Raw genomic sequence first — 72089 nt, forward strand, 5'->3', positions numbered from 1 at the left:
TTTTGCCACCGGCGGTAAAAGTTGAATCACCCTGTATATAGGAAAAATGTATTTTGTCAATTTGAAATTATTAAGTATTAAGTATAATTAAGTATTATTTCCTTCTTTCTTAGTTGCGATTCCCAGATGCGGTCGTTTATAAAATCAGCTATCGTGAAGCAAATTTTGACATAACCACAAAAAAGTAACGTTTCACAACCAGAGACGATTTATTAAATAAATATGGCTAGATCAAGTTCTATTTTGAAACGTAAAATGAAGAGAAGAAAAGTATTTCCAGATATGTATGTGGTGTCATTTGGTTTATAAAAAAAAATGTTGACTTCTATTGAACATTTCGACAAATGTAATTGTAACATTTTTATGTAGAACAAATAAAGAACAAATATTGTTTTTCTTTAACAAACCGAGTTAAATGTCTTTCTTTAGCTTTAAAAATTGCCTAAACGGAGCGTATAGGCGAACGAAAAGAACGAAATTGAACGAAATGTTCTAAAGTGACCTCTGGAGGAACCTGGTTGAATTACTTTGTGAAGTATACCTCGTGGTTGTTACATGTGTATTTACTAATTACTAAAGTTAATTCAAGTTGCAAAAAACCACTTTGCCTTTGCAACAGCACTTTTATGGCATTAGTCATTTGAAATTACTTTAAAACTGTACTTATATGGAAAATATTCAATCCAAACCGTAGAGGGATATGGAGGGAGCACTGCCTATGCTAGCAATGTAAAGAAAGCGGCACGTCGCGAGACCTGTGCGGAGACCTTTTATGACGCCTTTTAAAATGACCGCCAGTATTTCGTGAAATTTCGTGTCGAGGGTCGTTGGGCATCAGATGCTTCATAGGCGTCGGTGTTCCGTCATTTTACTGGGATTTGGTTTTTTACACGTGAACCGGTTGGCGAATTGTCTTTGTATTTTTTCAGTTGTATAATTCTGATCTGTTTTTATTTTGAACTAAATATTTACCGTCGTCTTCCTACAATTCCTACAAAAATTGTCCCCAGAAAAAAAGTTAAAGGGACGCCACTGGAAAGATGAAATATCTACGTTAACTTCGGTTTCTCTCGGCTCATCTGGAGACCTTTTGTTAGGTCTACAGAAAAGCGCGGTCGTAACCACTTTTTTGAAGAGTGCTCCCTCCATATCCCTCTACGATTCAAACTATGATTTTCTGGTCTCTTTGTGCCTTTATTTGGTTCAAAATAGTTATTTATTCTTATCTGACCCAAAACACATTTGCCCGCAAAAACTTATTGAAATAAAACTATAAGTATAGTCTTTCTAACTCGGGTTGAGCCAGCAATAAAAATAAACTGCGTACCTTTATTACCGCAAGTGCCATCATCCTCTTAGCTTTTAAATGAAGGTAGATTTATACCGAAAACAGCCCTGGCCTGTTGCGCCCGGTGTACCTGGAAACGATCAAGAAAGAGCAAGAAAAATATCTGTCATTTAAACCATAAATTCATCTTCATTGTAAAGCTAAGAGGAGGTGGCACTTGCAGTAATGAGGGTACGCAGTTTATTTTTATTGCTGGCTCAACGTGAGTTAGAAAGACTATACTGGGTGTTTACCTTTCTTTGTCACGTAGTATGTGACAGGATCTGGCAATCTAACAAAAAAATATCTTGGCCTGCTGAGTATTTAAAACAATCGTCAACGGCTAATAACTAACAAGTAAATCTATAACCTCAAAAATTCATTCAATATGAATGTTTAATCTTCCTTAGTTTTTCATTGAATTGGTACCTAGATTTTAACAGATTTGGATTAAAAGAATAACTTGATAGACATTGTGATGAACCAAGTGGGTAATTCAAATTTCCCACCAAGCGTCCATCTCATTTTTTTTTTCTACCAACATACGCAATGAAAATAACACCCGCGAAATTCAAAAATGGCCAAGAGCGCGTGATCGTACCTCGTTAATTTCCCTACGTTGTGGTTTTTTTTATACAAATTAAACATTACCAGATTCGTTCCAACAGGGTTTGTGAACCACACAGAAGAGTGCAAATAAAACAACACAATAATTAAAACCAGCTATTTATTCAAAGTTATGATTTTCGTTAACGCCGGGATTCATGAATAATAAAACGCCTCGGGAGAGGGCACCCAAGTCTCCTCAAATGTGAGAAGACTACTCATTTAGAACTCTAGGAAAATGGTGAGCTCTGGCCATTCTCCCAGACCCCCGAATGAGGCTCCGCTAAAACCTCTCCTGAAAATACGAACAAGTCCGAAGTGACAACGTGGACGGGACAGTTAGTGAGAATTGAGCAAAACTGATTTCATAAACAACACAATTCAAATTCAGAAAAAAACAGGAGGGTCATGTACATTACAAACAAAACAGTTACTTCGGACCGTTCGAGCGAGAGCGGGCACTAGGCGAGAACTTCAGCATGTTCTTTTTTTTTTCTTTTCCAAGTTAATTTACAATATACGGCAGATACGCTATAGAAGGAGTGAGTGGCTTTGGGTGGTCCGGAGGTCTGTGGTACCTATCCTTACGACTTTATCATTTCCCGCCTACCCGTGATTTAGTGCTAAGGGGAAAAATCCTAACTGCTTTACGTTAAGTCAACAAATTGAGGTACTCTAAGTTCATCGGTTGAATTGAATATGACTATTTCAGAGCAAAAACAAACGACGCTTGTCAAGTACCACAAACTTCGAGAACAGATTACCATTCCGGAAGTTATGTGCCAAGGAACTCGGATTCAACTTACACCATGAGCGACGTTGCGGACCAGCATTCAGCAAGCCCCGCCAAGCGTTATGGTTTTCGGGTCTCTCTTGGGGCACAACATGTTAAACGAGGGGCCGCGGGGTCGTGTTCAACGATTGTATGTTAGGAGCAACTAAACCCCTCAAACAGAGAGAGACCCTCGCGATAAGGAAGAATTGACATTTACAGCAACTGGAAAATGTAAACGAAACCGCGACAAAACTTTGTTGACGGAGTAATCTAAGAACACTTTCAGTTTGGGATGGAAAAGTGGTAACAACCAATAACACATACATAACAATAAAACAAAAAAAAACACAGTCCAGTCGACCCTAGCCTATTAGAGCCGGATCATCGACAAGGGCCCCCCCCCTTGAATAATATGGAGGGCGCCCCGGGACTAAACGATGAAAATACCTAAATGTAGAAGATCCCTGGATAAGGAAAAAGCCCGCGCAGATACCTGAAATATAAACCCAATTGGTTGCTACCGGGATGGAAAGTGGAAACTTTCAAATTTTGATTAAAAATGTTAAGCAATAAATAAATACTTGTTACACCAAAAGCGTCACTCGGAATAATTAGAAAGGGGATCAAAGTGAGGGAGTGCGCTGATAAAAAGTGAAAGCCACAGACCCACGCTAAAACTTGGTGTCATTTTCTTTTAGGAAAATTAGTGAATTGTAAAAACCTGCTTTGACAACAAAGGGAAAACGTGATCCGTCAATTTTATAAATTTAGCAAAACTAGAACCAGGCTGCCTTACGCTCCTTCGCAAGCTTATAATGTTAAAAACATAATACATGGGGATGGTCGAGATAAATGTGGATTTTGTAAAACATGGTGGAAACCCACGTGCGACCCATTTGTGTCTTATTATTGTTAAACTACATTTCGCGCGAAGCAGAACTAATTTTAGTACCCCAAACACATACCTAGTTCAAAACAGAAGTTGGACAGCAACATTTAGCACAGTTCAATAAAAAAAACAACTAAAATCGCCCAATTAGCACACAGAAAAATACACGGTACTTCTGTACTACTCTGCGGTCAAGAAAAAGTGCCCTCCAGAAAAAAAAACATGGCCGTTCATCCCCTGTCGACTTTCACCCACGCCCCCAAGCGGTCGCCGACGGTACCGAACGCCGGTAATTCTATAGCTTTCATTGGCGGTTAGTTTTGAATTCAAAAGCGGTTATCTCAACATAAAGCATGGATGCTTAAGTTTTCAGGCACAGAGCAAATAAAACCACTATGGTGACACTTTTTAAGACTCTCTGCCCTTTCCCAACACACTGAGATGAGGGTACTGCCTCCAAATAAGAAAAAACATCCTCAAAACTAAGGTACACCATCGTACACAATAACAAAAACAGAAACGAAATAACGTAATGTACTTCTTACGACGGCCATATTTGTCACGATTGCAGCGCCACCATCGGTCATTTGTTTCGCCTATATCTGTCTATAGGTACATGCCTCACATGCCATCATAAGAAAAATGTATTATTTAAGCTGGACATGATAAATTCCAAAGAACTGTTGATATAGCCAAAAGCATACGATTTCGGTATTTTTTTGTCATTCACACACAATTTTTACGACTAAATTCTGTGCGCGCATATGCAGTCCCTGTTATATTGGCAGACTTGTGTCGGTATGACGTCACACGCAACTTCTGCTCAAATTCAAAAGGCTGTATGTTGGAAAATATTAGACCTAGCAACGTGCGTTTTTCACCATTGTTCTTAGGTTTTTTTTGTATTATTTTTTAATAACAAGTTGTTTTTTTGCCATCCCTATTTAAGTTCAATAATAATTTATAATATTAAAAAATCAGTCTACCTGAAATTCTTTCTCGAAAACGTTGTTAGCTCTCGGACCATTACCTTTCTTTCAGTACCACACGGTGTTAGAAAAAAACTAAGACTCAAATTAGACAGAAATTTTAATTCTCTCTAACTTTCATTTCGACTATTTTGCCATAAAATTGTTAGGAGAGCAAATAAAAAAGTGACAGCTACTTTTGAAATAACCAAAGGCTGGCGAAATAGCTATTTATGCACCAAGGGCGTTACAACGATGATTACGCCCGGAGAACGATGAATCCAGCTCGAGGGCTTTAGCTCGAGAGATGGATATCGTTCGATGGGTGTAATCATTCGGTGAGGCCATCTCTAATACGTTGCCTAAGATCTTCAATACTGTTCGATTTTAGGCATGAAATTAGGCAAATCATACCGGAAATGTTATAAAACGTAAGGGATGCATGATTGTTACTATCGATCTGCAATTGGCCAAGAAACAAACTGTGCCCGTTTTGTACATTTTTTGCACAATTTTTTAAATTTTTTAGCACGTAGGCTTTGAAAATATTCAGGAAACAAATAGTGCGTTGTAATCTTTGCGAAGTGGGCTTTCAAACGAGGCATCACTTGGCATACTTTTCCATTTGAAAAAAAAAGTCAGTTAAGGGTGGTTGCGAGCTTCCGGAAACAGATATGCAAAAACCATATGCGCCAAAATGTGGGCAAGGAAAAACAAAAATCGACCTGTTTTGGGATTTTGTACAAATATCACCTATGTCCAAGTTATGAATTTTATTCCAGTTAAAGTTTCCACACTGTATATCGGCATTGAAACCAGTAAGTAATTGTACCTTAATAAACGGGAACAGATTTTAACGATTAATTCCCACATACCTACATCAAACGTGCGTGTTCAGACAATCAGAGCACTTGCTTTCATCCAATCAAAAATGTTTATCGCGGATAAATCATCCTCCTAGTCTGGCTTCTGTCAAAAGCGGATAAAATTTCATGTTACTCCTGTCAGATTCTCAAATTGTTTTTAATAATTGTGTTTTTAATACCTGTAATTATTATAAATAAATAATTAACGTTAAAGTTTGTATTCTGGAATTAATCTTGCCAAAAATTTTTGCTTCAGGCAATTTTACGAGTTGATAAAATTGTCAAAGTAAAAAGTTTTCGTAAAATAGAAAAATTTATCCAATAAAAAAATGAAGTTTGTTATTTTACCTTCGAAAAAATTTCAGAGCAGGACAGAGAGTGGAAACATGAGACATTATAAAAATGAACAGTCAGGAGCCTGTTCTTATAATTAAGGAAAAAACGCACAACGGCGCAAATATTTCTTCACTGTTCCATCGTGCGTCGTTTCCATTCTGTGCCTGTGCCCCCGACCCAGAAATTTTGAAAAATTTTCAGTACTTTCCCTTCAGATATCTGTAAGAAATTGAAGCTAACATTCTAAATAATTCAATTTAAATTAATACAACTTACGGTATAAATCTCCCCAACCATTCGGTAAACTGGCATCTTTCCCAAATTTTGACCATTTACTTCCCAAATTTTTATAAAACACCAGTGAACACTTTGTTTTGTTTCTAAAGTGAGGAATTTTCTCTTTATAACACAGCCTGTGGCCTCCATGATATCGCTACTTCATCGTATTTTTTTCAATAGTAATTATAATCTGACAGTGTCAAATTTTTTGACAATAAGGTTATTGTTTTCCGGGTTGTGCCGCGGTCGTCTGGATTGCTCGGTAGCTGAGGTTTCAATAGCCATGCTACCATCTTCTTCGGAGCTTGTAAGTAAACTGTTTACTTACAAGCTCCGAAACGTCAGCTACCCAGCAATCCAGACGACCACGGCACAACCCGGAAAACAATAACCCTATTGACAACGGCCGTGAAAACCTGCATTCGATTAAATTTTTTGACAAATTCAAAACGCCCGGTTTGAATGTTCAATATTAGAAAAAATAAAAGACTTTCATTGCATTGCAATACAAAAAAATAGTTATTTGGATCACAAGTCCAGAAAATGATATTTTGCGAGCGTGAGTGATATTGCGTAGCCGAGGCGGTTTAGCCGAGGCGAAGCAACACGAGCACTCGCAAAACATTTTCTGGACGTGTAGTCCACAAAATTTTTCATGCCGACAAATTTAAATCATTTTTAAAAAGTAAAAAATTTGTTTCACAAGAGGAATCGAACCTGCGACCCTCGCGTCCCTGAGCCGAAACGGAGTCCGTTGGCTATATTCAATGCTGCCTGCCCATTCTCTAGCGAATTTTTAGTCAAGGTCACTTTTGTAAGTACTAGGCCGGGAATTTTACGTTTCCGGCGGATTTTGAATCATGCAAAACCGTCGATAACGGCCGGCGACATGAAAAGAAAATTCCCTAACAGTAATGTATATTGAAAATGGATGGACTTTAGTAGACAGTACCGCCAGTAGCTCCACCTATCTCACTCATGTTATGAGGCTTGCGGTACATTCAATTACGTCACCAACGCCAACTGCGATGGGACAATCATTTATAATGACCCTGTACTGATTATAAATCAGGTGTGTCAAACTCATTTTTGCCGAGACCGATTTTTTGTGATGGTATTACTTTCGCGGGCCGCATAAAATCAGGGATAGTACCAAACTCAACTTTAGATTGTTTTTAGATTATGCTTATAGCTAATCAGCTGTGAAAACGATTGCAAATTTGATAAGACTTTACAGTTCGCTATTATACGGTGATCAATAAGGACTGTTCGAGTTGGCAATACAATTAAAAACTTTTTTATTCAGCTATTTGCAACACTGCAACCAGATATGGTTTGATGGTTCGTATTTGACATATATCGTGGGTAACATTAAGAACAACAAAATGGTAGGATATGAGAGTAAAAATTTAATTTGAAATATAGAACAACTATTTTCACTGTTAAGCCGTCAACAACCGGCGGTTACTCCAGTTGTACTACCATTTAAAAATAAAATTCAATATTACCAACTTAAACAATCCTTCTTAATCACCTGTATAATGCCTACATTCTTGTAGATGATATAAATTTGCAGTAAGATAATTACAACTAATACCTGTTCACGTTGGATTGAACATTATTGGTTCAAATCACGGTAGAGAATAATATAGGTAAGACGACGAAGCGTGTCCAGCGCTGAGATTGTGTCCCTCGAACGCTAGACATGTGCGAGTGAGAGATCAATATAAAGGATGGAAAAGGTAGTGCTCAGTCCAATGCACGTATACGAAGGATTGCTATTATTTTTTGCATTTTTTCCCTGACAATTTACAAATTTGCCGTAAAATAACGGGTATGCATTTAAAACCATCTAGTTTACATAAAATACGAGTCAAATCAGCTACACAGGTAAGGTTACAATAAAGTTTGCATAAAAAAAGCTGAAGGGTTGTCTAGATATTTAGTAATGAAGTAGCGGATGGATTAAAATATTATAAGGATAAGGATGATTATTTAAAACATTGAGATGTAACAATATTATTTACAAAAAGATAAATGATTTATTCGATGCTTTAAACCGCCGGCGCCGTCACCCTGCAAAAGCTATCAGAGTTAATAGCAAGGATCTTGTGGTATACCTAAGTTCCTAAGTATAATGAAGCATTTCGTCGAATAAATGAGAATATTTCCAGATATTGAATTCAAATTTGAATTACTTAGACAAATGGGAAAAAATGGTCGTAGATGGACAAATTACTAAAAATCAGTTTCTAACAAAAAGTACCTCAGATTTGTGCGTTACAATTTTATCTACTATTCAATTAAGTCAATGTTTATTAAGTTGTGGATTTCATTACGTACTAAGCAATAAGTTTAATGTTTATGTCAAAATTAATTTATTATTTTTTAGTGATGAGAATAAATAGTTATTTGTACTAGTTATGAAAGCCATACTTCTTTACTGAATTTGCAGTTTAATCAACCAAATGAGTGAAAAAAAGAGACTTTCATAACGTGTTATACACACTATTTTTTTGCAAATCGTTGTAAGTTGAGAAATTTGGCCTAAAAGGATTTATGAAAAATTAAAAAAAAGTGGATATGCTTTGCCAATCATCTCCAAGGAGATGGAAAAAAATTATGCAACTTTTATTACGATTTTTCGTTTAAAAAAGTGCAACTTTCATTACGATTTTTTGTTTAGAAAAGTGGTATTGTCATTGCGATAATTATGCAAAAAATAATATTACAAAACTGATTTTAAAAATACAAAAAAATTGTCATAAAAAAAAGAAAGTCAAGACTTCAAGCGCAATAAATATTTTAGTTATTTACACTACGAGAGAGGAAGGTAAAGCTTTTGTTCACGCGAATTGCATGTTTGGCCACGACGCGCAGCGGAGTGGTCGATGCAATTCAAGTGAACAAAAGCGGCCTTACTCTCGAGTGCTGTATTTGATTTTGTTCGATACCTGACATAACTCCTTAGAAAATGAGTCTGTAACTTTATATTTAAAATTTTAAATAAAATTGAAATAAAATAAATAAATCACATTTTCGGAGAGATCTGTTGCTATGGAAAAAAATAAAATACAAACTAAACAAAGTTTTGCAAAGTCAATAAAGTAATTGTTCACACCACGTTGTGGAAATGGATGACGAAGAATTCTGTGTTCCTGATGACGTCCTGGAAGAGGCAAGTGCCGCAAAGTACCAAATGGTGCCTACGAAATCACAATTACGATACCAGAAAGAATTGGAAACATTTACACAATGGCAGACCGAGATTAAGGGAAAAGACGAAAGCAGCATCAACGCGGTTATTCAATGTTGAAGAGTACACTGTTTGTATTTCAAAACGTTGATATCTCCAGGTATCCAGGTAAGAGGTTTTTTAATAAGCTATTAGTTGTTTTAATATAATAAATTGTACAGGTTCAAAAGTCTCACCTCCTTTTTGAAAACAAAATGTAGAAACTATCAGCCGAAAAAAGCTACAACTTCTTCAAGAAACGATGTTTGCAAGTTTTTACTGGAAGCGGCGGACCAAGAGTCGATCCTTCAGAAAGTTGTACTGATGATGGGCATATTCGGTGGCCGTCGTGATTAATTATGTAAAGTGATGAATTGTTATACAGTGAGTTTTTTTAAGACTGGCCATAGGGTTTTACAAGCTACATTTTTCAACCCCCTGTTAACTTTTGTCCTCATGAAAATATTCAACCCAGTTTTGTAGTAAAGTTGTGGGATATGATAATGTATTGAAACAATTTCAATTTAATAACCAGAATCAAGGAATAAGTTAGCAAAAAGACATTTTTTGAATTCCGTTTGCTCCAATTTTAAATTTTCAGTAGGCTAAAATTTCACCTGACATTTGTAATTTTGATATGTAATTGATTGTGTGATTGCTTAACTGCCTCTGGAGCCCATTTTGAACATTTCATTTAATTTTTAATATTAATGTTCACACTATTTTTTGCAAATAACATTTTATTTGTTAATTGTCTATTACAACCATTTAGGTATTACAAATACAAAGTTAACAGGAGGTTGAAAAATTAGCATGTAAAACCCTCTGGCCAATCTTAAAAAAACGCACTGTATACGTTATTCACGTTGAATTGAACATTTCAAGGTCAAATAATTTAGCAAATAGTGACATGCAGGTAAATACCGTTCATGATGGATTGAGCATTGCTAAATTCGCATTATGTTGGTTAGCTGCATGTCACTATTTACAAAACATAATTACAGAGCCAAAAAATAAAATTATTTGACCTTGAAATGTTCAACTCCACGTGAATAACGTTTAGTTATTATTGGTATGTAATTATTTTCAATATACAAATTCTTTTTCATAAAATCGAATTTCAATTATGCGTGAGCGAAAGTGCGTGAGCGAAAGTACGTAAGCGAAAGTGCGTGAGCGAAAGAGAATGAGCAAAAGTGGAACCTTCACCCACTGGTAACCATGGATACAAACCCACTTTCTAGGGAGGTATCGAACAAAATATTTTTTTTCATTTTCATTTCATTTTATTCCCTAACCTTTACTCCCAGAAACTGATGCAAAAGAAAACTAAAATAAGAGATTCAATAACAGTGAATAATTAATATGCGAGGTACCATTAGTTAATACAGTCTTTTTGAAATTCGTTTGCCGTATTTACGTTAAGCGTTAAAAGGTTTATTGCCTAGATACATCACTATTTTAAGTCACCTTATTGGTTTATAAAGTCGTTTACCGTTATGGTACTACCAGCAAAACTATTCAAGAACTCTTTAATCCTTGTCTTGGTTTTTATATTAATTTACACGCCGAAATTAGTGAGCCGCTGCAGCACTACCTTCTCCGTCTCTTTCTAACACGATTGTCTACCACTCGAGAGTCACTGCTTGGCGCTTCGTCGTTTTACCTTATATTATTCTCTACCGTGGTTCAAATCGAACACATTTGGCATTAACTTTCATATGAGTTGTCATAGTGACACGTCAGTCTTTTGCACCACAGCTGTTCTTCCCAACGTGAACAGGTAGATATTATTAACACGTTTGTACGTTATCAAATATAATTTTGATTGTTTAAGTTAAATTTGAATGAAAATGATAACAATTTTCTCAAATTGAAGATCAAACATTAATAATAAAATAACTTTGTTGGTTGATACTGAAGTTTAAATTTGGCGGTTCGTCCATTTGTTTTGTCGACCGGCTACTAGAGGCGCTGGCTGCCCTAATCCACTTCTTCTCACTTCTCAGTCTCATCTCATGACTCTCATGGTCATTTAACATGTGGCTTTTGAGAAGGCAACACTGAAGAAAATTGGAAGTGGTGTACGGGGTGAGTAGGTATTCCTATTTATTTATCATCGAATTATTTTCGCGTTTAGTGAAAATGAAATATGGTCTTTATCAGTAGCGGCTCGTCAAGATCAAAACCGGGTAGGCACTAGCAATTTTTTTGGTCAGTTTTTTCGCGTTATTTTTTTTTGACCTTGCACCAGTTAAACGGTGGTGATGGATATAATGCTTATTATTACAAAGGTGAGACGTAATTTCAAGATGCTCCACTTTTCCCTAACCTGGACGTTTTGAAAATGACAGTAACATTAAGAAAACAATATCATGCATTGGGTTTATTATGGAAAATAAACGACAACTCTTGTTGGCACAAAAAAATTGCAATATAAATTAGACTTGATAATTTCACGATTTTCCCGTACGCTATTCTTATCTAAACTTTTCTAAAAAAACGAAAAAGAACGAATTTACAAGCAAAAGCAATATGCTCTTTACTCTTATTGTGCTTCTCTAATGCACGCCCTAAATCGTTCAAATCAGAATACCCTGTTTTTGTCCACACTGTCTCATTATTAGTCACGAATTGAATAAAATAAAAGTTTTTTAAGTAATTTACTGCCAACAAGCCAATCATATTTTCCGTACCTACCACGAATTAGTAAATGCACTATTCTGTTTACCAGTAGTTACCAAAGTTTTACTTAGATCAGTTACATCAGGACAAGGTCTCTTTAACTGTTTAATCTACATAAAACTTATCTTCGTAGGAAAGTTTACAAGACCGGCATTTATTTATCAAAAAATCGAGATCGACGTTAACAGGAACGACAACCGCCTCTTGTTCTTGACTGGTACTTGCTATTGAGATCATTTTTATTAAATTGCTACTTACCTACTTACCATCACTAACACTAAGCCTGCATAACCTAACTAAACCGCAATGTTTAACAACAACAACATTAAATTTCAACTTCTGTTCGAGGTCGAGCTGAAGGAACGCATGATTCACGCCCGCGCGCTTCCCAACCTTTTCGACACAACCATTGTGTCCGTTAATCGCTCATAGTCATAATAATCATAATATAAAATAAAATTTTACGACTACAATGAAAATGACAAAACTACCGAGGCATAGCCTCGAGTTGCACTTTACTAACACGCAGTAACCAATAACAGTGTATGACGGGTTGATGGTTGATGGTATTCAGTTCTTTATTCCACCAACCACACAGCTTAGGCAGAAAAATGAAGTGGCATAGTCTACGGTGCCTCTACGGTACGCTGAACGCTCTGAATAAGTCTACGCGCCAAATACAAAATACATAATCAAATTAACACATGCAACAGTTATTCTTCGATAATAATTAATTCAATGTAGATACAAAATAAAAGTATACAAACATAAAAATATTTTTATACTAAAAAAAATCAAAAATTATCTATTAAAAAAGATTTTGGTTAGTAAAGTATTTGGTGAGGCACTGCCTCCCCTGCCTACCCGGAGAAGCCGCCCCTGGTCTTTATAATTATAGATATTTTAAAATTCACTCGTGCATATACAATCTACTGGTCGTTTCTCATTTGTTGCATTAGATATTTGGTTACTTTTTCTTTCACAGCGTGGTGCACGTGTTTTTGAAAACAACGAATTTATAATTTATGTTCCAGATGTGCGAGATCGTGTTATTTATTGGCATTGTGGGAATACTTTTGGAGGCGTTCGACAACGATGAAGAATACCTACCACAATTAACGTGGAATTTTGATGCGAATCGAAAAGGACCACCCCGAATGCAGATAATCAGCAAATACTAGAATTGTATGTAAGTTTTACCCTTTTACCTAATATAGAAGTTATAATTAACAAAATAGCTGTAAGTGCAGTAATATTTTGATAATGGATAGTGGAGAGTAACAATAAAATATGGTCGCCCTAACTTAAAGCTATTTTCTAAAACAGGTTGATTTAAGAGTTTGGTCAACGCCAAATCTGTAAAACGTGTTTCCAAACTCCGATTTTAACTAAAATGAGCTATAGGTTTTCGCCGAAAATCAATCAAAAATTCGATCGTGTTCACTTAAAAACACGTGCACGTGTTCTTGAACATACTGGGGGGTTACTGCGGTGGTGTACCTCATTAACATAAATTGCCTGTCGAAAAATATTAAGGAAACTTCTTATCTCTCAAATTTGATAATTATACAGTATTGTACGTACAGTTGCGGCCGTTGAAAACTCAGACACTTTGACAACGCCAAACTTTTAGCTTTGTAAATGGTATTGAAAGTGACGTTTCTCAAAATGTCACTCAAACATTATCCACATTAATTTCTCTCGCAATGGCTCTTATAGTCACACCGTCCCTCAGTCAAACACATTTTTGCAAATCAGATAATTGCGGCATTTCAAAAGTTACGCACGATTCTGACCTAATATGTCAAATACTGACACTGACTTTATAATCGTTCATGAAAATCCTGTTTACGCTAATCAAATTTCGGAATTTATACAGAGTGTTTAAATCTTTCCTGTCTGAGATTTCAACGGCCGCAACTGTACACATCAAATAACAACAACGCATTTGTCGAAAGTGCACTTGACAAGGTGTCGAATTTTGATCTAAGGAATATGTAAAGTTAGGTTAGTTTTTTAATTCTTCGACACTGTATTAAGGTAATTTTTAATTTTTTGTTAAGGAAATTTTCTTTGGCTGTATTATACGGGGTCATTATAAATGATTGTAGTCCAAGTTGGCGTGAAAACTGAATGTAAAATTTATGGTTGCCGCTCCATATGAAAATGGTCAAAATTAAAGCTCGGATTCTACAGTCGGAACGTTATGGATGTGGATTAGGGACCTATCGTTAAGTTGGCACTACCAGCAAAAGTAACTAGGCGCGCCAATAAGGCTATTGGAATTTATGACAGATCTCACTAATGTACAGTTCAATCATAAGTTTTAAGCGACCTTGAGTTTGACAATCCATATCCAAAACATTTCGAGTATATACAAATTGCATATTTGTTTCTGTGACGTATATAGACAAAATTTTGGATTTTCTGGGCGTATTAACAAATTTTGAATGAAATTACGTCATTTTGAAAATGCATATTTTGCATATTTTAAGCACCTTGAGCATATTTTGGGAAAAAATGCATATCAGTGTATATTTCTCCAATTTTCCATATTTTTTTTGTTAAAGGTATGGAATAAATTCATTAAAATTTGAACATTTTTTTTTAATCTTTAGACGAGTCAATTTTAGTTTATAAAAATACATATTTAGATACCAAACAGAATTCCAAGCAGTCATTTGTTTTCGAGTGATGACGTCATCGATATTTTTTTAAAATAGAAACCCCCTATTTTTTGCTTGATTTTGATAGCCCTTTCTAAACGACAGTATAAAATTTTGTTGTATTAGGTACATAAGGAAATTTTTGAGAAAAAAAATTTGGAATAAATAAATGTAATAACGAACAAAAACAAGTCAATGTAGATAAATCCAACAATTAAATAGTACTGCTAATTTCAATCGTTTGTGTTATTTGTTTTACAAAACGTTTTCGAAAATGGCTCATTTAACAGAAACACAACGCATAGAAATTTTCATTTTGATTGGGTGCCGTGATAAAACTAGTTAAAACTAAAACAGGAGGAATTTCTTCATAGACTTGTTTATTGTCAACAAGCTGGGGGATGGCAATTCGAACATTTAATTCCTTAATTTTAAGTACACAGTTTTTGACTTGTTTTAGTTCGTTATAAAATTTATTTTTTCCACCTTTATTTTTTTTTTTCTCAAAATTTTCCTTATGTAAGTGTTGGAAATATGCAAACTCCCATCAAGTTACACGTGTTTCAAGTTTAGGAATTTATTCCATACTTTTGCCGCTCACTGTATATTGATAAATTTTGAATAAATAAATTATTTCTGTGAAATTTGTATTTTTTTATAAAAGTGATAGAGCATATTATAGCATGTTTTGCATATTTTTTGCATATTTCAGTGCATTTTTAGCTAAAAAGCGTGCATATATAATTGATTTCATATAAATGTTCATCAAGTGAGCTGTGCATTTGTAAAAGCACCTTTAATTTAGTTACATTACAAAAGTCACATTTATGAAGGTCATGTCCAATAAATCTTTACTTGGTAAAAATACAAAGACAAAAACAAATAAGAATTACTTTAATTTAATCAGTAAAAAGACGTAACATTGCTTTTGAAATCAGCAATGTTAAAATGGACAAAAACTGAAAAATTAGTCAAATCGGGTTTGCGCAGAGCAAGCAACTTTGAAAGTCAAAGTCACTAGCTTTAGCTTTAATACCAACAGAAAATCAGATTTTCATGGCTTGCTTAGATGCACATTTATATGAAATTGAGTATAGTATAATTCAGAATAAGTGGCATCGCGGTAGGCGTTGATTCTCTAAAGTGAGCTTTATGTTATGTCAAAAAATTTAGTAAACATGTGAAACCGTCATTACTTTATTCTGAGGTTATGCGTTACATAATTTTGACATGGTTTTCACCCACAGCAGAGATAACCCCCAGACAAATAATACACTTTTCATAAATGAAACAAGGAAATATAAGCTTTTTCATTTTACTGACTTAGGGTATTACATGGATTATATGTGATTACGACATTCAATTTTATGTATAAAATAACCTGATCCGTATGGTCTAGCGTTTCAAATTTTTTTTTATGCACTGCTGGTCACGATCCCCTATTATATTTTTAAACTGTAATTAATGCATATTGAGTGATTGTTTGAACCCATCTAAATTAATTGCAGCTTCCATTGAGGTATGCGTACTTTTCAAGTTTTTAACAAATAAGTAATAACATTTTTTGCAATATTTGTTTTTAACCCCCACATTAGAATTTTTTTTAGTTCTAGCTGTTGTCTTTGCAACTCCAAATAAAGCATTGTAATTTAACTTGTACGATCGCTTAGACCACGCACCTTAATAATAATAATAATAATATATTTCCCAACAGACCATACAGTCCATAAAAAGGATACACAAATCTAACGTAACATCGTATCAGAAAATACAAAGAAAAATACTGAAAAGAAAACCCTACAAGAAACAGGATAAATATGTACAATAATACAATAATAACACCTAGGTGTAAATTTTTTCACAATACTTTTGTTGAATCCGCTACAAAATTGTATAGACTTCAGAGAACTTCGCAGATGGTGTTAGTTTTCAAAATTTTTGTGAATTGAATGCGCCAACGCAGACGTTCTTCCTTCAACAACTGCGGACCCAAAAATTGGCACCACAAGGGAGACGTTTTTCGTTGGAAAATCTTAGCTTTGTCTCTTTTAAAAGCGAGCGGTAAGGGATTTAGGTTACTTTCGAAGCTACCATCGAGGAGAACCTTGACCAATTTGTTGAATCAATTACCATATCGTCCGGGTTTGAATCAACACGTATTCAACGCACACGTATTCACGTATTCACAGTCTGTGCGAAAAATGAAGGCTGTGGATAGACATTGCGTTGTTATGTTTGATGAAATATCCATCAGCACTGGGTTAACGTATAGCAAAAAAGAAGACCGAATTGAATAAGGGTTCGAAGATCTCGGACATTCAGCAAAATGCGCTTTTGCAAACTCGGCCGACGTGGTAATGGTACGAGGAATTCATCGACAGTGGAAGCAACCTATTTCTTTTACATTTTTGAATGGTCCCATAAAAGCTGCTGATTTAAAAAAGATAATAACTGGGGCAATCACAGCGTGCCAAAACATTGGATTCAAAGTGGTGGCAACCGTTTGTGATCAAGGTTCCGCAAATCAAGCTGCCATAAACTCCCTCTTAGCAAATACAAAAGAAAAGTGTTTACGAGAAGGCACAGATAACAAACATTTCGGTTTTGTTATTAATGAAAAAGAAATTGTGCCTCTGTTTGATGTTCCACATTTTTTAAAATGTGTAAGAAACAATTTGCTGACAAAAGATCTGCATTTTGAAATAAACGGGGAAAAGAAAATTGCGAAATGGGGTCATAGTGAGTAGTTTTACAATTTAGATGTGTCAGGTGATACTAGGATGTGTACCAAATTAACGGATTGTCACATTCTTATTGACAAAATTAACAAAATAAAAGTATATTTGGCGGCGCAAGTGTTCAGCCATCAAGTTGGTTCCTTAATGAAAAGGATTGCAAAATGGGGTATGCTTTCTATTAACTACTTACTTCAATTTATTTTTCATATTTATTTGTTTACAGAGGTCAGTAATGATTAATGAATGTAATACATTGGAAAAAGACGCGTCTCAGACAGCTGACTTCATTCTTTTCATGGATACGCTGTTTGACAGTTTGAATGGGAACAATAAAACTTCATGCAAACCATTGAAGTGTGGTGTGCCAAGTTTTTTGTCATCGCAAGAAAAGTTTTGTGCGTACTCCTTGCATACAAAACATCATAAAGACTATTAAGGGCTTCTTATTTTCTTCTCTGGAAAACTTTTTCACCTCGTTGAGGAGTCGCGGAGTAAGGAATGTTTCCCCGACTGTAGTGCATTTTGTAAATTCGTTCAAGGCACTCTTGATTAATAATTTTACAAATGCACATTCTCTAGCAGCCAATTGAGAGCAAGACAACTCATTGGGGGCTCTAGACGACCTGACGTGTCTGGTAACACGCGAAAGTGTTGCGGGTATTAGGAATTTGGACACTACTAGTGTACCTATATAAAAGTTTACTAAGAGTAGGGCAAACGCGTATATTTGACAACTATTTTTGATCCAAATTTATGTCAGTTTAATGTCATTAGGTCAGTAGCGTCACAAGAGTTTCTTTTAACGGATCAGAATAAATAAAAAAATGAAAAATACTGGAAGACCAAACCAAACAATATTTTATTGAACAATAATAAATATTTTTGCTTAAACATTCATTTAAATACTAAATACGAATCTATTGTTTTAAATTTTGAACCATATCCCTCATGGCATGACTCTTGCTGGACCATTTAATTTTTTGGCGGATTCTGATTTCCCTTTTTAATTTCGCAGTATAAATTTTTAAACGATAAACCATCAATTTTAATGCAAACTTTGATTTTATGTTACAACAACGTCGAAATTTGATTGCCTGATAATCAGGATCGGCAAAAACTCCATCCTTTAGAATTTTCAATATATTTCCGCTGTAGCTATTTTTCTTTAAATATTTTTTTAAATTGGAAAATGCTTTTTCTACTAAAATTGCAGTCTGAAATGTCTTGTCCGTCACATAAAACAGACATCCTGCTTTGTATTCCTTTAGAGTTACAAATTTAGAATAAGGTCTAATAGTAATTCGTTTAGTTTTTGATCCTAAAGCCAACATACAATCCTGACAAATTTTTTGTTTCCTCATTTCCCAATTTAACACATTTAATGCATGGGAAACTTTCATTTTGTTGAAATGTCCCGTATTCAATAAATCGACGCTTAATTTTGGTGCAAATTTTAAATCCACAGTTTCTTCTTCATCACAAAATGTTTTTATATGTTCAATTTTCACAAGATTGCTTGGTAATTTGTATTTTTCTATAAAATATGGTGATAACTGTATATTTTTGTTCTGCACCAAACAATTCTTAATATTTTTCAATAAATGTGGCCCATCTGCTAAGAAGTAGATTTTTCGTCCATCAGAAGGATTTATAATAAAATTTTTAGTGGCACGATGTTTTCCAGCCATTATTCCAAATTTTCTCCACATAGCTTGATTTGCAGCCCCCATATCAGAAGTAACAGAATGAATTTTTAAGCCTATTTCACTGGTTTTCTGAAAAATTTCTAATAGGATATCTCCTAGAATCATTCCGTTGGTGCTGTCTCCCGTGTAGTAGAATGCGGCTATTTGCTTCCACCTGGTTGAAATTCCTCCCAGCATAATTACCAAAGCTTTACTGGCTACACCTTTAAGTTGAGGGAAAGTAATATTGCCAACATATGTTCCGGTTTGAACGCAATAGTCTAATCCAGGCTTTATATCCATTTCATCCAAAACTAACATGCAATCTTTAACAAAATCATTATTGAATGTCTCTATCTTAATTTTCATAAAATTTATAACATCATCTAAAACTCCCGACTTAAACTGTAAATTTTGTAAATGATAATTTAATGTGCGAATTGCTGGAAATGGCAATTTCATTTTTCTCAACATGGTATATCCACTGGTTCCACATGCAAATTTAAGTTTCCGTGATTTGGTTAAAGTTTCGTTTGAACATTTTCTGAATTTTTTTGTTCTAATGGCCTGAAGTTGATCTTCTGTAAAAACATTTTCCAATTTTTCTTTTAGTTCTTTATTTTGACGTTTTTGTAAGTAGAGGGCATTACTTAATTTTTTGTTATTTACTTTAAAAATCATCAATCTCTTCTTTAAATTCTGAAATTTTTTTTGGAGACGGACGTGATCAAAATTTTCTTTAAATTGGTTTAAATTATCCGGTAACGCAGCACACATTTTTTCTTCTATGTTTGAATTTAATGAGAACTTCGGAAAGCCGAAAATAGAAGGTGCAGCATGCTTCTTCAGTACTTTCCCATAAATTGCCCACTGATCTTCTGAAAAATGGTCTGCACATATTCTTCCATTCTTCGGTGGCGTTCTATTCATGTGCTTTGTCCAAATAGAACGCTTATATGGGTTTTTCGGGATAGATTTGAAAATTATACCATCTTCGCTTCTGTTTTTACATCCTTCTACACTGCAGCCTGTCATTGTTGTTATTTGACGAACGGCAATGAATGTCACAATGACGTATATTTTAATAAAATAAATAAATAGGCTGTGGTAAAAGTGATCCACCAATCAAATTGGATCACGCTGTTTGCCCTACTCTTAGTAAACTTTTATATAGGTACACTAGACACTACTAGTGATGAAGTAGATAAAAATGTGCGGAATGAAGTGTTGTCTACACTTAGCGGAACAACAAAAATTTTCAAATGTACGATTACCTACGTAGCGGGTTTTGTGGCAAGGAAATCATTAAAGTTGATGGGCAATTGTAGAATTTGCAGCAACATTTTGCTGTTTTCAGACGGTAGTCAAATTAACGACGATTTTGTGTCAGCAAGGCAGTATTCCAATACATCTAGGTAGATTGGTTCGTCCAGGTACCTATACTCGAAATGTTTTGGATATGGATTGTCAAACTCAAGGTTGCTTAAAACTTATGATTGTACTGTACATTAGTGAGATCTGTCATAAATTCCAATAACCTTATTGGCGCGCCTAGTTACTTTTGCTGGTAGTGCCAACTTAACGACAAGTCCCCAATCCACATCCATAACGTTCCGACTGTACTTAAATTATATTGTTACTTTAATGCTTGGTAAAATATTTCATCTTTTACCACAGGTGTGAAATCGTAATGGACTAAGCAAATGTCTCGTTACACTTCTTTCCGAGGAAAATTGCCTAATACCATTAAAATGTATAAAACATAATTTGCCAAACATCGTTCTGCAACAATTGATTGATGACTTGCGTTCTCTCCTTTTGGGTTAAAGAAATTAATTTAATTTTAAAGGGACGTAGTACCTAGTAAATGTATAAAACTGATGGTCATAAAGGATAAGAAGTCTTTAGACCCCGTCACACTTATGGCATATGAACATCATTTGCGCTATAGTAAATTCAAAAAATAATATAAACTAGAGGTCGCCAAGCGGTCGAAATTCGACCGTTATTCATTAAATTTTTAAGTTTGAACGTTATTGATGTTTTTTTTTAATCAAAGAGTATACCTCTATAATCATTGCATATAGTTTTTAAAATTTTGTTCTATTACGTCAGCTAGGAGCGTGTACAAATACGTCATTATGCATTAATTTTCGAGTTATTTGAAAAATACGAACGATAGGAAAAATGAGGTACAGCTTGGCTAAGCCATATTTAAAAAACGATTCCTTTTTTTTGTATTTTTGGTATGTAAGTGTATACTTGTGATAGATTATTCTTTTCACAATAAAAATCAGAATTACTAAAAAAAGTATGTGTTCGCATTTGAATTTTTTTTTTTGACAGTTTAACCTTGTAACCCTTGGGGCTTCACGTGAATTTAGTAATTTGGTGTATTGATAATTAAAATCCTCCGCTAATAAGGGAGCTATGGACTCCTTTTTTTTGGGGCACACCTGTATATTATACATACATTTTTATCTTTCTGCATTCCTTCTCCATATAAACTTTAACTATGCTAAATCTCACACTCCTCCGTGGGCGCAATTTGTTTAAAAAGGGGCACATACAACGTTTTTCGTTCACGTATTAATGTATACATCACTTCAGTGTTTCATTTACCAGGCAATAAATATATTTTTTATTTTAAAATGTTTTTTTGTTTAACATCTATTTTAACCACATTTTAATACTTTAAGAAACGAACTTGATTTATATGTTCCTATTGTTTTTGTGAAACAAGATGTAGGAACCTACACAATTGTGTAATTTCTACATCTTCCATGAAAACAATAACACGATCAAAGTTCGTTTTTTAAATGTGTCCCTCGAAGTAACCATTATCATAAAATTTTGAATCTGGCGCTCTGTAAATTAGTGTTCAGATCAGCCGCTGTGTGTGCTGTAGTCATGGATTTATTAATCAATTACCAGTCATTATTGGTCAAAAAGTAGGAACTAGTTAAACATCACAAAATGATTCTTTCAATGTCAAGGATTATTTTAATACCAAATAATGGTTCTTAATTCCATTTTTTACAAGATTTATTGATCGATAAATTATTGTTCTAAAATTGTGTAAGTGAGGTTAAGTTTGAATTGTTTGAAGTTATACTTTGTTTTTTCTTTAACATATTTGCTTGAATTTGAACTTTTTGTTAATTTAAAACGCTTTAAAACTTTCAACACAACTGTGTGTGTGTATTTTCAGTTTTTTAGTTTCTTTTAAAATACTTAATCATTCGTTTAGAATTTAAAAAAGTAGGTAGGTAAGTATTTTATGAAAATAAAAATATATTGTATGTCATGTTAAGAAGACACAAAAACGATTGAAAAATAAAAACCACTTCTTCCTAATAGACAAAAAGCTTAATAATCGTTTTCCACAATGATCTTTATTAAAGTTTTAGATTTTTAGATTTTTCGACTGTAATAACACAAGAGGTTTCATTTAGTCGGATAAATATTTTTTGCAACGAAAACGTATTGCTTAGCAATTAGACGACGCCTACGGCCGTCGTGCTTTTATCGTGCCAATTTTTCGAGTCTAATTGTCAAGCAATTAGTTTGAGTTGCAAATAAATATTTTTCCTGACTAAATGAAACCTCGAGTGTAATTCGGCGAGACAATTAGGAACAATACAAATTTAATTTTTTTATTTGGTAAAGGTATTAGATGCCTAGCAACTAAAGGTATAAGTTACCTGAGTGTTTTTGCCGGATAAAAGTTCGGGCAAACTTTTATCCGCTGTCAAATTGACAAAATCACAGCGCCTTATGAGATTTTTTATACATGAATTAAATTGTCATTGTCATAATTTACTTATTTATTGTCATAATCCATTTCTTCATTGTCAGCAGCTACGTAAATGAAATCAGACAACCCAACATAACCTCATCTCATCAGTCAAACAGTCATCATCTATCCTATAATCTTCAACATTATAAGCGGGAAATTTAAATTTAATAAATGACAAATGACAAATGGGTCATTGACTAAGTCAATTACCGGACCTCACAACACTAAATAAATCCATGGCTGTAGTAGTGAATTTTATCCCCACTTTTAACATTTAATTTTTTTCTCTTATGTGTTTGTCACAAAACTTTTGTGCATTCAGTCAGTCAGTCAGTCAGTCTCATGAGTCATGGTCATGCTCATGACTCTCATGTTCATTTAACATGTGGCTTTTGAGAAGGCAACACTGAAGAAAATTAGAAGTGGTGAATATTCCTATTTATTTATCTATCGAATTATTTTCGCGTTTATTGAAAATGAAATATGGTCCTTATAATAATAAATATTTTAAAATTCACTCGTGCATAATATGCAATACTCTCATTTGTTGCATTAGATATTCGGTTACTTTTTCTTTCACAGTGTGGTGCAAACACAGAATAGAATCAATCAGAAGGCAAAGTCGGCAAAATCGCCCTTGATCTCAGTCAGCCAGCGGCAGCCATTATAATAGAGTAGAATATCAGGTCCGCATTTACAACATGTGAGCCCGAGGTTCAGGTCCGGACTCGCATAAATTGTTTTGAGTTATTTGTGCGAAAAGTACATCGAATTACAGCGATAATTTGCACTAGAGCAAAACGGTCGTCAAGAAATTCCCTTAGATACCAGTTCAGTGCAAATGTCATGACTGTCAACGACACACAAAATTACGTTTATTTGTACTTACCATGTAAATTTTTCTCAGGAAATAGTCTGCCAAAATTCCTCTCGTGCATGTAAAATTGTCTCATAATTTCCTCTCGTGCGCTTCGCGCACTCGAGAAAATTAAATTATCGACAATTTGACATGCACTCGGGATATTATTGTGATAGGCGCTTTTAAAAAAGTTTTTCCAGAAATGTTACAAAGTACGGAGTCGAATATGAATATAATTAATTCAATTCAAGAAGTATCAAGAATCACACAAATGGAATAGAACGAGGTTTTAATTATTAATAAAAAATAGAAAATAAATAAATAATACTTAACAACGCAATATTTTGTCATCCATATGTGACAATTTCAGTAAAGCATAATTTAGAGTATTTTTTATGTGACAGAAAAATTACGTTCAAAAGTTAATGAAAGTACCTACATAATAGTAACGGGTGACTATTAAAATTTTCACTTAGGGTTGGCTATGGATCATTCTTTGTTTTTCGTTGCACCTTAGACACTGACAAGTTTGACATTTCAAAACTATGTTTCAATTGTACTGACTGACATTTGTCGTTCGTTCTTGCGTGTGTCTAAAGTAACACAAAAAATAAAAACTCGTTCAAAGCCAACTCCAAGTGAAAATTTTAATAGTCACCCGTTAGTTTCTTACCTTGCTCGATTATGTTCTTTTGGAAAAGTGAAGAAAGCCAAATTACAGTTGTAGGCTTTGTTTTCACATTTTTTTACCGTACAAACCATGCCACCTTTGAGCTTACTCATCTTAATATTATTCATGTATCGCCACCACTGGTAGAAAACCAATTGTGTCAACCGCGGTTATGATACGCTACTGACTTCTACTCTGAACTTATGGCCGCTTCATCTGCGCGGCTTAGATGCGCGGACTTTTCCCGCCCAAGAGAGTTTGTCTTCTGATTGATTCTATTCTGTGGTGCAAACATGGTGCAAAGAGCATAGGATAGAGTGGAAGCAGAAATATAAGTGTAAGTGGCGACCTCTGGTATTTGAGGCTCGTAACTATTCAGTTCGTGGGCTGCTGAGGGGTTAACGGGGAACGGGAGGAACAGTTTATTCCACGGCCTCCTAGATTCATAAGAGACTCGTCTCTTATCCGGCCTGCCGCATTCGTAGTTCTAGGCATTATTTTTGTTTTATAGGGTGCGCCACAATACGGGGCTTATGTGTTGTATTGGTTGCCTGCCTTGCAGGAAATTATTGTTTTATAGACGTGTTTTCAACATTTTCAACAGTTTTAACGCACACATACATCTGACACCTTTTCAAAATCTCAAATTAAAAAGAATTTTTATGAACGGTAATTTTAATTTCAACAATTTTCTTTTTTATAATTTTTTTTATTTGTCTGTGAGTGCAAGTTACATAAATTGACAATGACAGGAAGTTCTAAATTTTAAATAAGTGTCTCACTCACATTTTACCATGAACAGGACAAAGAATTAGTGGATTTCCCGAAAGATTGAGGCCAAGATATTCTTCAAAACAAAATTTATATTTTCCTTTGGAATGCTTGGTAGAATTTCTACTATTATTGAAATTATTGTAAATTGTATAGTTTGCGAACGAGAAATTGGAATTTTAGCTTCTTCACTTGCAATGGGTAGATTGTAAAGATTATAATAATGAAGATTTACGATAGTGTAAGTTTATCTACCTGCTAGTTACTAAAAAGGGATGCCAAATATCGGCAAAATGCAGATTGTTTGTCCCTCCTGGAATGAACTGCTCATAGCCGTAAATCTTCATTATTATCTATAATGTTTAACCTTCCCAAAACCCATTGCAAGTGAAGAAACTAAAATTCCAATTTCTCATTCCCAAACTATACTAGACCCACAAATTGATCATTGGGGTAACTTAGCCTTCCTCTATCTTAGTAATAAATTAATTCCAGTAAAGGGATTTTCTTTTTCGAATTTGAATCTTGTAAATGTGACAAGCAATAATCACATCCATGGACTGCCTCCGTTATTTTCATAATTAAGTAGCCACATAAAAAAGCTGTTGCCGCCGTCTCAATTTGAAAATAGGTATATACTTGGCAAATAAGTAAAGGAAGACAATTTTTCTAGTTTTTCCAGAGAACTATCTTGCAAGGTGACTGAAATATTTACATTGACCCTTAAATTTTGGAATCTTGGTAACATTTTAGTACTTGCATATTCTGCGGCACTCATGATATTACCAGTATGATCTCTCAGTCCTATCTTCTATGCTGCATTTAAAGTGATATCATTGGGTAGATTATGATAAGAAATGTTAACTTTATGTCGTGAACTAATACAACATTTTTTCTTTGTTTGTGGCATTTTTTAAAGTTTCGACTGCATTTAGTTTTTCAAATTGACAATTTATTATACAAAATGTCATTATTCATACGTATTTTTAGTTGCATATACTAATATATGGGTCACATTAAAGTCGCTAGATGGACATACTATACGGGGAATTTCATAGACAACACAGTAAACCTATAGAACGCAAACTCCTATGCATTTTATCGGTTTTTTTGGAAACGCACCCACCACAAGCCGCCAGGGGACGCTGCCGTTTTATAAAAATAAAAATCGCGGAGACTTATGCCAAAATTAAAAAAATATATATATATTTTGACATATTAAGTCATAAATAATAAATCTACTGTTACGAGAATTTGCAGAGTGCAAAGGTATTTAAACCATGTGGAACTCGCCATAGATTTTCAAATCCAATTAAATATCCTGGGCATTTTATGGAATGGATTAAAAACACGGGTAACAAGCAGTTATCAACTTTGTAGCCTATTAAAGTGTAGGTATAACAGCTACACTGTGTGTGGACTTCATTTTACCAGCAAATACTTCGGCACGAACAATAGATTGCTGAATGTGGCCGTACCCTCGACTCAATACAACTTCCCTCCTTTTCCAGTCCAGACTTACTTCCAGTAATAGTAAAAAAATATTAATAATTCTATTTTAACTGAAAACAATTTTTTATAGAATTTTCATCCGATCTAATGATCTACGATATTTCTACTGAAGGCGCTATAAGTAAATTGTGTAAATCTTGTTTTATGTAGTAATGAAGATATAAATTCTTGTGAAAGTTTCAAAAAGAAAATAAGAAAAGCTGAGCATAATCAAAATTATAAAAAGCCAGAATGTTAATCCAAAATTCGGACTGCAACTACGGGCTGCAATGTACCGAAAACGTTACATGCAAAATTCGATGTCAAAATAAAGAGCAAAATTTTGAAGGTGAGGAAGCCATAAATCTCTGTTTGTCGCAATTGAGGAAAAGAAACACCAAATCAAAATTTATAAAAATGCAATGGCAATGTATCGAAAACAATTGAAAATAAAAACTTCACAATAAATGTAGTCTTTTGATTTTATAAATAAATTATTTTGAAAATTAAAATAAATAAAAAAGCCAGGATATCCAGCTGGCTGTGTCTTATTTTGCACCTACCACAAGCCAGTAGATGGCGTCGGGACACAAAAAACTATGGGAGTTTGCGTTCTATAGGTTTACTGTGTTGTCTATGGGGAATTTCATAGACAAAATAAGAACATATAGAACGCAAACTCCCTATACATTTTTTGGGCACAAAGCGTTTACCGCCATCTCTTATCCTGGTGAGGGTGCAAAATCACAGCCTACTGGATGAGTTTACCTTTCCTTTGATTTTTTTTATCATCGCAAATTTTCACAACAAATTAAAACGCCAGCAATACTTTCGATATTTTATTTTCAACCGTCTTTAATACAGTTCTGCTTTATTTTTATAAATATTATTCCTAAATGCTATCGTTCTCGTATCCTACCATTTAAAATTAAATTTTACCCCTTAATATAGTTAAATGTGGTTAAATGAATTATTTTACCAATAATTTCATCTTCAATTTTATTTTTAAGTGAACGAAAAATTAACATTAGCAAAATTTCAACGGTAATTCAAACATAAGTACGTTTGAATTACCGTTGAAATTTTGCTTTTAATATTATCGGCCGAAATTATGTTACTCAATATAATTTTGAAAATATTATGAATCTTATTAACATTTTTTACAAACTCTAAAAAACTCACACTTGCCACTTTCTGCTAAATTTTAATATACATCCAAAAATCCTTCCAATGTTTTCATTCAATTTTTTTTTTATGGAAGAAAGTGCTGTTTTTTTAATAAAAATTTTTTTCCAAAGTAGGTACATACTGCGTAAGTGTAAGACTGCTTCCTGCCAAAATTTTGTGTGCCCCGGATTTTTGTAAACTCCACAAGCAAGAGGTTTCTAGGAACGTGGGCGAAATGTCCTTCCCTCCAGTTTATTATCAAAGAGTTTGTCAAAAAAGTTATTGTTTTTGCAGTTCCCAAGTCTTCATCATTTAGGTTGTTTCTACCTGTTAGTTAAAATATATATTAGATTATTAACAAGTTAACAACAATGTGATTAGAAGTTACCACAGTTAACTAATAGCGTGATAGTTGAATCCATTATGACGACTCAAAACTTGAGTTGCATAGGACATCTTTTGGATCTTATCTGCATGTCCGTAATTTTGTGGAGGGCTCTTAATTCGCCCCACGCTGAATCATAAAGATAAACCTTCACTATATGGTCCAGTTTCACACTTAAAATTTCTCCGTTTACTTCTCAAACCAAATCCTTTGTTATCCTATAATTTCTAATTCCTTTAATAAGATGAGGTGTATCAAATAATGGTCTAATCTCTTAGTCTTGAAGTATTATTTTTCTTTCAATTTGTTGATTGTTTTCTATATAAATTTTGCTTGATTCTCTCAATAACAAATTTAGCAATCTTAGCAGCGGTATTACATTATTTGTGAACGTGACACAGCCTCATTTTGAATTACAAGATAGTGACATAAAGATTGACACTGCTTTGACTGATTTTTAGATTATTGAGATTACTTTGATTTTAAAATTTTGACTTTTTAAAACATTTGCGCCCTCTTGCGGTGTGGTGAGGGTGCGCTAAACGATTTTCCAAAAATTTATTAGGGACTTTTCATTCTATAGTATTTTATTTTCTCTATGGGGAATTTTCAAAAACAGACATTTATCGAATGCGACAGGCCGGATAAGAGACGAGTCTCTTATAAATCAAGGAGGCCGTGGTTTATTCATTATTATTTTTAAGTCCCACACACTAGAGGCGCTGAAACTCGTATACTGTTGATTCTCCTCTTTCCTCTTTCCTCTATCCTACCTATGCTTTCTGGTGTGGTGCACGTGCTTTCGGTTGAACAACGAATTTATGTTCTAGATGTGCGAGATCGTGTTATTTATTGACATTGTGATATTGTGAAAAGACTTTTGGAGGCGTCCGACAACGACGAGTAGTGCCACAGTTAACATGAAACTTTGATGTGAATCGAAAAGTAGGTACCACCCCGAATCCTAACGTTGCATGAGTAAAGCCAGTAGATCATATAACTATAATACTATAAACCATTCACGATTATTTCAAATTCGGACTATCTATGAAAATCTGACATTTTAGTTGGCAGTATTGTGATTTGTCTTCATAAATCTATTTTAGGTTATAATTCAATTGAACACTGCTCCCAAGTTGTTACATTTTTTAAATAATTGAACGCATTAGGAACAATAATCGTAAAATTGTAATTGAAATGAAACACATATTTGTAGGGCAGTTCTGGGTAAATTCTTATTAACTAAATTAATGACGGGCAATAAATTTTGGTCGTCAAGGTCATTCTTTGACGCAATCGAAAATGCTCCATTGTAAAACAGTCGTAACATAACCTATCATCATTTGTATGACATTGATTGTCATTTTTTTGACACTTTGTTGACATGGGAAATTTTAAAATGACATTGACGACTAAAATTTATTGCTCGCGACAGTATATATCTGTAGGGCAGTTCTGGATAAATTCTTATTAACCAAATTAATGACGGAATTAACAACAATGTGAATATTTAACAACGAAACGTCATATGACAGGACCTGACGCCAATCTAACAAAAAAATATCTTGGCCTGCTGCGTGTTTAAAACAATCGTGAACGGATATGTTTTGTTGGTTTATTTGACAAATATCTGATATAGGTATATCATTAATAACGACAAGCCACCAACAACCGGAAGTTACTCCTGTTATACGATTTAAAATACGATCCAGTGTTACCAACTTAAACAGTCCTTCTTGATCACCCCGTATTAATGCTGTACTTAACCTCAAATAAATAATTCACGACCTGCTGTATGATAACCGGCCTGTTCGTTTCATTAAAAAAGCATTGCGAAAATGTTTCCGAGAAAGAGCCAATTTTCGCCGATGAGGGCGCCGCAGTACGGGCGCTTCTAAGGCGCTTCTAAAGAATAAAAATGCGGAAAAATATGTTTAGACATGATTTTAGAGTTAAGATTGAGAACAGTAAGTTCATATTTTCTTTCTAAAACTATACTGAATACAATTGTATTGTTGTACTTTTGATTTTAAATTCGAATGTCATTTGAACGCGAAAAACTCTCGGTGACAAAAACTTAAGATAATATCCCCAAAAAGCGCCCGTACACTAGCGCTCTGCGGGGATCACTCAAATTACACTTTTGAACAGGCCGGTTATAATACAGCAGGTCGTGAAATAATTACTAAAATGTTACTAAAAAAGGTCGCTATAAAATTCGCACAAACGAAATTTCTATTGCATAGGTATTGCAACTAAAGTTGACTCAAGTTGCAAAAAACCTCTTTGCCTTTGCAACAGCACTTTTATGGCATTAGTAATTTGAAATTACTTTAAAACTGTACTTTTATGGAAAATATTCAATCCAAACTAAGTATGATTTTCTGGTCCCTTTGTGCCTTTATTTGGTTCAAAAATATTGAAAAAATTCTGTTGCAAATGACAAGTGGTTTTTTCCAACTTGAGTCAACTATAGTCACCTTAGAGTAAACTATGTAAATTTTCGAAGGTCAGTTGCAAAGTGATTTTTTGCAACTTAGGTCAACTTTATAAAGTGGGTACAGGTTGCAAAGACACACTTGTCATTTGCAACAGCATTTTTTCAATATTTCTGAACCAAATAAAGACACAAAGGGGACAGAAAATCATAGTTTGGATTGAATATTTTCCATATAAGTACAGTTTTAAAGTAATGTACCCACTTTATAAGTTTTGTCAAATTGGGTCATATTTGACCATAAATAACAAGATAATTAACATCATTCATAATTAACATGTTAATTTACAACACTACCTGATAGTTGAAAATAATGGTGTAATGGTTGTAAAATTATGGTAAAATTAAGGAAAAGGTGGTATACCTATAATTTATCGAATTTTGAATAACCTGAAGAACCAACACTTTTCTTATTAACATAGTTTTATTTTATTAATTCTTATACAAAAATTAAACAGAAAATATAAAAATATCAACCTATAAAAAATGCACAATTATTATACAGAGTGTCCCCAAAAAAAAAGACGAGTTTATAGCTCCCTTATTTATCGGAGGATTTTAATTATCTATACACCAAATCAAATGGTTGTTAATAGGCTACAAAACGGCTTAATAAATTCACGTATAGCTCCAAGGGCTTCAAGACTAAACTGTCAAAACATTTTTTTTCAAATGGGATTACATATTTTCTTTTAATAATTCTGATTGAGATTTTAATTGTGAAAACAACAATGTATCACAAGTATAACTTCACATAAAAAAAATAACACTAACTTTTGAAACAAATGACGAGCACCAAGCGAAAAGCTATCAAAATGCATTGCATTACAATGTAATAACCAAATTAAGGTAGCTGGAAAAACAAATGACAAATAATAACATGTGGGATTGCGCAGATATGCCGCCAGTGTTTAGCGCAAAACATAGAACATAGACGATAGTAGCGTTTTTTAATTTTTTTTTTGTAAATTTTTGGTATTTAAGTCTATATTTGTGATACATTGTAGTTTTGAGAATAAAAATCTCTATCAGAATTACTAAAAAAAAATATGTAATCCCATTTGAAAAAAAATATTTTGACAGTTTATCTTTGAAGTCCATGCGACTATACTTGAATTTATTAGGCCATTTTGTAGCCTATTAACAACCATTTAATTTGGTGTACAGATAATTAAAATCCTCCAATAAATAAGGGAGCTATGGACTCGTCTTCTTTTTTGGGGACACTCTGTATATCAGTCATATCACCTTCCTCATCAAAAAATACTGTAAAACTGTCTTCTTCAGTGTTACTCTTTGTTTCACAAGAATTGTTTGAAACAGATGAAGAATATAAGTTATCTTTTGTCATTTTTTTATGCATCAAATTTATGGCAACCGCCTACCTCTTTGACATTTAATTTATTTCTTACATTTGTTTTTTTTTTGCGTTTAGAATAATGCCGGGAACCCACTTGCTCCACGCCACGCGATACTACGCTACACTACGCTACGCGACGGAAATGTGTGCAGAAATTTAACAAAGATTTGAATGCAATGCGTACTCATTTGTTCCATGCTATCCGACAACACACCACACGACGTGGGACGACGTTTGCTCGATCCAACCCAGTGTTGCCAGGTGACTGTCATAAAATTTCCCTACTCTTATCTTGAAAATTCCCTTTTTCAGCCTTAATTTCCCTTTTGTTTTGGTATTCACAAATAAAACACGGTCTTATTGTAAACAATTTTTGGGGTTCCGCGAAATAAAACTCGGCTTCTTTTTACACAAGCTTTATTTTGCGCATCCGTTACTTGGGCTAATTTTGCAAAAGAATTCACGTGACTTCCCCAGTCAAGAACCACACCTCGAATGCCCTTTTCCCGCTGTCTTCTCTCTCTCCTTCCTCTCCTCCCCCCAACGGCTTCGTCAGCCGTTGGATCTTCCGAGAACTTAATCTGGAGTAGACTGGTTACCAGGGCAAATTCCCGACAACACGGCCATTCCTGACCCTGAGAGTGTCCTCACTCGGAGGATTCCCGGTCTGAGGGCTGAAACTCGAAAGAGCGTATAAGTCACAGTCCGAGACAAGATACAATGATTGGGAAATTTCGTTATTAAACGCCAATTCACCGCGGATGCCTTCCCTATCCGGGACTCTAGCCGTACTCGCTTTTATACCTAACCTAAAAGATAAAACACACAACTACCAATGGAATGAAACAATTAATACACATACATAACGATACCGCTTAACTCTAAGTACAAATTCCTAAATTATGGCGGATAGCTGCAGACTATCCCCGCGTGTACTGCCCTTGCCACCCTGGTCCGTCACCTCAAGCAACGTACCCAGGCCCAGCAGCCACCCTACTCTACCTCTGCCGGGGAGGGAACACTCACTCCCCGATCCGATTCGTCCACCAGCTATGCGAAGACGACCCAGGGCCGGAGATTGTCCACGGCAGCCACTCCGCGATATCGAAATTTGGTGCGTCTCGCGCCTGGAATGTCCTCAACGCGATATCGCTCGTTCGGCAGCACCTCCGTTATCCTGAAGGGACCACGCCATTTTGGTAGCAGCTTCTTACTTTGACCGGTCGCCGGATGACTGACGATCTTTGTCATTACTAGATCGCCCTCGCTGTAAGATCTTGATAGTGCTCGTTTGGAATCGAATTGTAGTTTCTGTGCTGCTTGGTAACTGGTCGTCTTTTCAGCGATCGCCTCTCGGACTTTTGTCACATCCACCACGGGGTCAACTCCTGGTTCTAACATTCTATTCGCCGACACTCGAATTCCCATCAAGGCTTCACTAGGGGTCACCCCAATTGCTCGATTGATGGTTCCATTCATTCCTAATTGAATATTATTAATGTTTTCGTCCCACTGATCATCGTCAACATCCGCCCCCATGGTAGCTAATGCGCTTAAAAGGGTGCGATTATATCGTTCCACTTGCCCATTGGCCCGCGGCACTGATGGGGCGTTTACGTAGTGGTGGATTTTTCTTTTCCGGCAGAAATTCGTAAATACCTTGCCAACAAACGATTTTGCGCCGTCGCTGATAATCCTATGAGGGGCGCCGAAATTTTTCGTGAGGTCCTTTAGGGCCCTCACCACGTGCTTAGCCCGCGTGGTTTTCACCGGGTAGAGCAAGACGAACTTGGTGAATGCATCTACGGCGACTAGGACTTCAGTGTTACCCTGCCTCGATTTTACGAATGGACCCACGTGGTCGATATGAACTGTATGGAAGGGAACTGCGATTTTGGGGATCGGATGAAGGGAACCTTGGGGTTTGCCGGCCGGCGTCTTGAAATATATACAATGCAAGCAATTATCAATGTATTTCTTTATAAATCGGCGCATGCGCGGAAACCAGTACTGGCGTGAAATCAATTCATAGGTTTTATCAAACGCGAAGTGGCCTGCATCATCGTGCGCCATCCGTAATATTTGAAATTTTGCCGCTTTGGGCACTACCCAGCGGAGTCCGTAATTGGTTATTTTGCAAACCTTTCCCCCTTTCAACGCGTAATCTCTAAAGATATTTTTATTATCTTCCCATTCACCAGATTCCAAAATTTCTCTAACTCGATGCAATTCCTTATCGCCCTGCTGCGCCGCCAGGAGCCAATCCTCTTCTGAAATTGTCACCACGTGGACCGCTGGTTCGGGGGTCGGAGGATTGCGGCTCAGGGCGTCCACGTGGCGCATTTGCTGATTGCCCCGATGAATAATGGTAAAGTTGTATTCGTTTAGCTCAAGAACCCATCTACCCACGCGAGGATTCACTTCGCTTTCGGAAAATGTTGCCCGCACTGCCGCGCAGTCCGTTATAATAGTGAAAGGGCGACCTAGCAGATATTGTCGAAAGCGCTTCACGGAACTGACTATAGCTAACGTTTCCAGCTCGAACGAATGGTACTTATGTTCGTTAAGGGTCGTGTGTCGGCTAAAATATGCTACAACATTTTCCCGGTTGTCCCTGACTTGTACCAGAATACCGGCAATCCCTATCGCGCTTGCATCCGTATAAAGTCGCGTTTCTAGATTTTGATCGTATAATGCTAATATTGGCTTAGAAACAAGGTAGTCTTTTAGGGTCTTGAATGCTTCGATTTGCTTTTCTCCCCACAACCACGGCACGTCCTTTTTTAACAGTTCCGTTAGGGGTTTTGACTTAACCGCGTAGTTAGAAATAAAGCGACGGAAGTAACTGGTCAAACCTATAAACTGACGCAGCTGATGGACGGTTGTGGGCACTGGGAATTCGCTCACCGCTTCTATTTGCCGATTCGTCGGTTGAATACCTGACTCTGAAACCTCAAATCCCAGATACTCGATTTTTGTTTTTAGGAAATAACATTTCGATAACCTTAGAGTCAGCCCACTTCTTTTAAAAATGTTTAAAACCTCCTTAAGAGTCTCTAACGATTCTTGCCAAGAGCGAGCCAAAATCAGTACATCATCAATAAAAATTAACACCTTGGTGAACCTCAAATTTCCCAGCAGAGTATTGATCATTCTTTGGAAGACCGCGGGTGCATTAGTGAGCCCAAAAGGGACTCGGAGGAATTCGTAGTGTCCGTCTTGCGTGACAAAGGCTGTCATCGGTATCGAGTCTCTGGCCATCGGGATTTGATGATAACCGGAGTACAGATCTAAACTGGTGAACCAACTGTATCCCGCCAGCCTACTCAAATGATCTTCGATGAGAGGAATTGGGTATTTATCTTTTATCGTTATTTTGTTTAACGCCCTATAGTCCACGCAGAGTCTTTGCTCGCCGTTTTTCTTGCCCACTAGGAGCACTGGACTAGCATACGGAGAAGTGGATTCTTGGATGATACCACTTCGTAAATACTTGTCAACAATCTTACGAATGTTGATCCGTTCGCTATCAGAGTAGCGACGTGGCCGATAGGCAATCGGTTGCGTGGTTGTTAATTTTATGTGCATTTCGGTCGTAGAAGTTTTGCCGACTTCCGACATATCGTTGGCAATGCACATTGAAAATTCGTCGAGAAGGGCTAATAATTGCTGAGTGGCTTTAGGGTCGTTGGTACCAACGTTTACTTTCCTGTGTTCCTCGACACTTTGACTAGCGCGACTTAGTTCCCGGAAAAGCAAGGAATCACCCTGTTTTTTGTAATAAATTTCGGGAAGTTCCGTGAAATTTTGCCCGACGAGGATCTCGACACCCATGACACATTTGTCAACAATGTACAAGTCTATTTCTTTGGCGATATCATCAATAGAAATAAGCGCAGTGACCTTGTACTCCACCGGTATAGTTGAGTCATGTAACGTCTTCAAACTGACGGGAACGCCGACTCTGACAGGCTCCAGACCCAATTTGTCTACTAAGGCTTTTGTTATCAAGGAGACTGAACTGCCAAGGTCAAGGAAGCATATTTCCGTGCACCCAGACAATTCAATAGGTTTAAAAAATTTATTGTTCGGCTTATCTCCGATGTAATTAACATTATATTCAATAGCGCGTTGTCGTTGATTTCGTGAGGACGTCTCACCTCCCGTTTGCGTGCAGTCTTTGCGCTTATGCCCTGGCCGACCGCATTGAAAACAAGTTAGGCGCTGCGGCCTTTGTGAATCTGTTTTTCCGCGAAACGTGGGTCGTAACTGCGGCGCATCGGTTCGATTTGATTGCGTTTCTTTCTTATCTAGCGTTTTGAAATGCATCGCCAATACGTTTGGGTCCGTGATTCCCGACGCTTCTATTGCGAACTTTAGATGTTCATCTTGAATCGCGCCTATGATTAAACTAACTTGGTCCTCACCATTCATGGGAATTTTTAAACGATTAATAAGGGCCATTTTTTGAAAACAATATTCATATAGTGTTTCAAACTGATCTGGCTCACAGGCCATCATTTCACGCATTGCATCGAACAAATTTCGTTTGATTTTGAACGTCGCCAAAAGCTTTCCGCGCCACTGGTCCCAACTAAATACTCTACTGGGTAGGCCTCGATACCAAACTTCAGCCGGACCTGATAATTTATTTAGAGCTAAATGACTGGTGGTGCGATCGTCCCAGTCGTATATTGCTTTGAACTCGTCGACTGCATCGAGCCACTCTTCAATGTTGTGGTGGCGCGGGTCGAACGGCTCGATCACATTTTGTACCAGAGAAGTACTCACCTTTGGGACACGACTCGATTCACTACGTACCAGCAGTCTATCGATACCTTCCACGATGGCGCCGCTAAGTCGTGACAATGAGCTGTCTGCTCCTCTGGAACGACTCCGGGTCCGGGAGCGGACATCCCGCTCCGAAGAGTCGGATCTGGAACGTCTGTGTCGGTGTCTTTTCAGTTTTAGTCGTCCTGACCGATGTCTCGAAGATCTGGGTTCCTCCATTCTCTTGAACCCCCAAAGGGCGCCTCCAGCCCCGTTGGCTTGGTTGTCGCCCCCTAGCACACAACCCCACCAGTAGGCACTATCACTGTTTTGCGCTATGTTTTTCAGATCCCACTCCTGATGTAAACAATTTTTGGGGTTCCGCGAAATAAAACTCGGCTTCTTTTTACACAAGCTTTATTTTGCGCATCCGTTACTTGGGCTAATTTTGCAAAAGAATTCACGTGACTTCCCCAGTCAAGAACCACACCTCGAATGCCCTTTTCCCGCTGTCTTCTCTCTCTCCTTCCTCTCCTCCCCCCAACGGCTTCGTCAGCCGTTGGATCTTCCGAGAACTTAATCTGGAGTAGACTGGTTACCAGGGCAAATTCCCGACAACATTATTGCAGGCTATGCACTTGCACAAGTGAATATTGTTCTTATCACTAGTTAGCCAATTTTTAAAAAGTGGATCTTTAAGCCACATTGAATTAAACTTTTTAAATGGTTTAGTCTTATTAGTACTTTTACCGAACGGGGCACTTTCGTTCGAATGATCTGACATTTTTTTAATCTGTTGTTACTTGAAAGAACGAAGAAAGAATGGCAACGGCTCGGCAAATATTAAATGAAAACAGCCAATAAGTCCTTCCTGGAGTTTGCAATTCTTATTATATTTCTTATTAGTTCTATGAATATATAAAAAGTTCAAGACAATAGGTTATACTGTGACAATAGTATCAGCAGATTCGGTCGGCGTCGGCAATTAACCACTTGGCACTGCTTCTCGGAAGCAATGGGCTGTCGGCGCGGTTTAGCGGAACGACCAAAGTAAATATCTTCGACAATTTTGTATTTTTAGAAATCATGGAAAATCCCTATTTAGAAGATAAATTCCCTTTTTCCCTTTTATATTGAAAATTCCCTTAAAAAAGGGAAATTCCCTCTCACCTGGCAACACTGATCCAACCGTCCAGACTTTTTAGTAAGCGTGTTGAAGCGTGTTGTCCCCCCTCCTTGCTTCTTCTGCCCCGCAGTAGAGATTTTTATACAGGATGAGTGAAATTTTACCGCTCGATCGAAAACACCAACTTCTAATCGATTTAAAATTGTCAAAAAGTTCTGGAATTATTGTGTATCGCTGTAGAACATTCTGTAAAAATTATTTTTTCTCCCTACCGGTTAGAAATGTAGGCTGTGGATACCTCATTTGAGGTGAGAAAATTCAACTTTCTCGCTAAGGTAAGAAAGTTAATCATGAAATGTTTATGGTAAAACTGTACCAAAATACAAATGTCAAAAGTGTCAAAAGTGAAATAAGTTATTGATAAATGAAAGCCAATTCAATGAAGTAAGTTGGTAGGTCAATCATATAATCTGGAAAATAAACAGATAAGCTAGGTAGGTAGATTACTTTACCCTGTTTATATCAAATTTTCGAACAAACCTCAAATCTTCAAATGCGATGACAAGTTAATTAAACAAATAACACAGCCTACTATTCAATTCTCAAAATTTTCGTTTTAATCACGAATATAACCATCTTTTTTGACTTTTTTCAACAAGGTTGTGCCGGTAAGGAAAAAAATTGTATTCAAACCTTGTTAAGAAAGTGTCCTTGCAGACCTTAGGCACTTACAAACCTCGTCTACGACTCGGTTTATAATCTTTGCCTGCGGTCTGCAAGAAACCACTTTCTTACCTTGGTTTGAAATATACTATTTTTTTAATGAAACAGGTAAATATTTTGTTTTAATTCAATAACTGCTACATTAATTTACATAATTTTTCACTGAGAGTCTTCAAATATTTAGGAAAAATTTGGTGTCACTGAAAACGTCCCGGTTTTTGAGATAAATGAAATTTAACGTTAAAGTGCAAAATTTAGCTATCATTGATTAGTAAATTGGGCGGTCACTTCCACAAAAGATGTTGACATCGGTTATTTATGGTACCCTTTATGGACTTAAGAATTACTAGAATTGTTCTCAATAGATGTTTAACACTGAGAAAAGACTAATTTTTCAACAATTCCCTTAAAAATTATATCCGTCACAACACGTAACGTGGCGTGTTAATAGTATGTCATTCGACAATGTGAACCCACGTCAACCTACGTTGCATAGCGTAGTGTGGCGTGGCGTGGAGCAAGTGGGTTCCCGGCATAAGTCTATTCGAGCACCCAAATGACGTCATTTGAGTGCTTTAATAGGTCGTTGGCGTGTTAGAATAGACTAGTAAAATTTACTGTATTGATGTTGGTAGCGTGAAGTGTCAACTGACAGACGTCAAAAAAGAAATCTCGCAGAGAACAAAGCAAATTAATAAATAACAATGAACAAAACGTTTAATTTTCATTCTGGGATTTGGATTTCTCCGGCAGTAAATTTTCTAACCTCTTTTGTGCAATTTGCCTAATTTGGGGCGGCGTTAGTGATAAACTTTATTCAGCATTCATTTTCAAACATCAAATGTGAAAATAAAAAAAATCTGACGTTTTAAATGTTTTTTTTTCACAGCCGGCTAAAATTATGCCACATAAAAAATGTCACCAACCACCGCAAAATTCCCTACATTTAAAATTTTTATTTTTTATTAATAAAATGGTATAAAGCGGCAATATAGAAAAAATAGTATAAAAGATTCTTCGCAGAAGGTCTTTCAAGCACTCATTTGTTCCTCAACTCGCCGTCACCTGGCTCGTTTCGGAATTTCAAATTCGTGCTTGAATAGATGCCTTCTGCAACTTATATTTTAATATGCTATTTCAGTAAGTTAGCTTTGGAAAAAATTCTTTCGCAGGCGGCATTTGAATGCGGTAAGCAAAGAGTTCGTAAAACGAATTCTGCCAAGACATTAAATGGTTCACTGTCATATCCATCTCTTAACAATTTCAGCTTAAACCAATATGCTTCGGTTTCTTCTGCATTTGTTATTTCTTCTGGCAAATTATCCTTTTCCGGTATGTACATTCTCCATTGGTAACATACTGTAGCCAAATCTAGATCACCTAATATACGTGGCAATTTGTTTACAAATTCTAGCAATGAATTTGGCAAATCATTTGATTTTGTGCGTGGATTAAAATAATACATTTCAGACAATATACCGGGTGATTCAGATTGGTATTCGCGCTCCTATATCTTTTTTATTTTAAGAAAAAAGTATAGCACACCATATATATTTGGAAAAAGGTTATGAAACTACAATAGATGACCTTGTCAAATCTTCTCTACGATGACATATGTCAAAGATAAGACAGTCAACTTTTTTTTAAATACATTTCTTGGTCTATTCTTGTAAAGCTTTTTTTTCTACATTTGAATGTGTAAAAAAAGTTGACACTTGCAATAGGAAAAAATCGAAAAAAAAAAGATTTAATTTATTCGAAAGTATTATTTTCTAAAAAGAGCTAGTTAGCCATGGAGACAATTGAATTTTGACATTAATAGCGTCAATTATTAACGTACCTACATTTAAATAAATAGCTATGTTATAACCTACATTTAAATAAATAACTATGATATAACATCTGGCTTCGAAACCTAACTTCTTCCTGACTATACCGCTTTGATGAAAATATGTAGTTGAATTTTGATAGTGCATGAATGACATGATGAGTCTTGGGAATCGTATTCGAATATTTGAATAGGTGACTATATGCCATTCACGATGTTTTGGCATAAGGGGAGGCCATGGAAAAAGTGCATTTAAGTTGGCAGTAAAGCTGTCTATTGAATTAGGTTATGTTTTTCTAAGTTTGAGGTTATAAACTGCGTCATTGTCTAGTGCATTGTTGTCAGTTTTACTATTTTGCAATATAACAATACTCACACATTTTTAATCCAATTTAACAAAACAGGAAACTGACTTGAACAAACTACAGAATAGTAGGGACCGGGACCGAAAGACGAAGTGGCTCCTGTTAATTTATGCACCACTTAGATAACCCACCTATACAGTGTCTTAACCAACCAGTTAGTAACTTCTCATTCCTAGAACTAGATGGTATAAAATCTTGTACCTACTTATTAAGCCTTACTTTATTCGAATCTTTCTGCAAAATATTTACACACCCATCGTCTATGACAAAAAAGAACAAAACTATTCAACTTCCATAATTGAATCATCATTACCTGCTTTAAAATCCCAATCAAATTCCGAGTCAGATTCTCCTAATGAAATTATTAAAGGAAAAACGTTTTCAAATGAAAGATTTCACATTAATTTTGCCCAATCTTCCGAAATAAGTTCTTCACAATATCTACAAAAATATTGGCAAATTTCAGGAGTACATTTCAAAATAGACTCGAGCCATAAATTCACAACTCTGTCGCGAAGTTATAATAGGTCTTACAAAACCCCTGTGCCAATTGGGTCGTTGTTTCTTCCTTCACTATCCGTGTTACATTTTTTTTCTTGTACTCACCTACGATTCAATTTATACACAAAAAAAAATCTTGACTTCATTGTAACTTACTGAAAATATGTTCTGCAGTCTAATACAAACACCATCAATACGTCTTAAAGTCGCTTAATTATGATTACGGTAAATTCGGCAACATGTTACGTTCATTTTGATAGGTCTGAATGTCAGGCACTTTAGTGACAGCAGAGATGACAGAAATCAAACATGTATCCAACGTTAAAAAATGAAATCATAGCCTCCCCTTATGCCAAAACATCGTGAATGGTATATATGTAAAATTCGAATAAGTGTAATGTCTAATATTCGAATAAAGTAAATTCAGGATGGATCGGGTATTTCACTGTCGAATAATTTTATTTTTTGGCTATGTAATTCTTAAAATAGTGAGATGCAGGGAACCAACATAACGCGAATTTAGCATAGTAAATTCAGTATGGATTTGGTATTTCGTCCGAGTCTCAGTTTTCTACGTGGTTGTCTAGTAAATAGTGACATGCAGAGAACCAACATAATGCGAATTTACAAATGTTTGGCTTACTAGCTCTTTTTAGAAAATAAAGCTTTCGAATAAATTAAATCATATTTTATTATTTTTCTCGATTTTTTTCTGAGGTAAGTGTCAACTTTTTTTACACATTCAAATGTAGAAAAAAAAGCTTTACAAGAATAGGCTAAGAAATGGATAGTGTACTATTTAAAAAAAAAGTTGACTGTCTTAACTTTGACATGTGTCATCGTAGAGAAGATTTGACAACATCATCTATTGTAGTTTCAGAAGCGATTTACAAATATATATGGTTTGCTATACTTTTTTCTTAAAACAAAAAAGATGTAGGGCCGCGAATATAAAACTGAATCACCCGGTATTCGTTTCGTTTCAAAGTTTTATAAGAAAACCTCTGCAGGTTTCATAAAACTCTCTAAAGCTAGTGTGATACGGTACTAAATTTCACAGAAAATTTAGTAGTAAATTTTTGAGAAAATTTGGAACGCCGTGTCATACACAAAATAACAAAATAAATTTTGTAGTAAATTTTTGCAGAAATTTACCACTGCGTGTTCTAAATCCAAATAAAAATAAGCGAAAATTTGCGCAGAAGCCACAAATTTAAACAGTTGAGCCAGAACGCATGCGCTGGGTCTTTCACATTGTGTAGTCATAAGTTGTGGTCATAACGATCAGCTGATGCCTGTACGAATTTGTAGCTTCTTTGCAGATTTTTTGACATTTTTACTCAAAATTTTTGAACACGTTGCAAATAGACTACTTGCCAGTTTCTGATAAATTTACTATAGTTACTAAATTTACTAAATTTTCTCAAAAATTTACACACTAGCTTAACATCATCATTATTTAACTTTGCTTTACTTAAAAACTGTTCTACTTTTACCCCAAGGTAAGTATTTCTTAAAAACACATAAAGCAAAGCATCACAATCGATTTTATGCAGTTCATAATAAATTAGTGTTGATATAAGTTCTTTCCATGAAGTCCAACAATAGTAGTTTATTTGACGAGTTTGTGTGTAAATTGGGTCTTTTTTTGGCACGAGTGGGCCATTTTAAAACGCGAGTGAAACGATCTATTTTAAAACGAGATTTTGGATTTGATTGTTTTAAATTCTCTCGGCTTATTCTGAAACCGGTAAACAAACCACGGATGTTATGAATCATAGCAAACTTAGATTTCTTAAAATCCTCGCTCTACGAGCTCGGATTTCAAACCGACATCTGCGGTGGTTATGATAATCATAACATCGCTAGGTATGTTAATAGCTATTACATATTTTGTTATGAACATCAGTAATAACCACTTTTTCAGTTTGAAAGAGTTGGTTCATGTGAACCACTCTAGGTAGAATTTCATCTAAGAAAAGATAGTACATATAAACAATGTCATTTTGTAAAGTATTGTAAATTACTTCTGTAGCTATGGTTTTATCACTTATAAATACACGAGAGCTTTTTTTTGTCGAAGTAAACTTGACATTTCAATTAGAATTTTGTTGTCTGGCAATTTAACGAAAAAAACTGCCTCTGAAAAAATTTCGAGTCCGTAGGACGAGTAATTTTTTCTGGCAATTTTTTGAGTTTAATTGCCAGACAACAAAACTCGAATTATAAATGTCAAGTTTACTTCGACCCAAAAAAAAGCTTGAGTGTAATTCGGTAAGACAATTTAATGAATACGTAAATCACTAAATTAACAAATAAGGTGTAAATTAGTTTATTTAATTTAACGGAAAAGTACAATTGTTAAAAACACAATTCTTATAAACAACTTGATTTTCAGAACTTTCGTGTCTTTTGTTAATACTTTGCTGCATGCTGGTATTTTGAGCCGTGGTAGTAACTGTTTCTTGGATGGTAGTATGATGTTCTTGTTCTAACTGAAGGTACGGTTTTAATGACGATGGATTGCTATGTCCCGTAATTTTCACAAGTTTTTGTTCACCTACACCATAAGAATGGTTCGTAATTTTCACCCGCTTGACATCAAGTCCAATATTTTTCGCCGAAGATTTGGTCCATTTAGAGATTTCATTTGTCCCAATAGGAGAATTTTTATACCATCCTTTCGAATTCGTTTTTTGCCAGAAAGGATTTGGAGTTAAAAAAAAACTTTTCACATGTGATATGGTTTCCCCGTCTTCCCATAATTTGTTTAAACAATCTTACTGGACATACACTTTCTTCTTCGGTGTTTGCAACCAACCATTTACTGTCGGCCAACTTCTGATTTCCCCCTTGTGCTGTCTTTGTCAACACTTGTGGTCTCTTGTCCAGTGTTGTCTGTCTGTATTTTAAAATAGAATACCTTACAATTTGCTACTTCACCTCTCCAAGCTAATTCATAGGCAGCACGCCCGTTTTCCCAATTTTAATTTTGATTATCGCTGTCACGATGACAAGAATGACAAAAATCGAAAATGGGGTTAGTTGAACATAATGCCAGCTTCACATTTTGATGTCAAGCCAGTGACACGCCGGCCTAAATTTATTGTCCGCCATAGTTGATAGTATTGATTTGCCTTTGCTGTGTTTTTTTTTTCTACAGCGTGATCAACAAGGACTGAAGCTGTTGGCAGCAAATGACAGCAAAATATTCCCAAAGTATGAAAATTTTTTGTGCGTCAGTGTTGGCACCCGCTGCAAGTTGTGAATGTCAAAAAATTTAGGTTATGAGTTGGTAGTTTTAAAACATGATACGTACAAAACGACCAAAAACAGTATAAAAAGTAATTAACCGTACTTAATTAAATGGCCCACTGCACCCACTGTTTCGATATTCATAAGCGACAGGCCGTGCCCGCATGCCCCTCCTGAGAAACAGAAACATGATACAGGAATTGGATCCGGGAAAATTTGTAAGGGTGGAACTTTAATTTCTTCTTTAAAATGGTTAGGCAACTACCATATGACAAGCCTGTAAAGTAAGGAAAAGGAATTACGGAATTAATGGTAAAAATTATTAGGCCCTGCATTAAACGTGCCCAACAAAGAACTTTGGATGCGTGTAATTTAGATAAGAATCACACCTGTTTGGGGTGAAAGCTTTCGCACTGACTTTCGAGGGCTTTGTTCCATTCTACCTCGAACATTCTCGACTACATCTTCTGTAAGTGTAGATGTTCTACCAGTAGGTTTTGCCTTTTCACATCACCGGTTTGTAGGTAACGTTGCACCAATCTCGTGCAATGCTGCCTAAACGCAACTAAGGTATATAACAACTGGCTCTGGGAACATTTGTTGAATTTGGAGAAATGCATCGTCCGTGCTCCGTGGAATACTGCCAACCGTTAGCAGCATCAAAATTTACAGTCCGAAAGTACGCCATACTAATAAAAATCTACATGAATTTTCAATACACTTATATCCGCCGTCAAGTCTACATCACAGATTTTACAGCGTCCTTTATAAACATCCCCTAAAATTAGTAAGCACTATAATAATGTCAACGCAATCAATAGGTTTGTCCCAACATAAATATTTTGAACGGTTACGAATCGGTTCCGAATTAGTTCAGGATTGGGTAGTGCGCATACCTGACACAGGACTGAAGTGAACTGTTCTAGGTGATAATTTTATGTTGGAACAGGTTTTTTTTTTATTACTAACTGCGATGTGTAGTGTAGTGTGGTCCGATCCAGACAGTTTTCCATATTGACCATAATGTCTTTAATATCTAAAATGGTCACTTCGAGCAAATTTCGTCTGAATTTCATCTACATGGTCACGGCTTATACGGAAACGCTCAAAAAACTCGTGCTCTGTATACAAACCCAACAGTTTCTTCTAAAAATAAATAAAGAAATATTTCAAAAATTAATCTATAGCAGATGTTCAAATCAACAGGTCAAGTAGCATTTGAACCGCAAGGGTAGATAAAGTGCTACTTTAACAACAAGGGTAAATAAAGTAATTTTTTTATTACCGTAACAACGCTCATACTACCGAGATTCTAAAATGCAATTTATTTTTTTTTATTGCCCTAACAACGCTCATTCTAATGAAATGTTAAAACCTGACAGGATTAGTAATGACTTAAAAGTTAAAACTAACGACTAAGGTCTCGCCGCTAGAAAACGCTCTCAAAGATAAAATACAATTTTAGCTTTAGTACACCAACACTAGGTTAAACAAAATCTTTACAACTGCCCTTGTGCGAACTATCAGCACTACCTCCGAAGCAAGAACTGTTTTTCACTGTTCAGAACGGTTCAGAATCGATTCGAGAACCACTAGAATTCGTGTTGGAACACCGGACCGAACCGTACCTAGGACGGTTCAGAGTGTGTTGGAACGGTAATTTTCATCTGCGCAAACTCAGTACAGTTCTGAACTGGTTCAGACGTGTGTTGGAACAAACCTAATATTGATCTCACCTGGTACCGGTTCTAACCATTTAAAAATCTTCTTCCAATCATCGCGGTATTTTTGTTTGATTTTTGAAGTCATTATTGAGTTTCCGTGGGTCGAACTCGAACCTACTTATCTTATCACGGTCACGGTAGATCAGTAATGAAAATTCAAAAATAGCATAGCTGTAAACTGTTCGCTTCCGCAAGGCTCGCGTTTACCTGAAAGAAATTTCCAAGTTGATGTACAGTGGGTCCTCTATTTAGAAATTTATATTTTGGTCAAACAAATCGAGAGTAAAGTAACGCTTAAGGTATAAGATTATATGGCAGCACTAAAAGTACTTACCAGAGATAAATGTTCCTTTTGTCGCAATTGCAGTAGGCGGCAAGCCCAACCATAAATCATGCTTCAACGAATTCTCTGTTGTGAATTCCAGAGCCGGGCTCAAAACAAATACGTACCAACGAAATTATATTTATTTATGAAATACACAATACTATTACAAGTCATCTTCTTCACTTTCCGAATCAAGCTCACTGTCAGTATCTAACGTAATAATAAAGTCTTTGGTATTTGGCGACACGTAATGATTTTCCACTTCACTGACGTGTTGTACTCAATTTTTCCATGCATTACATTTAACATTTTGCACTTCATTTCTTATTAAATCCACCACTCCTGCACTTAAATTAGGCGATGTATTGTGTCTCCGTATGGCCCTCTTTAAAGTACTCCACATCATTTCAATCGGATTTACCTAATACACAATAATATGGCGGCAATCGCAAAACCCTGTGACCATTTCTTTCTGCCATTGTCTCACACACATACAGGTGTCCCAAAATTGGCGTACCAACTACTTACTACCTTATCGAGGATGTTTAAATATACATGAAAAAAATATAGAAAAAATATTTCCGAAAAAAAAATTAATTATTTTTATTATTATTATTAACGGTAATACAATGTAAACAAAGATATATTCGTACATCATTACCTTGCAGTGTTACCATAGTGGATTTAAAATAATTTTTTCGATTTCCAAAGCTTCTAAATTCTCTATTATGCAGGACTAGATATTGGTAGTGAGTGATCTTGTATTTTGTGATAACATGTACGACTAGAGGTAGCTGTCATGACAATTTCATACATATTTTTCAAAATAATGGACCTGTTAAGTGCCACTTTCAAAGAGCGCCAAATCAACAAATAAGTCCAATAGAATTTTTTTAACATTTTTCTGACGTTTACGGTAATCTCTTCTACACCGTAATGCACCGTTAGTACGTCATTTTTGGGACTCACAGAAATATTGGCACTTTGATTCATAATTTTAATTAGCTCCTTCTTGGTTGTTTTTCCGGCAGGAACTTCAATTTGACTGGCACGCATGTAATTAAGAATATCTTTTTTTTTGTGTTTTGATTTGGTTTCTTCGATATTTGTCTTGAATTATCCATGACAATCACCGAATTACATGGAACATTAGACAATAACTGGTGCTGAAACCAAGTTTCGAAGAAGGCGCCGTCCATGTCCTGGTGATAATCTGCGGAGCAATTGGTGATGTTTTTCGCAGATAAAAGGAGTGCTCCAGGTATCCAACCGTTTTCATTCCCCGCATGAAGAACAATAATTCTTTTTCCACGGCTCGGAGGTATGTTTAAAACACAATTGCTAGAGCCATCCGTAATGCCCTTCTTCACAACGTCATGGGTGTCATACCAGGTTTCGTCTAAGAAAATGGTTGATCTTTTTTCTTCGCGATATTTTCTTATTTGCTGAATGTATTCAAACCTAGCATGCTTCAGCCGAGGACTCTCCATAATGGCAGCTCTTTGATTGATAACTTTGTACGAAAAATCAATACTTCTCAAGAACAGCCTAAATGTGTCTATACTGCATTCAACATCAAAGCCTCTTTCTTTCATTGTCTGTAAAAGGTTCCCGGTAGTTGGAACTATATTTTTCTTGTACCTTGTACGACTCATAAATAATCAGTTATAATACCACGAGTAGTCAAATATTGTCGAATATTTTTGTGGTGGTATCACGAATGGTCATTGGCTTTATGAACACCATGAGTGCGTAGCACGAATGGTGTTCGGAAAAATATCCTACTATCTTTGACTACGAGTTGTATTAAACAGACTATTCAATGAACCAAATCAATGTTTAAAATAAAAATTTTCAAAGCTAGTTCGCAAATCTGCATTACACATGATTTCATTGCTCAGTTCACTTCGTAAGAAAGTGATAATTTCCATGAATAAAAATAATAATCAAGGTTTCTTTAAAATATTCACCTCGACTACTAGTGGAATAGTCAGTTATAGTGATGGATAAATGACTGGTCATTTATTTTTGGTCAAAGTTGACCAGTCCTTGAGCGGTCAATTACCAGTCATTATTGGTCAAAAAGTAGGAACTAGTTAAACATCACAAAATGATTCGTTCAATGTCAAGGATTATTTTAATTCCAAATAATGGTTCTTAATTCCATTTTTTATAAGATTTATTGATCGATAAATTATTGTTCTAAAATTGTGTAAGTGAGGTTAAGTTTGAATTGTTTGAAGTTATACTTTGATTTTTCTTTAACATGTTTGCTTGAATTTGAACTTTTTGTTAATTTAAGACGCTTTAAAACTTTCAACACAACTGTGTGTGTGTATTTTCAGTTTTTGAGTTTCTTTTAAAATACTTAAACATTCGTTTAGAATTAAAAATAGTAAGTAAGTATTTTATGAAAATAAAAATATATCGTGTTATGTTAAGAAGACACAAAAATGATTGAAAAACAAAAACCACTTCTTCCTATTAGATAAAAAGCTTAGGTAATCGTTTTCCACAATGATCTTTATTAAAGTTTTATATATTTCATTGTCATAATTTACTTATTTATTGTCATAATCGATTTCTTCGTTGTCAGCAGCTACGTAAATGACATCAGACAACCCAACATAACCTCATCTCATCAGTCAAACAGTCATCATATCCTATAATCTTCAACATTACAAGCGGGAAGTTTAAATTTTAAAAATGACTGTTCAAATACGTTGTCATTGACAATTATTGACCGGTCAAATGGGTCATTGACTAAGTCAATTACCGGACCTCACAACACTAGTCAGTTATATTTTCACTAGTGGAATATTCTATAATAATATCACAAGAGAGTGAGAATAAATTGAAAATAATTCGACAGATTTTCGAAGACTTGTTGCCAGGCAATAGACACGAAGAGCCCGCAGGGCTCGAGTGGCTATTGCCATTTGGCAACAAGTTTGAGAAAGAATCTGGAGAATTATTTTCAATTTATTCTCACTCTCGAGGGGTATTCGGAGGATTATTTTTTCATGAGTACAAAATAAAAAATACAAAAAAAAAATTGTTTTATTATAAGCCTGTAACAATAATGTAAGATTTAACGAAACAAAAGAATTTCAAATTAAACTGCATTGAAGTTTGAACATGGAAAACACAATTATTATAAACTTTAAATTGTTTCCATACAGAATTATCACTAATTAATGTATTTTTACTCTTATTTTGTTTAATTTGAGCACTAATTGCATCTACGGATACCGCACTGAATCGTTTGTCGTTCATTTTCAACAATTGATGACACTTACTGTCAAATTGAAAAATACGTTGTCACTAAACAAAAATGAAAACAAAATACGAACTATAATTATTCTCACTTGGGTAATGTACTTAGATTATCCTCACTATAATAATGATACAACTGAACAGATTTGAACATGTGATCAAAAATGCTGATGAACTATAGGAAGTTATAAACATGAAAACATAATCGCTGGAATTTTCTGTTGCTAGACTGCGAAAGTACCCGAAGCTTGTTCTGGAAAATGATCCATTTCCTTTGTCTTCAAGCAATACCTAACTGTAAGCACTTGTAATAAAGATAATAAAACGTATAAAAATAAATAAATAAATAAATAAATAAATCTGCAACAAACATATTGATGGCTATGAGACAGCGAATATTAAATTAGCGGTCAAGAAATCGTTTTTAGCTATAAATTGCGAACACTTTACACGAATGTCAACTCTTGTCAAGTAGCAAAACAGCATAACGGCAAAAATTTTAAAAAGCATGGCTGTACCATGTACCAACAGAAAATCACTGAAAATTTTAGTAAGTTACCAAATTTATTCTGTTGGCGTCCCCTGTGCTTTTTAATGTAGTCTCTGAGTCATGACCACTATCACTTTGTTGCATGATCAGGGATCTTGAGTTTGTGTTCCAGCATGAAGTCTTTGATATCGTGCTTTCTACTACATCTTGTAGGAAGTTTCCTGTTTTGTTGGAAATGGTACGAGGCCTTGTTCATTACAATTACCGAATTTTCTGGTAAATTCGGCAATAACCTATTTTTAAACCATTCCTCAAAAATTTGATGGTTCATATAGCTGTGGTAATCTGCGTTACAATTTGCAATATTTTTAGCAGATATTAGCAAAGAATTTGGCACCCAGCCTTGTTCAGAACAAGCATGTATACTCAATTTCATATAAATGTGCATCTAAGCAAGCCATGAAAATCTGATTTTCTGTTGGTATTAAAGCTAAAGCTAGTGACTTTGACTTTCAAAGTTGCTTGCTCTGCGCAAACCCGATTTGACTAATTTTTCAGTTTTTGTCCATTTTAACATTGCTGATTTCAAAAGCAATGTTACGTCTTTTTACTGATTAAATTAAAGTAATTCTTATTTGTTTTTGTCTTTGTATTTTTACCAAGTAAAGATTTATTGGACATGACCTTCATAAATGTGACTTTTGTAATGTAACTAAATTAAAGGTGCCTTTACAAATGCACAGCTCACTTGATGAACATTTATATGAAATCAATTATACAGAGTGTCTATAAAAGAACATACATCAAGAGTGCTGTGGAACTCGAATATATTTGATTTTTGCCGCTTTGTAGCATATTGTGGTACCAAATAGAAAAAGAGGTTATGTAACTCCATTCATGACAGGTTTTTCGATTTTTAAAATAAATTTGTTAGGTACAGAACACACCACATGCCATTGTATCTATCTTTCATTAATTACAGTGTTGTCTGAAGAATGATCACTTCCAATTTGTAATACTCGATGGACTAACAATAATTCACATTTTTATTCGGTATAAACTATCAAAACATAACTTCTGCAGACACCTCATAATGAAGATTCGGGGTAATTAAAACAAACACATTTTGGGGGTTTATGTTATCTCTATTTCAAGGGTACTATTACGACCCAAAAGGCAGGCCGGCCACAAACAGATTTCTGGTCCTGATTGGAGTACGGAAGGGAGAAAGAGATGCCAAAGTTCAAAAGACAGCACAACATTTATTGGGTCCTGAAATTACAGGGGCGGCTTGCCCGGTCTCTGCACCGCGCAGGGTGCGATATTGCGAGTACTGGTCACTCCTCGTTCGGGCTTGGATGACGTCGCGTGGTTCAGTGGGGCCGAAGGTGGCTCGAGGGTGGACAGTAATAATTCGTCGGAATGTGTGTGGTAGCCGCCAACGGAGCTCCTCCGGAGTCGGGGCTCGCTTCCTCCCTGGTTGGGCTTCACTGAGGGGTGTCTCCACGAGGTGGTGCGACTGAAGAACTGAGTGGTGGAAGTTGAGCGACACGAGGGAGTCGTGGGTGTTGAGAAAATTGAGAGTCTCGATGGAATGTTGATTGAGACTGAAATAGAGTCCTGGAAAGGAGAGTCCTGCTGGTCGCCTGTGGGAACAGTGAAAATTTTCTAGCTGCGAGAGCCACCATTTTGGTTTCGAGGTCGTACTTACTTGCGACGCTAGTACCGAAATTTCTCCGTCTTCGACGTTTCCGGTTCCGATCCCTTAATGGTCGCGAGCCTGTCTTTTCGCCGGTTAATTTAATCGGTCCTTTGACCTTCGCCTCCGAGACGTTATTACGCTGAACGCTCGGACACTAATTTTAACTCGGCGAAACGGTACTACGTGTTGTTCAGTGGACCTGGACCTTTGCACGGAAAAGAGAACGATTTCTTCCGTTATCCGTTGCGGGTTTTGCGTCGGCGCTCTTCACTAATTAGTGGGGACGAATTTGCGGGTGGTTTTACCGACCGATAAAATCGTCACAGTACCTACCCAATTTTACAGAAATTGTTGAAAGTGGCCTCCATTATGTTCTAAACATTTCCTAATTCGTCTCTTTTTATTGTTAAAGATATTCTGCAGCATCTGCTGGTCTATAGTGTTGCAGCAGTTTCTTATTTCCTCCATAAGTTCCTCCAAAGTGTGCATTCTCTTTTTAAAAACTTCATTTTTTAGATGGCGAAATATACAAAAATCTAACGGTGTTAAATCTGGAGAACGTGGGGGAAATTCAGGATTTAATCTATTACTTATAATCCTATTGCCATAAAATTGTTGAAGATAAACCAAATTCTCTTGTGTTGTGTGAGCTGTAGCACCGTCGTGTTGAAAGTATCCATTCTGCAATTCTTCATCATCCAGCTGATTAATAAATATTTCTAAAATTTGTTCCCGGTATCTAGTGGCATTTACAGTTTCATGGAAAAATATCGGTCCAATTAAACGCCTTCGTGAGACAGCAATCCACACTCCAACCTTTACAGGATGCAATCGGGTTTCTACAAATGCATGTGGATTTTCTGAACTCCATATTCTATAGTTTTGTGAATTTACATATCCAGATAAATGAACCCATGCTTCGTCCAAAAAAAAAACTGATGTCTAATAATCTGCAAGCAAAGTTAATATTAAAATTGTTTAATTCAATTCATCATTACAAACCTGTCATCATTCAAATTGTTTAAAAACCAATTGCAGTATTCTAAGCGCCTCTCAGAATCACCTGGTCGAAGTTCTTGAAGTGTAGTGATCTTGTACGGATATAAGTTCAGGTTTTTTCTAACAATTTTTTGGCAAGTGGAAAGTGGTACATCAGCTTCATTGACTGGCGGTCTTCCTACACTTTTACCCTTTTCAACACTTCCAGTTGCCACAAATCTATTCACAATCCTTCTAATGTGTGCAATTAAATTTGCTTCCACGATGTTGCAATTTGGAAATTTTGCAAAAAATTCTTCCTTGCAAGCGTTTATCGAGTAAACCCACTCTCCATTCTGCAGGGTATCATTTCGGTAATACGACATCACAATGAAGGTGTTTTGCTCTAGCGATAAAACCATTGCGGTTTACTGAAAAGGTTGCTTATTACTTACTGTAAACGTACGAAAATAACTGTCTTACCTTCGCAACTCCGTAACTTGTTTCTGGTATTATTCACAATTCACGCTTACGCGGAAAATCGTTTTAGTCTATCTGTTTAGTTTAGACTGTTGAAGAAAATCACAAGGAAAACAACTAAGACACGGAATTCACAACTGAACTAAACTGAGAAACTGACGCTCTGAGTCTCTGACGCTAAAACGTATTTATTTGACATTTGTCACTTGACATCAATGATATCTAATTTACCGGCTTCAACGGCTTGACATAGTTCGGTCAAAAAAAGTATAGAGCCGCACAATTCCACAGCACTCTTGATGTATGTTCTTTTATAGACACTCTGTAATAGTTATTTATAAAGCTCGGTTTATATGCACTGAAAAATGAAAAAAATATGCGCATATATATGCACACTTTTTAGATAAAAATGCACTGAAATATGCACAAAATATGCATAAATATACTATAATATGCTTTATCACTTTTACAAAAAAGACAAATTTCGCAGAATTAGTCTATTTATTCAAAATTTATTAATATAAAAACAAAACTGAAAATATATATTTTAAATTATACAGTAGTCAATACAACTTTATAGGAATGTTATCGGGTGTTTTTTTTTAATTTCACCTCATAGTAGGCGTTGAAGTGTGGATTGTGAACGCACTATACAGCTTACGGATCACGGATTATCTGTTTAAATCTTATAGTTGATTTCATATAAATGTTCATCAATTGAGCTGTGCATGTGTAAAAGCACCTTTAATTTAGTTACGTTACAAAAGTCACATTTATGAAGGTCATGTCCAATAAATCTTTACTTGGTAAAAATACAAAGACGAAAACAAATAAGAATTACTTTAATTTAATCAGTAAAAAGACGTAACATTGCTTTTGAAATCAGCAATGGTAAAATGGACAAAAACTGAAAAATTAGTCAAATCGGGTTCGCGCAGAGCAAGCAACTTTGAAAGTCAAAGTCACTAGCTTTAGCTTTACTACCAACAGAAAATCAGATTTTCATGGCTTGCTTAGATGCACATTTATATGAAATTGAGTATACAGTGCATTTTTTTTAACTGTTGCCATAGGGAATTGCATGGTAAAACTTATACCCCCTGTTAACTTTTGTTCTGATGAAAATATTCAAACCATTTTTGGAACAAAGTTGGAAGATTTTTTAAACTATCGGATAGATTACAATTCAATATTCTAAACTGTCGAAAAAGTTGTGAAAAAAAATTTGTACCACGCCGGAATAATAGTACGTCGAGCGGCCGCCAGAATAGCGTCCTTGTCGGCTCAACCAGCAACTGCCTATCCCCACTTTTGATTTTTGTCAGTTTCATTTAAAAAATAAATAGCGAGATATTCTCGTGGCTATGATTAAATTTCTTTATAAAAAAAACAAAACGTAAAAACGTTAACGCAATAATAATTCAACAAATTAACAGAAATTATCAAAGGAATTGTTCGAAATGTTTTTCTTCGACTATTTTGTAAATGTCGCACTGTAATGGAATTTGGTCAGGTGCTGGTTGAGCCGACAGGGACGCTATTCTGGCGGCCGCTCGACGTACTATTATTCCGGCGCGCTTTAAATTTTTTCACAACGTTTTAGACAGTTTAGGATATTGAATTGTAAACTATCCGATAGTTTAAAAAATCTTCCAACTTTGTTCCAAAAATGGTTTGAATATTTTCATCAGAACAAAAGTTAACAGGGGGTATAAGTTTTACCATGCAATTCCCTATGGCAACAGTTAAAAAAAATGCACTGTATAGTTGGTTGCAAAAAAAAAACGGGAAACGAAAATTTTTCTAATGTAAATTTGGTGTTAACCATTTGTCAATTAATTGTCTACTTGACAATAACAATGCCTATCAAAAATGTCATTGAATTTTGACCATAATTCTAACCTATCTATTGCAAGAAGGTTTCACACTATGAAAAAATTGTAAAAATGTGTCAATTTTATTCTGGCAATTTTCATTTTTTTTTTTGCAACCAACTGTACGTTTTATACGAGTGGTGCATTCACAATCGACTCTTCAACGCCTACTACGAGGTGAAATTTTAAAAAACACCCGATATTAAAAAATGAATGTTTTAATTGGAGGTAAATTAAACAAAATAACTTCAAATACTTATCGTTGAATATAGAATAAGTATTACTTAGTAGCAAAGTAACATTTTTTTTTCGCAAATTAATTAATACAGGGCTTACCTGAAATACGTGTGTTAATTTTAACCATTGGAAGAACTTGCTAATTCATGAAACTTTTCTCTATAACATTTTTACGAATAAGCTTTACAAATTGATTTAAAATTGGGAATAAATTAGCCATCAAGGTGTAACTCTTCCTTGGATAAGGGCGAAAATTTTCTGTTATGCTAGACTGACATTTAACTGACAAATATGTATGAACTGGCCTTTATTGAATATTACCCAACTTTTGACTCGATAATGCCATTTCCTTGCTTTTTTGATGTCAGAATAAAAACTTCAAAATGATTTTTAATAATTGTCATTTATTAATGACGCTAATGATTGCTTTACATCATTTTTTAGAAATGTCAAAAAAATGTTGGCCAAGATTCCGTGTCCGGAATAGTACATTGGGGTTACCCCGATGGCGATGTCAAGTGAGAAAAGTACCAGAACCTGGAATGGAAACGTGTGTGATCCTGTTTCTAGGACGACCTGGAGTGCAAGAGACGAGTATCTCTGGAGGTGTCACTGCAGTTTGCGTCGTTTTTCCAGTATGACGTGTATTACAAAGTGGTCTCTTGTGCGAGTAACCCAAAAGAGAGTAGTAGATGATATCATTAAAAGTGGAAGTGAGTCTTTTTGTGCCAAGCCCAGAGATTGAAGACCGAAACGAAGTCGATGCCGGCTACTGGGCGAACAAAATGCAAGGACGGTGTTATGTATTTACAAGAAGTACCTAGCTTTTCTTTTGTATTGTTGTATTTCAATAAATTTTGTCTGTTTGCTTCTAAATAAAAATGCGTTACGTAATGAAACCAGTGCGGTAATGAACTACATTAAGCAACTCAAATGACTGTAAATGAGTGTGGTAATAACGACTTATCCAAGCAGCCGTAGATAAAATTATTAACCTCTTTCCTCTAGAGGGTGGCGTAATTAATCGACATTTACCGGAATCAGCCTGCCCTCTTGCCGGTATTCTCGAATATTTTGGATAAATTTGGTCCTCCAAACTTTCAGGCGCTCACTCTCCATTATGGCAAGTCTCTTGTCTATAATTTTGTAAGTAAAACCTATGTGATGGAGTAATTTTCTAAAACTTTAAACGCTTTAAGAAAACGGAAATCCTTGCTCGTTTAATGTTGATTTTATTCCTTTCAAAGTAGGCACTCCATTATTATCGAACATCCAATAAATTATTCTCTTCATTTTTTTAATTTCGTTCTCACTATACACATCTTTGATAGATTTTCTGGAAATCGTGACATGCGGGAGATCCTCTTAATTAGAACGAACAATTCTCGATGACCGTCCTTAGATCTTGGAAGCAAGAACCATAGCAACAGCTTTTACAAACATTTTATTTTTCGTCCTCAAACGGCGTGAATTGTGTAAGTGCGTGTAATCCGTAATAATGTTAGTTTGATAGTTTGTGGTTATTGGTATTTATGCAACAAGCCTTCCCGTAAAATATGGAATGTGACGGAATTGAAAGAGCCGCTGGAATTACGTTAGGCTCATTATTGCCTGTCAAGTTGGGTGAGCGATATAACCTAACTTTCCAACAATTCATAAATCACAGTAAATGTGAATAAGTAGATTAATTTTCCTTTGTTGTATTCAATTGAGCTAATTAAACTACATATTATTATAAAATGTGTTGCTGTTTTCCATTTGATGATTTGCGTACTGTTACGTTATTAAATACTCTCTTCCTGGAGTAAAATTAAATTTCCCGACTTACGCTGGGGAAAATTTAAAATAACGCTTTTTGTGACTGATTGTCTCCTAAGTCCGGCACACACACACACAAACGTCTCGAGAGCAAGACGGTTAAAGAAAACAAATGATGAAATACAAGCACGGTGATATACCAGGTGTTAGACAGAAACATGGATATAAGTTACAAAGTTTAATACTCTACTGCCGGTCATACAGCGTGACACTTTACAATAAAGATAAGGATAACCTAGATGCCACTTCGGGCGATACACTGTAGCCTAAATTAGTTGAAGAGTAGAAAACTGAATCCTCCAAAATGATACAATTAATCAAAGATAAATTAAATGACTCTAAGGTAAGATAAAAAAATTCAAAGTCCTTAAAGGTGAAATCGGCCGTCGCCAAGGTGAAAAAAAAAAAAAAAATGTAAAACGCAGAAGGTGCTTAAATCACTAATTGAACCTTACAAATAGTGCCGGTTCTAACCAGGCGATAATTAAGTAATAAAAAAAATGTAAAACACAGAAGGCGCTTAAATCACTAATTGAAACTTACAAATAGTGCCGGTTCTAACCGGGCGATAATTAAGTAATAAAAAAATGAATATGAATATGAAACAAACTCCTTACACCGGGTCTGGGGCGTGGAATCAATCTAGAAGAGTCCTGGGAAGAGTGAGCTGAAGGAAGGTCCTCCGAGTCCCTCTTCCGCCGCTAGTCTGTTACGCCGTCCGTATCCTCGGAAAGTTCTCAGGGTCCTTCCTCCCCTCGACCTTTCCTAGGGATAAATGAAAGAAAGTAAAAAGATAGCCCCGGTGTAAAAAAATGATAACAAGACGAAACAAAAACTTTCCGAGTACCAGCTGACACGTCTTTTCTGGCGAGGTCACTTCAGGTCTGATCACGTAAGCTACGTAAAAGAAAAATGCCAAAATGGCGGACTGGATAAGAGAACGCTGAAGGACCTTGCCAGATAGAATTTTTTCCTGGACTTCGGGATCCTCGGCCAAGGACTATCCGGTGTGAGGTCCTGCTCTCTGGTGAGATCCTGGGGGATGACGACGGCCCAACAGGGTGGCGAAATGAGATCCGCTGACGCGTAGGGTCGTTGACCCTCGTGGAAGAAGCCTAGATCCGCCGCAGCGTACGGTTGGAGCTCTTCCTGGACGATTTTCCAGCCGCTTCGGTCTTCCTCCACGGGTTCGCCAACACCTGTTGCACTGGGAAAACACCCCCTAATCTCCCCCTTTGAGCACAAACCCACACACACGGATTCGATCGTGAACGTCAACCGAAAACCTGTCGAGAACCTCATAAAATGGGGTCGGTTCCACCTTTTATATATTTTGCCCCTACTCTCGCAAATTTGTCGCGGCCGGCACCGGAAGTCGGGATCCGAGAGCCCGTTCTGGAACGTTCGCGAACCTTCTAGAATTTACGATTTGCCGCGAAATTTAAATCGTAACAGTACCTCAATCGAAATTATCACAAAATAAAATAAATCCTCCTCGTCCCGTAAGGAATCTCCTAGTCGCGTAAGTATTTTACTTTCTTAGCTAGCAACCACACGCAAGATAGGTTTCACTTTCGATTACAAGTGTCTTGCTAGGACAGTAGATGAAACTTTCTATAAGTATACGTATACAGGCAGATCAAAGAACAGAATCAATTTCGTCCACAAACTCTCTAGTTGCCCGTATGATCGATTCATCTAAATTAGTTGTGTTATTTACTTTCCTGATTTTATGTTTTAATTGACTCCAAATGGAAGTTCTTCGGTTTAATAATTTATATGTAAATCCAATTTTGTGCAACAACCTCGTTAGAGTGGCAATAGAAATATCAAATGGCAAACATTTCTCCTTCAATTTTACCAATAAAGATTGAACAGTCGGCACATCTGTGTCTTTGTACATTTGATACATATATGATATCCCTAATTGCATCCAATTCAGCTGCAGAATAATTGCTATCTTTTGATTCCCTTTTTTCCTTTCCAAATTTTCCGAGTTTCGGTTCCAAATTTTTGAAACGGTGGTTTCGTTGACGGGCTGTTTCTTTACCGACAGTTTTACTCCCGATTCTAATAAATTTTTGTAGACATTTCTTATAATTCCTTTAGCATCGTTAGAGTAATGCTTCCTACGTTTCTTTTTCAGTCCTGCTGTAAAAATTACAGGTACTGTTGGTATAATTTTGCATTAAAATATGCACCCTTATCTATATTTTTTTACCTTCATTTTCCTCATTATTATCAAAAATTGTTTCAACGTCAACCATCTCCTCGCAGTTCTCTTCAAAAGCAAGCCACATATTTAAACACAGGTTATAAGTTGAAAAATACACTCTTTTTATTGTGGCGAATTCAAAATATTTCTATTCGCAGTGTAGGCAAATCAATCGACAACTGAAGACAAAATTTCTTGAACTTTCTCTAAGTAGGGGTTGCTAAATATACCTGATGCTTGCCCTTCCTTCAGTCGGCACTGGACGACAAAGGGGCAATAAAATTTGAAATTATTTATGGTTGTTATAAGACGCTTTGCTGTCCTATTGTATAATTATTTACAATTTAAGTCAGAATTGACTATTTCTAGACGAGGACTACTCAGCTAAGACCGGCTAGTGATTGACAGGCACAATATCACAATAAATTTCTTTAAGTAGGGTCTTTGTTCGGTTTATTTATGACTTAAGCCAAAATTCCGTACGAAGATAAATGTACTATACATATTTTATTCGTTATAATTAAGTCACTGCAAAATTTTCAGCGATACATTTCTTCAACTTTCAAAACATGTTTTATACAATTACTCCATAATGTACTCGTATGATCTATTTTATTAATTTAGTTCGCAATAAGCTTTATGGTTTCTCCACTAATTTTTGAATTATGTAGTATTATTTTTTCTTATATTTCTTTTTAAAGGCGCCCAAACTAATTCAATGGGATTAAAACTAAGGCTGTTGGTTCCCTGCATCTCACTATTTTAAGAATCACACAGCCAAAAAATAAAATTATTTGACCATGAAATACACAATCCATCCTGAATTTACTTTTTTCGAATTATTCGAATATTCGAATTTACACTTATTCGATTTTTACATAGTCAGCTATTCGAATATTCGAATAACGACTTTATGGCCCATTTCTTCCGCTAACGTATCTATTTGGTAATTCTTTTTAAAACTAGAAGCCCTTAAAACGTCCAGTAACTGCTTTTTTGATTAACTTTTTTATTAAGAAATTCTACAATTTAACTTTTTTTACAATTAGTGTTGGGAATTAATTTATATATTGTTATTGCTATTTTTAATGACTTTTAATAATTCTGCTTTTGCAGTTCTTTGCTTATCAACCCAACCTTTCGTTAAAACTTCATGCGTATCGAATCAAGTTTCGTCTAAATACACAATGTATCTTTTTCCACCACTAGTCTCAGAAGGCTTCATTATTGACTCTCGAACCGACCCCAGAAGTAGAATTTCTCTCCCAAGGTTAATAATAATTTTCATTATTAACCTAGGTTAAAAATGAACAGCCGTCACCTAGCAACGAAATATTTTCGTTGATTTCATTGGTTAACGTAGACGATTTTCATAGCAACCGTTGAAAAATGAGAACTCGAATCGTCGAATCGGACAAAATAATGTTATTATCCGAAAGGGTTTTAACGCATCTAGTAGTGGAAAAAATAGTATATAAACCACGGTGAAAAAGTCCCTTATAGCCTTCGCGCCTTAGTACCTTCGGCACGCCTCGGGCTCTAATCTTGGCGCTCTGGCTATAATCATGAACTTCTTCACCTTGGTGTATAATATACTATTTTTGGCGTCAGTACTCGCGAATCGATTTTATAAACTTCGTTGGATGTACGGTCAGTGGACAAATAAAACTGGGACACTTAAAACTTAATCTATGTAAATCAGACCATTTAATTATCAATATATTTGTCAGTGTCTATATAATATGTCATACCAAAGTTAACCTATTTGTGATAAAGTCGTAATTAAACCATGCAAATTTGTAAATGTTGACTTATGTGATTGTCATTTTTGTCCCAGTTTTATTTGTCCACAGACTGTACACGAAGTTGTTCACTTTCCATAATACTTGGACGTCTATTAATTCTCTTATAACTAACTATAATCAAGAGGAAAACCATGTTGCAAACATTTTTCTTTAACTTTATCTGCTGTTGGTAGGTACTTCATTATTTTTGTACATTTCGTAAATTACGTTCCTCATTTCCCTGTTATCATTTTCCAAAAATGATCCAGCAACGGTTTCTTTCTTGTATCGTTTGCGTATCAGATTTTCTTTTGGCAATTTTACAACTCTTTGGACTTCCGATTGGGGAATTTCGGTTAAAAAACAAGTGGCTTTTAAAGGACACCTGTTTCCACTCTAACAATTTTTGATATATGGTAGGTATTATTTTTACATCCATACATATGTAGATGTTTGTATTTCCTTTTACCTTCAGGCTGACCCTCTATGTTTTCTGTGTCTTAAAAATTAATAAGATAATTGTTTGTTACAATATTAATTTTAAATATGAAACTTACCGATATCACGATCATCAATCTGTAAAACCTCATCAGCTTTGTCGATCATTGTTACCGTGAGGTCGCACATTATTGTTCCCTTAAAGAACAATTTATAAATATGTTTAACTAAAACTGGGGACATCGTATTCATAAATTTAAAAAAAAAAATATTTTAGTTAACAAAAAACTTACCGAGTTCACGCGTAAGAAAGCGAACTTGGCTGTGTGCAGGCTCCTTGGGACGTACATTTGTTGCTCCTTGTGGCATGTTGTTTTTGTGAGTTGAATGGTTTGCATTCTAGCTTTTAAGTTCGCGACGAAGTCTGTTGTTGGGTGTTGCAGCTGTCGGTCGTGAACCTCTATAAGATCTGCTGGGAGTCGTAATGTTGTCCCATAGACTAACTCTGATGGTTCTGCCTCGATACCCTCTTTGATGTCATTTCTGATCCCCTAGTGGAAGCGCTTCTGTTCATGTTGCATTGTGACACTTCAGAGCTTGTTTCAGCCTCCGATGGAACCTTTCCACAATTCCGTTGCTTGGTAGGTGGTGGGCTGTGGTTCGGATGCGTTGCATGCCTAGTAGTTCGCGGAGAGAAGTGAATAGTGCTGATTCGAACTGTGTACCTCTGTCGATTGTAATTCTGGTCAGTCCACCGAAACGACATGTCCAGTTTTCACATAGTGTTCTGGCACAAGATTTCGCTGAAATGTCTGTTAATGGGAACGCCTCAGGCCATCTGGTGAATCTGTCTATGGCTGCGAGTAGGTATTGTTTGCCCTCTTAGTAGGGAAGTGGTCCAACAATGGCGATGTGGATGTGGTCAAACCTGGTGTCCGGAGTCTGGAAGGTTCCAATTGGTGCGATTGTGTGTTTGTGGACTTTTGAAACTTGTTTTATTGTGTTTCTGACACCTGGGTGAGCTAGCTTATGTGTCATATCCACCATGTGTCTCCTGTGTACCTTGGGTATATACAGCCTGTTGTCCATTGTGGACTCGTACCAAAGATTCTTCTCAGACGTGGGGATAGGAAAGTTGGTGAACTTGAATTTGTCTTGTTGACGAAGTGCTTGAAGTTCTTCATCTGTCTTTTGTGCATCAGCTAGTGTTTCATTGCTCAGTTATGATATGATCGTATTGATTCTCGATAGTGCGTCAGCCGTTTCGTTTTCACTGCCCTTGACATACCTGATGTATGTTGTGAACTGGGATATTAGGTCCAACTGTCTAGCTTACCTTGGTGTGCATTTTTCAGGTTTCTTTCTAAAGGCGTAGGTCAACGGTTTATGGTCCGTCCAATGAACGGTCGACCGTCTTGGAAGTGCTGGAATTGCAGAATGGCAATGCAATGCTCAGTTCACAGGACACATCTGGAAATGTCAAAATTGTAGCTTCCACCAGGTCTTGTTTTGTTTGTTCAAAAGCTTTGTTTGCCTCTGGAGTTGTCTCTGACATTTTTCTTGGTGCAACCATTTAGGAAAGAATAGAGTGGTGCTTGAACTTTGGCTGCGTTTGGGAGCCATCTGCGGTAGTAATTGACCATTCCTAGAAATCTCTGCAGCTGATACCATTTTTGGTGATTCGTACTCCTAAGAAGTCGAGTTCCTCCACACGGAAAATGCACTTTTTGGGGTTTACCACGATTCCATGTTCATTTAGGCGTTGGAATACTAAATCAACATGTTTGAGGTGTTCTTTTCTTGAGCTGGATGCTATTAGGATGTCGTCCACATACGCGAATATGAAATTCAGGCCGTGTAGCACTTGGTTAGGCTGGAAAATCTGATTCGCCTTCCTCAACCGAAATGGCATTCGTACGAACTCAAACAGTCCGAATGGGGTGGTGATTGCCGTGTTTAGATGATCATCGGGATTTAGCGGTATCTGAAAATATGTCTTCACGAGGTCCAGGGTCGAAAAGATTAATTTATCCTGGTCCTGGATGTGTGGTATTGGATACCGGTCGGGGGTTGTGACAGCATTTAGGTTACGATAGTCCCCATATGGTCTCCGTGTGGTGTCCGGCTTTGGCATCATATGAAGTGGACTTGACCACGCCAACGACGACGTTTGGATGATCCCGTGTTCAACATGTGTTGGAATTTTTCCTTGGCGATCTTTAATTTGTCTGAGGCCAGTCGTCGGGGTTTGCTGTGTAATGGCGGTCCTCTGGTCTCGATGTAGTTGGTTACGTTGTGTTTAACCTCCCCGTCTTTTTGTTTTTTCCAATAGGCTGATTTGATTTGTTGTTCTTGTAAAAGACAAAAAATCTCGAATGCTGTATTTCCGGTGGTCGTAGTGCTATAAACTTTATGCATAATTCCACGTGTTTACTTTGACCATTGTTAATCACGAAAGTTCTTTCTATTTTATTTTTTGTATTTTAACATCAACGCAACAAGCTCCCGCAAGACTAAATACTAATGCAACCTGCAAAAATGGTTATTCAAAAATATTTATATTGAATTATTGTAATGATTCATAACCTTCATCATCAAATATGCATCATCTGGAGCTTGTAATAATCCAATATCACAAGTCTTCCGCCCGAGTTCAAACATTTGAATTATCGAACAAAACCCGCGAAATTAAATTGGCCAAGTCGTGATCGTCATCGAAACGGTAAAAACTTTAGAAAGAATTAGCTTCCACAGTGTAACAGTGAATCTCAAACGAGATCGGTGTAGTTATGTTAGCACCATACATCACTATCATCTGTTGGACCTTATTTTCAAGCCTTTTGAAAAAGTTATGCTAATATCTATCTAATAAGAGTTGAACACAATTTTTTGTTTTGACGGATGACACGTCCTTTTTCTGTCCAAAGTTGACTTTTTGAGAATTCTGAGAATGTAGCGTGATGCTCTTTTCTTTACAGACAGTGTTAAATTCACTTTTATCGTGTGTGGTTTTACACTTGGGAAACGTTTTATTATGTATTACATTTGTACGGCAATACGGGATGATACAGATCCATCTCTAGAGCATTCGACATGATCCTCGTGAAGAGTCAAGGTTTCAGAAAGTTCCTTATTGCTTCTTTCTTCTCTTGAACCTGCCACCGCCTCGATTTTCTTTTGTAACTTTTTCCTCTTTAATGGCTTTTGAAATTGTATCCAATTGTTATGTACCCATAACAGAATTATACATGGAGGGGGAGATAAGTGGGGCAATTGATTATAAATCAACATTTTAGAAACTTGTAGGTATTTAGAAAATAAAGATATTAGGGACCGGTTTCACCAACGCCAGTTAAAGTTAACTGTAGGTTAAAATGCTTCGTTACTTTAGTTAGATAAGAAAAAAAAAACAGAACATGGCTCACACGAATGTCTTGAGGATTGTCCGGGCGCGCGAAAATGCACTTCACGTTGTTCGTACACTCCCGCACTGAATGTTTATGTTGTTGGGCGCCACTGGAGGTCGACCCTCCTCCAGAAGGGGTTCCTGTCGCTGATCATGGGTACGCCGGCCGCAGGCGGTCGACGTGTTGTTTGGATCTCCCACTCTCGGTTTCCACCAGGTAGACGTGGGAGTCGCCGATGCGGTGGACGACTCGGTGTGGCCTCGTCCATTTGAAGCCGAAGGGCTGGTTCCTCGTCCCCTGGGGCACTCTCATCATCACCTGGTCACCGGGTTGAAAGGTGACGACGGCGGCGTTCCGGTCTTGCTGCTGATGTCGCTCGACGTAGTGCTGCTGATTTTGTCTGGCGTTCGCTTCTCTGTCGGCGACGGGCGTTCTCGGGGCTCCGTCACCGGTTGCGTCCCAAACTCCGGGGAACGCCAGGTCCCGCCCGTAGAGCAGATGGTTGGGGGACATCCCTGTGGCGGCGTTGCGGCAACGGCGAATGTTAAACAGGGCTGTAGGAAGCTCACGGTCCCAGGTGTTTTGCTCACGACCGGCCAGACGGACTCGTAATGCCTTTTTCAACTCCTGATTGCGCCGTTTGGTCGGGTTCTCCCTTGGGGTGTATGGCGCCGTGGTCCACGTCTCTGCCTGCCAATGTCGACACGCTCGCTTCCACGGCCCCGACATGAACTGGGCTCCGTTGTCGGTGATAATTGCCTCGGGGTAGCCTGGTCTCGGAAAGACCTCTTTTTCCATAATTCTGATCGCCTTTGCCGTCGTCGTTGCGGCGGTGGGAAACGCTTCGACCCACCTGGAGAAGAGATTGGTTACCACAAAGATGTACTTGTACCCGGCTGGTGTCTCCGGGTACGGGCCCATCACGTCGCAGGCGATGATCTCAAATGGTCGCTGGGGTTGTCGCGGTTTCAGGGGTGCCATTGGTTGCGGCGCTCCCTTCTTGACCTAGGCGCACAGCAAGCAGTGGCGCACGTAGTCCCTGACGTCGGCCGAGAGTCGACGCCAATGGTAGTCTTCTCTGATTGTTCGCTCCGTTCCCTCCGTCCCCCGATGGCCGGCGAGGTTTTGGTCGTGGTTCTCGAATAGGACCCTCAACCGGACGTTTGTTGGGACGTACAATTTTCTCCCCGGGCCAAAGAGCAGATTGTCTTGGGTTGTGTAAAGCCGACGGAAGGCCCGTTGCCAACGGTCTTGGGGCTCGTCCTCACCTTGGCGGAGGGCCACCATTCGGGTAGTGAATTCGGTGTCGTCGCGCGGGGCTTGCCGAACCTCGTCCGCGAGGGTCTGTATCCCTACAGGGCAGGCAAACGGTGTCGGTTCTGGTGGTAGCAGTCAATCTGTGTCGCTGAGGTCTTCGTCCTGGGGGAGCCGTTTCTCTGGGTCTCGCGAGAGGATGTCGGCCAGCTGGTTCTCCCTGCCGGGGCAGTGTTGAATGGTGCACTGATACCCCTGCAGTTCGATGGCCCACCTGGTCAACTTCGCACACTGGTCTTTCTTCTGCTGCAGCCACACCAGCGCCTTGTTGTCCGTGCGCAAGGTGAACTGCTTGTCCTCCAGGTAGGGCCGGTAGCGTCGGATGGCCCATACGACGGCCAAGCACTCCTGTTCGTTGGAATGGTAGCGCCTCTCGGTTGGATTGAAACTGGCGCTACTGTAGGAGATGACTCGTCGGTCGGCCCCATCTTCTTGGTACAGGGCCGCAGCCATCCCGATGCCGCTAGCGTCGATCTGGAGGACGAATGTCTTGTTCGGGTCCGGTCGATGCAGCATCAACGACGCGGAGAGGGCCCCGTTGACGCTCTCGAACGCTTCCTGCTCCGGTGTCCCCCATCTGTAGGGCTTTTTCTGCGCCAGGAGGTCCGTGAGCTGGTATGCCAGGTCTGCGAAATTCGGCACGTAGTCCCGCAACCAATTGCAGAGTCCCAAGAAACTTCTGAGCGACCGCCGGTCCTTTGGCGGCGCAGCGTTCTGGATCGGCCGGAGATGGTGTTCCTGCGGGTAGTTGCCCTGATCGGTGACTACGTGCCCGAGGTAATTGATTTTCTTGGCCCCCAGGTGGCATTTTTGGGGCGCACAGCACAAACCGTGTATCTGAAGTCTCTCGAGCACCAGACGGAGATGTTTCAAATGTTCATCATGTGATTGAGAATAGATGATGATGTCGTCCAGGTACACCATGGCGAACTTCCTCAGGTGACCCGAAAAAACCTCCTGGCACATCAGTCGTTGGAATGTTGACGGGGCCCCTTTCAGTCCGAACGGCATGACGCGGAACTGGTAGAGGCCGCCGTCCGGTGTCGAGAATGCGGTGTACTGTTTGCTCTCCTCTGAGAGCGGCACCTGCCAGTACCCCGACGTCAAATCCAGCGAAGTGAATACCTTGGCTTGCCCTAGGTCCCGGAGCGTCTCCTGGATGATCGGGAGCGAGGCGGCCTCGTCCATGGTGATCGTGTTCAGTCGGCGGTAGTCTACGCAAAACCTAGGCCTACCGTCCTTCTTTTTCACGATTACAATTCGCTAAGCGTATTCTGACGTGGCCGGCTCGATGATGCCGTCCGCTAGCATCTGCTCCACTTGCTCGTCGAGTAACGGTAGGGCCGGAATGTCGTGTAATCCCTCAAGTGGATGGTGTGTTTCGTTGTGGCTGTGGTGGTCGGTGTCGGATCATCGTTAAAAACGTCCCGAAACTCGTGCAGGAGCTGGTGCAGTTCGGGCTCCAATTGTTTCGGGAAGTCGTGTTGGACGTCCTTGACTGCTGGGACCTCTTTTCGTGCGACGGGGGCCAGTCCCTCCTGTAGGGACTGAGGTCGCTTTGTCGAGGTGGTGCTGAAGAAGATTGTGGCTCTCTCTTCAGCACCGATATGGAGGCAGCCGCGTTGGAAGTCCAGGATTGCTCGATATTGCAAGAGGAGCGGGTAGCTGAGGATGGCCGTTTCCACCAGGTCGTCGGTTACCAGGAACTCCGATGTGATATGCACCTTGCCGAAGGTGCACCGAAGCTCCTGGATTCCTCTGATGATCCCGCGAACTCCGGCTATGGCGGTGTTCACTCGTGTCACATGTGTTGGTGCGATTTTCTCGTCTGTTACTGTCTTTGTTCGTATAAGGTTGTGCGTGGCCCCCGTGTCGATGAGGGCCACGACTTCCTTGCCCCCGATTTGAACGGCGATGCGCGGGAGGTACGCATCTCCGTGGCGGGTGGCGTTTACTGCGATGGGCCGGCGGTTTCTCGGCTGGAACTCCGAGCGAACGCGGCCCCGCGGCCGTTTCCCGCCGCGTCCCGTAGTCGTTCTAGCTCCGGGCAATCTCTATGGAAGTGGAAGTGGCAGTATCTGCAGCGTGGGAGCGCCTGAGGTGTGGCAGGCTTGGTGGGCTTGGTTGTTTTCTTTTTGTTCAGGATAGCTTCGATCTCGGTGGCCCCTGCGATGAGGTCCTCCATGCTGCGGGGTGGGGCGAACGCCGAGTATTTCACCAACTCGTCGTTCAGCAGGAGTCGGCATAGCTTCGTCAGCTCCTCGTCTGTCATGTCTGGGTAAATTCGGTTAGATAGCAGTCTTTTTTTTTGCTAAAAAGCTAACGTCTGATTCGCCGTCGGCTTGTCTGGTACCATGAAACTCGGTGATGAGTTTCTGCTTAATCGCGGGGCTGTCGTATTTGCCCACGAGAGCCTTCTCCAGGTCCTGGAAAGATCGGGCGAATGGTGCGTTGAAGCCCCACCATTCGGCCGCTGCGTCCCGGAATCGTATTGACATCTTTTCGCGCCACAACGTAGCGTCGGTGTTGGCGAGCTTCGTTTTGCACTCCTCCAGGAATGCTTTTGGGTCCTCATGGTCGAGGCCACTGAACTCCGGGAGAGTTGGTGGCTCCGCTGGTTTGGTAGGGTTAATCCGCTCTATCAGTTTCATTAGCGCCTCGACGCTCACCATCTGAGACGTCTCGGCTGGGTTCGAACCCTGGGGTTCGTCCTGCTGGCCCTGCGTCCTTGTCCCGACCATAGTGTTGCTTCCTTGCTAGCTCGAGGTTGGGTTCCTTTTCTGTCCAGAAAAGCTTGGGGCCCCACGTTGGCCGCGCCAATTTGTCACTGGACAAGTCTTTTTTTTTGCAAGAATGGGGCCGAAGGAATTTTGTACGGTTGATTGGTGAGGGGGAGCGTGGGTAGAAATAAAAAAATGCAGTCTGTTTTTTTGTTTGATACATCTTTCATTCCCCCGGGGCGGGGGGTCTGCTGAGGCTTTCCAGAGCCTTTTCAGCCACATTGACGGGAAGATTCGGAATGAGTACGCTGAGGATGGGTGCGGAAGGAAGGTACTAAGAGGTTGATACTGACCCAGCATTCGCCTTATCTGTGATATGAGACACGATGTGATGGTGTGGGGAAACCTCTGAAAAAAACCCACACTTGGTCAAGCGGCACCGGGGTTAGAACCCGGGACCTTCCGAATGTAAAGTGTCGCGCTAGGCGCTTGGCCACAGTACTCGGTTCGGAAAGCGGTTCCAAATACATTTATTCAATTTCGTTTGGTACATTTTATGGTTATAATTTTTACAATTTATGTTATTACTGCCGCTGAGGCTTATGGCCTTTTCAGCAGGGTGGTGAAGTTTACGTTTAATTACTTACAAATAAAAAAAAAAAAAAATTGTGACTCAATATAAAAAGAAGTTTCCTGTTTATGTGACTCGATATAATAAAAAAGTAGTTTTTCTGGTTTGGGTGACTATATAAAAATAAGAAATAAGGAGAAAGACAAAATGGTTTTTTGGTTTTGGTGACTATACAGGCTGATTCACGTAGCCCGTTCATTAGAAACTTTTTGATTTCCCAAAATCATATTAATATGAAAATTGGTAGTTGACTATAATCAACTACTCCAAGTTCAAATGAAATATTTTCAAAATGGCAGCACTTCCGGAAATACCGGAAATCGATGCCATCTTTGTTTTTTTAAATGGAAAGGCCTAATTTTTACTTCACATTTCGATTTTACGTTAAATTTTGAGTTTAGTACGTCTTTCTGTTAATACTTATCTGTCATCGGTTTTGACCTATGTCATCGTTTTTGCAAAAAAGTGAGGTTGCAGGGCTTCATTAAAAAAATTATAATTCCTGAACCATCAGAAATAAATAATTTATTTTTACTTTACTGACTTGCCAAAGATTTGACCGCTTTTTTGCGCTATTAATGACATTTTTTTTATGTTTCATACGCCTACTGCAATTTTTTAAATTGGATAATCAAAAAATGTCGAAAACTTCATTTTTTTAAATGGCAACTACCATTTCTGATACTGGATATAAATGTAAAATTAAATTCTAAGGCTACTTTTATTAACATTATGTATGCCTATTTGCAGCCGTTTAGGCGTATTTTCAATTTTTTAAATAAAATATTCATTTTTATAAGCAATTGTTTTATTTGAATTTTTATTCAAAAATAGCATTGCAATAAATATTAGATAACAACAAAACAATAAAAAATAAGCAAATTAACAAAAAAATATTTTAATGTAAATGATTTCATTGAAAATATTTTTTTGTTAATTTGCTTATTTTTTATTATTTCGTTGTTATCTACTGTTTATTGAATGTGATTTTTGAATAAAAATTCAAATAAAACAATTGTTTGATAAAAAACCGAGTTCTAGTATGGGATTATGTGTTGATCGTTGGGCGCGAAAACCAAATTGTTCGGGGGGAAGAAGGTTGTGGGATTCAAGCAGAAGATTGAGTCGGTTGGTTAAAATTCTTTCGAAGATTTTGCCGGTGGTGTTGAGTAGAGAGATCGGGCGGTAGGATTTGGGGTCGTTAGGGCTTTTACCAGGTTTGGGGATCATTATGGTGTACGCGGTTTTCCATGCAGTGGGGAAGTATAGTGTGTTCATGCAGTTGTTGTAAATGTTGGTTAGAGCTTGAAGAGCTGATTCTGGGAGGTTTTTGAGAAGGATGGGTCTGATTTCGTCCGGTCCGGGGGCTTTTGAGTTTTTAAGATGAGAGATAATAGACTTAACCTCGTCGGTGGTGATTTCGTCAGTCATATGTTCGTCGTTGAGGGGGTGGGGAAGAGGCTCGGTGAAGGGGGTGTTTTTGAACGCGTTAACATTGTTGGTGATTCTCTGGAAGAAGACGTCCTCGAAATTGGGGTTATGGGGGACTTGGTGAACCTCCTCCGGCCCTCGAATTAAAACGAATTGGAGTCGGCTGACTCACCTTTTGAGTTTATTGGGGTTGGTGTGTTTCGGCGGATTGGTGACGACTCCATGCTCAGGGTACTCGTCGTTTTGGTTGGAGAGGTTCGGGGACACGTGGAGCAGCGTTCCTTCGAAGACGTGGTGAGGCGAGGTCGGGGGTGCTGGGGTCGGCTGTGCCGGCGACGAGGATGACGGAGGGTCGCCCCTCCTATTAGAGCGCAGCTGTCTCTGACTCATCGGCGGAGCACGATGTCGAGTCAGGGGACAATCGGCGATCTAGAAAAGAGAAAGCAGTTATAGTACGAGATCCCACTGCATGATTTCTACGTTCATCTGTTTTTTAATCAAAATACAATTTTTATAGATAATTATGAGTAGAGAAATACGTTTCTGCCGGGTTGCCTATCAAAATATGGCCGCAGTTGCCAACTTCACGTCATTTTTACTCAATTAGATAGCGTCATTTTTAT

The 72089-nt window shown here is 37.2% G+C and overlaps 5 long non-coding RNA genes across 5 annotated transcripts; 1 reads left to right on the plus strand and 4 right to left on the minus strand.

Moving 5' to 3' along the window:
* Positions 1 to 2037: 2037 nt before the first annotated feature.
* On the minus strand, positions 2038 to 6260 carry LOC138133471 (uncharacterized). The gene is made up of 3 exons (XR_011160376.1): positions 6044 to 6260; positions 5780 to 5986; positions 2038 to 5610 (listed from the first exon to the last, which is right to left on the minus strand). It is a non-coding gene; the product is annotated as an uncharacterized lncRNA (long non-coding RNA).
* A 2873-nt stretch (positions 6261 to 9133) lies between these two features.
* Positions 9134 to 14572, plus strand: LOC138133698 (uncharacterized). The gene is made up of 3 exons (XR_011160488.1): positions 9134 to 9410; positions 9464 to 11372; positions 13001 to 14572. It is a non-coding gene; the product is annotated as an uncharacterized lncRNA (long non-coding RNA).
* An 11234-nt stretch (positions 14573 to 25806) lies between these two features.
* Positions 25807 to 28899, minus strand: LOC138133617 (uncharacterized). Its single transcript, XR_011160441.1, has 3 exons — positions 28201 to 28899; positions 25911 to 28139; positions 25807 to 25856 (listed from the first exon to the last, which is right to left on the minus strand). It is a non-coding gene; the product is annotated as an uncharacterized lncRNA (long non-coding RNA).
* Positions 28900 to 41047: 12148 nt separating this feature from the next.
* On the minus strand, positions 41048 to 41737 carry LOC138132639 (uncharacterized). The gene is made up of 3 exons (XR_011160142.1): positions 41524 to 41737; positions 41180 to 41472; positions 41048 to 41126 (listed from the first exon to the last, which is right to left on the minus strand). It is a non-coding gene; the product is annotated as an uncharacterized lncRNA (long non-coding RNA).
* Positions 41738 to 51679: 9942 nt separating this feature from the next.
* Positions 51680 to 53926, minus strand: LOC138133526 (uncharacterized). The gene is made up of 5 exons (XR_011160398.1): positions 53829 to 53926; positions 53601 to 53774; positions 53142 to 53548; positions 52149 to 53089; positions 51680 to 52083 (listed from the first exon to the last, which is right to left on the minus strand). It is a non-coding gene; the product is annotated as an uncharacterized lncRNA (long non-coding RNA).
* Between the last annotated feature and the right edge of the window lie 18163 nt (positions 53927 to 72089).

This window comes from Tenebrio molitor, chromosome 6 (assembly GCF_963966145.1).
Source record: "Tenebrio molitor chromosome 6, icTenMoli1.1, whole genome shotgun sequence".
In the NCBI taxonomy this organism is placed as follows: domain Eukaryota; kingdom Metazoa; phylum Arthropoda; class Insecta; order Coleoptera; family Tenebrionidae; genus Tenebrio; species Tenebrio molitor.